At 35.4% G+C, this 72,089-nt stretch overlaps 2 protein-coding genes across 3 annotated transcripts; both read left to right on the top strand.

The window, feature by feature from the left end:
• The first annotated feature begins 2,300 nt into the window (after positions 1–2,300).
• F11 (coagulation factor XI) lies at positions 2,301–10,806 on the top strand. The gene is made up of 4 exons (XM_051965037.1): positions 2,301–3,514; positions 6,078–6,240; positions 8,299–8,405; positions 10,530–10,806. The coding sequence occupies exons 1-4, from the start codon at positions 3,433–3,435 to the stop codon at positions 10,691–10,693; spliced, it is 516 nt and encodes a 171-aa protein (XP_051820997.1). The 5' UTR covers positions 2,301–3,432; the 3' UTR covers positions 10,694–10,806.
• Positions 10,807–29,175: 18,369 nt separating this feature from the next.
• LOC127540373 (coagulation factor XI-like) lies at positions 29,176–37,164 on the top strand. 2 transcript variants are annotated; one of them, XM_051965031.1, is made up of 7 exons: positions 29,176–29,295; positions 29,416–29,810; positions 30,848–31,016; positions 32,927–33,105; positions 34,477–34,572; positions 35,599–35,738; positions 36,591–37,164. In XM_051965031.1, exons 2-7 carry the CDS (start codon positions 29,723–29,725, stop codon positions 36,747–36,749), a joined length of 831 nt encoding a protein of 276 aa, XP_051820991.1. In that variant the 5' UTR covers positions 29,176–29,295; positions 29,416–29,722; the 3' UTR covers positions 36,750–37,164. The 2 variants fall into 2 exon arrangements, with proteins under 2 accessions (XP_051820991.1, XP_051820992.1); XM_051965032.1 differs by lacking the exon at positions 29,176–29,295 and having other exon boundaries at positions 29,712–29,810; positions 30,949–31,016.
• Positions 37,165–72,089: the final 34,925 nt, after the last annotated feature.

Here is a 72,089-nt window from a genome sequence, read left to right on the forward strand (position 1 = left end):
AAATATTTTATTGATCTAGAAAAAATAACAACAAAATTCATATGGAACAATAAAAAGTCGAGAATCTCAAGGGAATTAATGAAAAAAAAATCAAATGAAGGTGGCCTAGCTGTACCTGATCTAAAATTATATTATAAAGCAGCAGTCACCAAAACCATTTGGTATTGGCTAAGAAATAGATTAGTGGATCAGTGGAAAAGGCTAGGCTCACAAGACAGAATAGTCAATTATAGCAATCTAGTGTTTGACAAACCCAAAGCCCCTAACTTCTGGGAAAAGAATTCATTATTTGATAAAAACTGCTGGGATAATTGGAAATTAGTATGGCAGAAATTAGGCATGGACCCACACTTAACACCATATACCAAGATAAGATCAAAATGGGTCTATGACCTAGGCATAAAGAACGAGACTATAAATAAATTAGAGGAACATAGAATAGTTTATCTCTCAGACTTGTGGAGGAGAAAGAAATTTGTGACCAAAGATGAACTAGAGACCATTACTGATCACAGAATAGAAAATTTCGATTACATCAAATTAAAAAGCTTTTGTACAAATAAAACTAATGCAAACAAGATTAGAAGGGAAGCAACAAACTGGGAAAACATTTTCACAGTTAAAGGTTCTGATAAAGGCCTCATTTCCAAAATATATAGAGAACTGACTCAAATTTATAAGAAATCAAGCCATTCTCCAATTGATAAATGGTCAAAGGATATGAACAGACAATTTTCAGAGGATGAGATTGAAACTATTACCACTCATATGAAAGAGTGTTCCAAATCATTATTGATCAGAGAAATGCAAATTAAGACAACTCTGAGATACCACTACACACCTGTCAGATTGGCTAAGATGACAGGAAAAAATAATGATGAATGTTGGAGGGGATGCGGGAAAACTGGGACACTAATGCATTGTTGGTGGAGTTGTGAACGAATCCAACCATTCTGGAGAGCAATCTGGAATTATGCCCAAAAAATTATCAAAATGTGCATATCCTTTGATCCAGCAGTGTTTCTATTGGGCTTATATCCCAAAGAAATACTAAAGAAGGGAAAGGGACCTGTATGTGCCAAAATGTTTGTAGCAGCCCTGTTTGTAGTGGCTAGAAACTGGAAAATGAATGGATGTCCATCAATTGGAGAATGGCTGGGTAAATTGTGGTATATGAATGTTATGGAATATTATTGTTCTGTAAGAAATGACCAGCAGGATGAATACAGAGAGGCTTGGAGAGACCTACATGAACTGATGCTAAGTGAAATGAGCAGAACCAGGAGATCATTATACACTTCGACAACGATATTGTATGAGGACATATTTTGATGGAAGTGGATTTCTTTGACAAAGAGACCTGAGTTTCAATTGATAAATGACGGACAAAAGCAGCTACACCCAAAGAAAGAACACTGGGAAACGAATGTGAACTATCTGCATTTTTGTTTTTCTTCCCGGATGATTTATACCTTCTGAATCCAATTCTCCCTACGCAACAAGAGAACTGTTCGGTTCTGCAAACATATATTGTATCTAGGATATACTGCAACATATCCAACATATAAAGGACTGCTTGCCATCTAGGGGAGGGGGTGGAGGGAGGGAGGGGAAAAAAAAAATCGGAACAGAAATGAGTGTTAATATAATGTAATTATTAAATAAAAAATTAAAAAAAAAAGTGTTGGAGGCTAAGTTTGGGAATATTGTTCATAGAACTGAGAGAAGGGAAAACAACAGATATAAACTGTTTACATAACACAGATGACTTTAGGAAGCAAATATTTAAATCAAGTGAACTTTGCTCGGAGATATCCTTTGAGCATGCCGGGAAGAGATTTTTGTGTACTTTTTTGGTGGAAAGGAAACCTCTTCATTGTAGAGCTCTTAAAAGCAAAATAGGAATACAGCTGTGCTTTCAGGTACAGAATTTTACAAATTATTTCATTTTTCTCTTAGAACAATGTTTAAAATCTTAGAGTTACCCTTATCATTAACTTTCTTAGTTTATTTACCAACCATTAACTGAACTGATATTTATCTAGATGTAAAATTTATTTTGGTTTGAAGAACATAGTACACCTTACAAGAAAAACAAATCTTAAATAAGCCAAGTTTGATGGAGGATTGTGGCACTGCTATAGCCAATTGGAAATGTTAGCATAATTTAGGACTAATAACTAGAATGAAGGGGAAGCCTTTTTCAAATTTTATTCTCATAAGAGCTCCTCATTCATGGCATTCTCTCCTTTACTTCTAATTACCTTCTCACAGAAGAGTTGATTTCAATTCTTAGAGAAAGTTTTTTTTTTTTTAACTCATCCAGGACATTAAAGTATCATATTATATAGTTATAGTTTAGTATTTTAAACACCATAACATTTTTTTGGGGGAGGGACCAGGTCCATGATTTCATCTGGGTTGTTGAAGAACCTTTTTTTTTTTTGGCTAGGCAAATGGGCATCTGATATACATCCATTGACTTAGAGAGTTGCCTTTGGCAGTAAATGGTTAATGTTACTTCCGCAGAAAAATCTGGACTAATAATGTAAATAATAATGAGGCCTGCTAAACCATAACCCTAAGGCTTCATGTTGACTTAGAAATCTACAAACTAACATAATCTATATTCTATTGTGTGTGGTTTTTTTTTATTGTTCTTAAATATTTCCCAATTACATTTTAATCTGATTCAAACCATATTTAGAAGTGTCATTGATAGTGGTATATTACATGTCACAGCTAGTATTTGGACCTAGATCTTTCTGATTTTGAGGCTATCTCTTTATCTGCTATGCTATGCTGGTCTTCAAGGACTACTGTTACTGATAAATTTCAAACAATGTATAGAGTTTCATAAGAAAAATCATCTGCTGTATCACAGGGAGAATGAAGAGTTCACTGATGAATTGCAATACGGAGAGCTCCGAGATGGAAAAAGAGATCAAGAAAAGGGAAAGAAGGAAGGAAAGGAGAAAAGAGGGAAGGGAAGAAGGAAGGGAAGAAAGAGTAAAGGGAAAGGAGGAAAGAAGGATGGTAAAAGGAAAAAAGAAAGGAAGAAGAGAGAGAAAAAGAAGGAAAAAAGCAAAGGAAGTAAGAGAGAGAGAAAGGAAGAAAGAAAGGAAGGGAGGGAGATAAGGAAGAAGGAAGGAAAGAAGGTTCTGATTTGGCATAAAGTATCATAGATTTGGGTAACAATGTTATAATCATTTAGGTTGAGCAAAATAGAGGAACAGATGACCTCTTTAGGTTAATTCTTCTACTATGATTCTTTGAAATTAGAGTCTGCACAAACTATATCAGGTAATCACTCATGTAACTAGGAAAAAATCTAGCTGAAAAACTGCAGTTCTTTCATTGCAGTTTCTGCATCTGTTAATCAGCATAGTGGTAAGTTTATCAAAAGTTAATAACTTTATTCTCCCCCAAATAATGCTACATGTTTCTCTTTGCAGAATGATTTGGCTTTATCAAGTGATTCATTTCACGGTTTTATTTGCTTTGGTTTCAAATGGTAAGTATGATTTGATTTTAAAATATAAAATAAAATATAAGTTTGAAACAGAAGTTGCCTGATACTCTAATAATAGCTTAGAAACCCACATATATTTGTAGAGAATAGTCTCCTATGGATTTAAAAGAATGGAAGAAATTTTTTTTCTCCTGGAATTTGTGTCTTTTACAAGCACTCCAAAGAGTCTATTGTTTTACTCAGAAGAGCATGCCCATTTCAGGGGTACTGGCAAGAATTGGATTTTGCTCATGTTATGAGATAAAACATCATTTACTGAATTGTAAACTTGAATCTGAGGCTACCCCTGGCAGGAAAGACCTGGGAGCACTGCTCACTTAATATTGTGTCTTTTGTCCTCTTGTCTCTCTGAATGAAGTATAATAATTGATTCCACTTACAGACATGTAAGTTCACAAGATCAAAGAATGGACAGGTTTGAAGAAACAAAAAGAGAGAGGGGGGAAGAAGGGAGAGAGACGGTAGGAGGAAGGCAAGAAGGGAGGGAGATAAAGAAACAGAAATAAAGAGAAAAAAGAGAAATAGAAAGAGGAGAGACAGAATTAGAGAGACACAGAGATAGAAACAGAGAAAGAGGCAAAGAAAGAAAGAGGTATAGATGGAGAGACAGACAAGCAGAGACAAAGAGATGCAGACAGAGACAGAGATAGATAGAGACAGAAAAACCGAGGAAAGAAGAGAGACAGAGACAGAGAGAAAAACAGACAGAGATAAAGACAGATAGAGAGAGATGAAAACAAGCACGAAAAGGATAGAGACAGACAAAGAGAAGCAATAGACAGACATGGAAAGACAGAGACAGAGAGATAGAGAGACAGAAACAGAAAGAAAAAGAGAGATAGAGACAGAGACATAGATGGAGAGATACAGACAGAAACAGAGACTGAGAGACAGAAACATAGAAGGGTACTTTACAAACTTCAAAACATTACCAAACGCAAATTATTATTATAGTTATTGTCTGAGATGAGAACTGCAGAATTATTTCTTTTGCCTCTTCTTCAAACTTAGGTCTGATGTCCACAACTTGAAAACAATTTAATAATTATGCGTGACCCATTTAAAGAAAAATGAAGGGATATAACTTGCATTTTTTTTAAAAGGAGGTATATTACATCTAATGTAATTATACCACCATTGTTTCCATATTAAAATGTGCCAACCTTGATTAGTTCTGCATAAACAGATATTTTGGATATTTTGGTGAGTCGGAGAGTATGGTTATTAGAATCACATGCTTATATTTATAGAATTAGAGTTCAAGAAAATTCACTTGACAGTAAAAATGTGGCAGACACATCTATCTTTGAAGATTTAGGAAAGCAATTCAGAATTTTTCACTGCCCCAAGGCCATCATTATCTAGATAAATTATCATTTTATGGGAGAAAATGCAAGGAAGTAAAATAATTGGAGATTTTTGGCTATAAAACCAGTTCTAAGATCACCAAGAAATTGCTTCAAGATTACTTTCTTTATGCCATTGTTGCCCCTTACAAGATTCAATTATAAAATCAATTAACAAGAAAACAGAGCAATAGACGAATTCAAGAAAACAGAGCAATAGACGAATTCAATAAAAGTTTTATTTACGCTTCATTTCCTAATGATGGATGACTTTATAATTTAAATGGGATCATTCATGATATTATTTAATGCATTTTCAGCAGAAAGGTAGAAAGCCATATAGTGCTAGACTCAGAATATGAAAGATTAGATCCATTGGATCCACCTCTGATGCTTACTTGTGGTGTAACTAGGCTAAAGTCAGATGGATTTCACACCAATAATGTGATTTCTATAGTCATTTTATAGTCATTATAACTCGTTAGTTGTATAGCAAGAAAAATGAATACTTTTTGAATGTAGGATGACTACAGAATTCATACTGTGCATTGAAGTAAGAAATTGAGTATCAGTGTTCAGAGGGGACCAAAGGAGAACAACTTAAGCATATACACGTGATCCCGGCAGATCTCCAAGGCATAAACCTTATCAATGATTATATTGTATATTACATTTTACATGTTCTTTAAGAATTCCCCCCTCTCTAATTTTCAACATCTCTTAGTCTATTAATTCTTCTCCTACTGCCTTCATTATTATTATCCCCCAAAGCACTATATATCCTTCTCTTGCCTAATTTGCTTGTATTAAATGACTTTGTATTCATTTTATATTTATTCTGAATCTATTTATTCTATGCATAGTGAACATCTATAAATATATAGAATGTAAGCTCCTTGAGAATAGGAATTGGTTTATTAATGGTGACTGGATTTCTGGTCTAAGATTAAGTGATCTTATATAACCTAGGATAAGTTTCTTAAGGACTTTGAGTCAGTCTAATCAGTTAATCAGCAAGTGTTTATTAAGTGTCTACTAAGTGTGCAATGCTAAAACAGTATCTAAACACTCTTAATAAATTGCAGCCTATTGACTGACTGATTAATTGATTTCATGTTTAGTTGACTATCAAAGGGATCTATTTAACATCTCCTCGGAAAGAAACGCTCTAATTAGATGTTTTATTTATTCCATCACAGAATGTATGACTCAGCTGTATAATGACAAATACTTTCAGGGTGGAGATGTGGCTACCATTTTTACACCTACTGCCAAGTATTGCCAAATAGTGTGTACTTATCATCCAAGGTGTTTGCTCTTCAGCTTTCTGCCTTCAAGATCAACAAAAGATACCAGTAAATGGTAAATATTTTTAATTTTGATTCTAGGTGGAAAAACATGTCAACACATACATGTATATGTACATGTATATATATATATTTCTATATTTAAACAACTCTGTTCATATATTCTTCATTGAGTTGGGATTGTGCTATGGAATTATAAGAAGTTGAGTTGACCCCATCACACAAGTTTTTGCTAGGTTACTTAATAGACAATTTCATGAATTTAATTCAGTCCTAAAGTCAGTGAATGTGACAAAAAATTGAAAAGGACCTTAGACAATCTGAAAATCATAGGGAAAGATATGAACTAGTTATTCCTGTTGATATTGCTACTGGGTCAATATCTGCCCCACAATCTCTTTCCCCCTGGAAAAGTCAAGCACTTCAAATCATAGACTATAATAAATGTGGGAGGGAATCAAGAGATCCTCTAGTCCAACTCTTCAATTCAAAAATAAGAAAACAAAATCCCACTTCCTAGTCCAGTACCTAAAATGTAGATCTTTAATTGATGCTTATTGATGGATTGGCTTAAAATGGTTAAATTACTTGTCCAAATTTTCACAGGTAGTAGATTTTTGACTAAGAGTCCAGTCACAGTTACTACATTAGTTTTTATAGAAAATAAGTTAGTAGTTAATAGAAGTCCTTATTCCCTTATTCTAAATGGCCAATGTAAGAATGCTGGGCACTATGAAGGTGTTACAAGTTTGTTGTTATTTTGTTATCAAAGGATAAGTGGTTTTGGAAATAATTTTTAGCATTATACTTAAACATGAGCCTGACCCTGTATTTAGTCATTTTTCAGAATAACTATATGTGATGAACGCGTTTAAAATCAGCCGGAGTCAGGAATTCAGGTTAAGGGAAAATTCTCGATCTTTATTCTTTGCAGAGGTGAAAGGGGATGGGGATAGGAAGTATGAGCAGCCGCGACATGAACCTGGCCAGCAGTCTCTCTGCCTCTCTCTCTCCACCCACCAAAATCGTCTCTACGTCATTTCCTATACACATTAAAACTTGCACAAAGAGTGGGCGGGCCATTCTTTCACCAAGCATATATTAATAGAGTATCGTACAATGGCTATTTAGCCTTACGTGCTTGGGACCTCAGTGCATCAACTCGAGCTTCAGCCCATTACAACTATATATCTGATTAGGTACTTATAAATTCCAAGATGTTCCTACTATGTGCCATTCCAAGTTTCTTCCAACTAAGGCTATATTTAAGGTATCATACAGTTATCCCAATCTCACTGACTGCTCATAAATAAATGAGACTGTAGAAAATTCTTTAAATCATAATGCTAAGTCACCCTAGGGAATCAAATACTGCTCATGGTAGGCCACTTAGGAGACCCATGAAATGAAGAAGATTTTGTTTTGAGATGTTCTGCACAAAACTAGCATGACCATTTTGAAAAGTGTGGCAACTGCAGCTACTCAGCTATGAATGACAAATGTCCTTTCTCTGAATCATTGTCATCTTACTCAGCCTTGACTCTCAAATTATGTTCATTTCTATAATATATAAAACTAGTGACTCACATTCAATGATCTCTAACATCACTTTCAATTCTAAATGTTATGTTTCTATTTTCTTGTATATCCTATATCTTCTATATCCTATATATGCTTCTATGTCCTAGGTTCTATTTAGAAAAATGTTCCATGTTATTTTCCATTACTCTATATGGAGTCATAGTTTTTTATTTCTTGTTTTCAAAGAGCATAATCTCCTTTTAAAAAATGCAATTCTACATTTGTATTTCCTTCTTAAGGAGATCTCATTTTAGATGTGCAACCCATAGTTAGCAACAACTTGTACTGGTAACAATATGGTTCAGTATATAGGGAGTACATGTGATAATGTATAGGAATAGAAACATACAATATTATGTTTATAGAAATGGAGGTCATTTTAAATCAATCTGCTAAGAAAATCTTTTTGATTAAGTGTGAGACGTAAGAACAGATTCCTTTTTTTCCCTTTGGTTTTCCATATGCTAATTTTCAGGATCCATATTTTGTTTTTAACTACGTTCGTTTGACTTATGCTACTTTGTAAACATAGGTTTGCATGCCTCCTGAAAGACAGTGTGACAGAGACATTGCCAACAGTGAACATGACAGGAGCAATCTCTGGATATTCCTTTAAACAATGTCAACACCAAATAAGTGGTAAGATATTCATGATGGCTCAACGAATATAGTCTTCATTGGATCCTTATTTTCTTGTAAAATGTAGTGTCGATATTTTATTGAAATTCTATGGTGACTAACTTGATTCAAAGAAATAAACTAAATATGGACATAGGAAATCAATGATACCTCCAATGTTCAGGAAGCCCTAATTCCTGTCACAAAGGTGAATACTTTTATTCCCTGTTATCAATATTTTCTTTTCCACTTCTTATTCTCTCTATGCCTTATTCTTTCTATTCTCATATGTCTCTGAAGACTCAGATTTAAGTCAGTGACTTCTGCTTAATAAGAAAACAAAAGAAAAGACTATGGAAACGAGGACAGAAACCATGAGTGATAGAAAGATGCAGCATTAATTGTCTAGTCAGTACAAAATATGGCACTAAGTCCTGAGAAGTAAGAGACAAAGTTTTTGTCTTTAAGGAATACATAATCAGCAATGGAAGAAGCTTAAACATAGATGAAAAGGGAATAATAAAAATAATTTTGAAATAATGGCTATACTAATCAATTGTTATACCTTTAAATAACAATAAAGTTGTTAATGGAACAAATAAATAACTACATGATAAAATGTGAGGTTGGAGATGAGATGGATTAGAGAACTGAATATAATAATGATGAGTACTTTAAGATTTGCAAAGTATTTATATATGTATATTATCTCATTTGATCCACATAATAACTTTGTGAAAGAAGTGCTATTATTGTCCCCATTTTGAAGATGAATAAATTGAAATTGAGCGTGGTTAAGTGACTTGCCCACAGTTACAAAGGTAATAAATGTCTGAGGCAAGATTTGAATTCAGGTCTTCCTCATCTATAACTTCTTGTGGGCTGGAATTGTAATTTATTTACCTTTCTTTATGTTACATAGTGCCTTAAAATAGTAAATATTCAATAAACTTTTATGAATGAGTGAATGGGAAAATGAGAGGAAAAGAATGAATAAACTTAAGGTAGTATTACTAATAGGCCTGGACTTCTTGACTTATAATGGACAAGGTTTCATACTGAGAGAGCCTGGGTCCAAGAGCCTGGAAAAAGTCTCTTACTCTCTATCTCAAATTATAACCTCATCTTGGACAAAGATTAGGCATAACTCATGGTTAGGGTCTCCCTTAAAAGGAATTAATTGGGTACCTTCTAAAAAAGATATTGAATATGCAAATTAATATCAGAGAAATGATAGTTATATGTTTCCTCCAGGGCTAAAACACCTATGTTATCTTCCATAAGAGTAGAGCAATTATTCAATTCCTTAATGTAGTGCTGGATTCACTCCTACTCGAAAGTGAATAGGAAGCCAGTGAATGAAATATTCTAGTATGTTGGAAAATTGAAAAGTATTGATGATATTTTATTTTCTGGGGATACAGTGCATATCTTGAATAAAAATTGAATTTTGAATTGGGGGATTGGTTCAAGTTTTGACTAACTCTGGGTAATACTCTGAGTTCCATCCTATATATAAAATGAATATAATAATAATTTTACTACCTAAGTCTCAGGCAGAATGATGGGGAAGGAGGGAGAATAGTATCAAATGACATAATGTGTATAAAGTACTTTTTTTAAAAATTAGATCTCTCCATCTTAGTAAGGCTGAAGACCTACTTCTTCCCAATCTGAGGTCTGATCCCAATGCTGAAATGCCCAGATGCTTTGATCTGCTCAGGTTCTGATATGGGCCTATCCGTGACCCTCCTTAGGCAACTAATGGACCCTTTATTCTGAGGACTTAACTGATTGACTTAGTCCTCTGTAACTCAGAAGATTCATCAGTCTGAGCCTCCCCAATAATGGGATTACAGGTGTGTGACACCTGTATGCCCAGTGTGTAAAGTATTTTCTAGCACTAAATTATTATGTAAATGTAAACTATTAATGTTGTTTTTGTGTTACAGTAAAATTATGTAGATGCAAAAAAGAAATAAATGAAATTGGGAAGGGGAATTGGATAGAAAGTGGGACAAAGTTATTGAATTAGAATTATAGTGATCATATTTGGGACCGTATGTATCAATATGGTCTCATATTTCATGGTGATTATAACAGCCAATTTAAGATAACAATATTCAACTTCTTCTGCTTATCCAGCTTGCCACACAGATATCTACATAGGATTTGATATGAGAGGAATGAACTACAAGTCATTTGTTACCATGAATGTTCAAGAATGTGAAGACAGATGTACCAATGATGCCCACTGTCACTTTTTTACCTATGCCACGCAGACGTTTCATAGTGAGGCCCATCGGTGAGTGGTCTAACCAAGTCTAGAGGTTCCCCAAAAGCATGAGTAGAAAATGAAATATCTGTTGACTCATGGTGTGGTACAAAGTACATCAGCATGAGATAGTATAAGAGACCTGAAGTCAAGAGAGAAGTAAAAGAAAGTAAATGAAAATCCCTTTGACACTTACGAGGTAGGTGTTGCGTATATTATCTTATCTCACTGAGTCTTGGATCCTTTTCCTGCAAAATGGGTTTCATAATATCTGTAATACCTACCTTAAAGGATTACTGAGAGATTCTGATAGAAAAAAACTACATAAAAACTAGACTAACTTTAAAATACTATATTAATGTCAAATTTATATTGTACATCATCTTAAATCATATCATGTTATATTATACTACATATTTAATTATATGATACTATATTTTATTATACTATTCCATGCCATTTTGTATTATATATGTATCATATAACATATCACATCAATAATTTAATATATCATAATATATTACATAATAATTTATTATTGTCATTGTTTTTATTTGATCTTTCTTATTTTGGATTCAAGATTTCATTTGGGCAAGGAGTTATATAGTCAAGAAACTTCTATATGCCAATTGGAGATCTGCAAGTTGAAATCATAGAGAGTTTCTTGGGAGGAAAGAAAATTAAATGATTTGCCTAGGATCACACCGAGTGTGGCAACACTCAGTAGAAATCATTTGAGTCTGGCTCTCTATCTATTATGCCAGTGGATGGAGAGGTTGCCTGCCTTCAGTCATAATATGGTTTTGAAAATATCAGAGAAAACAGGAGAAGGAAACTTCTATTTAGTGCAAAATACTGTATGTATTTGTATGTATTGTTCCTTTTCTAGCATTTTTAGTTGCAAGCCCAATTCATTGACCTTCTCTTTATTTTATGCAAGTAGGCTTCTAGAGATATGAAATTTCCCCTTATTACTTCTTTGGCTGCATCCCACACATTTTGGTATGACATCTCATTATTGTCATTTTCTTGGATGAAGTTATTAATTATGTCTATGAAGTTATTGATTATGTCTATGATTTGCTGTTTCACCCAATCATTCTTTAGTATGAGATTATTTAGTTTCCAATTATTTTTTGGTCTATTTTCCCCTGGCTTTTTATTGGATGTAATTTTCACTGCATCGTGATCTGAGAAGGACGCATTTAGTATTTCTGCCTTATTACATTTGAGTTTGAGGTTTTTATGCCCTAATATATGGTCAATTTTTGTATAGGTTCCATGAATTGCAGAAAAGAAAATGTACTCCTTTCTGTTTCTATTTAGTTTTCTCCATAGATCTATCATATCTAAATTTTCTAGTATTCTATTTACCTTTTTGACTTCTTTTATCCTCTGTTTCTGTGACTTCTGGGAAGTTCTCTTTGATAATTTCCTAGAAAATAGTGTCCAGGCTCTTTTTTTCAATCATATTTTTCTGGGAGTCCAATAATTCTCAGATTGTCTCTCCTAGATTTGTTTTACAGGTCTGTTGTTTTCCCAAGATGGTATTTGACAGTTTTTTTCCATTGCTTCATTTTTTTGGTTTTGCTTGACTTATTCTTGGTGTCTTCTCGAGTCATTCAATTCCATTTGTTTGATTCTGATTTTCAATGAATTATTTTCTTCACTCACTTTTTTATATCTTTTTCTAATTGTCCAATAGAGTTTTTAAGTCAGTTGTTTTGTTCTATGGAATTTTTTTTCCATTTCGCCAATTTTATTTTTTAGAGAGCTATTTTCTTTTTCCAGTTCATTAATTCTATTTTTCAAGGATTTGATTTCTTTATCCACTCTATCTTTAAATGAGTGGTATGACTTATCCAGACTCTCTTGCCAAGCTTCCCTTTCCCTTTCCCAATTTTTTCTAGCTCTCTTGTGAGAGCCTTTTTAATTTCTTCTATGAGAGTCTTGTGTGTTGAGCACCAGATCATATCCCTTTTTGGGGATTCATCTGGAGACAGTCTGTTTTTAGTCTCCTCAGGATTTAAAGTCTGCTTTCTATCCATATAGAAGCTATCAATAGTTAGAGTCTATTTAAATTTTGTGCTCATTTTGTCAGAGAAAAATCAAAGAAGATAAACTAGCAAAAAAACCAAATGCAGTCTGCTTTTTTTTGGGTAGCGCTTCCTCTACAGACTGCAGGGGGGCAGCAGTGAGGCACTAGCAGGACAACAATGGCTGTGCTGCGTCTGTGCTCTGAGATGTTGAGAGCATGTTAAGATGCTGTGGGTGAGTATGGCCATATCCTGAGAGACCCTAACTTTTGGGGGTTATAGTCTTTACCTCCTGTTTTGACAGCTTCTCTGCTAGTCTACTGGCTTGCTGCCAAGGCAAAATAGTCCCACTGTAGTAAAGTTCTTTCTGCACAAACGGCTGAGATTACACCCCATCCCCCTCTAGTCTGCTCAGTGTGAACTGCCTGCTGTGTTCTCACTGCCGCTGCTTGCGCTCAGCCTGTGCCTGGTCTAACTGTCCCATGCCCTCAAGCAAAAACAGACCTTTTCTAGCGAATTTCTAGGATGTCTTCTGTTGGTGAAGACATTTGTGGGGTTTTTTTCAGTCAAGCACTAATTCTGAGGCTTGTCCTGAAATAAATTCTGAGAGCAAAGATGAAGATTAGATGTGTATGTCCTTTCCACCATCTTGGCCAGAAATCCCCTTACTATTTCATTTATACAGAATCAGACCATGACTGAATGAAGCTATTTTTGTTTATATATGTATTTATGCACATATATGTATATATGTGTATATATATAAGGGCTAAATTTTTATTGTCTCTCAGAAATCAGATTACATTGGTCTTGCTGCTCCTTTTTGGGTTTTAAAAACCTGGTGAGGGAAAAGAAAAAATGGTTCTGCCACTTATTTCCTGAATAATCTTTGACAAATTATTTAATCTCTTTGGGACTGAATTTCTTTATGTGCAAAGTGAAGAGATTGAACCAGAAGACCACTGAGGTCTTTTCCAACTATGAATCTATGAACTGTTTCTCAAACTGAATTGAAAATATAGAAAAAAGAAAACTCATCTATTTTTCTTCTCAACTCATTGTTAAAATCAGGTCTCTCTCTCTCTCTCTTTCTCTCTCTCTCTCTCTCGTCTTGCCTATTCAACCGATTTCTGATGTGAGTAGGTTTTCATAATTATGAGTCCTCCTCCTCCCTCTGAGTAAATTCTTTCTCTATATCATATTTGTATAAAATAATTGCTATTTTTGCCTTTTTCTAGATGGTTTTGCTTTTTAGAGTCAGATTATATTCAATTCTGCCCCAATTTTTCTTTTAAGCTATTCAATTGCCGATATTAATCTTAAACATATAGCATATGTTTTCATAAAAAAAGCATACACAATTTCTCCATGTTAAATTCCTTGAAATTATTTTTTGATATTGGCTTTTACATGTCAAATTTTCTATTGAGTTTGGGTTTGGCTGATAGAAAGTTCTGAAAATCTGCAAGGTCATTGAATATTCTTTATTTTCATTCAATTTTATGGATAATTTTGCTGGATATGATATTTTTGGCTGCAGGTTTAGTACATATATATAGTACATATATACTGATTGCCAGTATATATGATTCCAAGACCTATGGTCTTTTATTGTGGCTGCTTATAAGTTCTGTACAATTCTAATTGTAGCTCTAGCATATTTGCATTGTTTTTTTTCTTGTTTCTTGCAAAATTTTCTCTTTGATGTGAGGGTCTCGAAATTTGGCAATAATATCCCTTTGTGTCTTCCACAAAGGATCTCTTCAGATGGTGATTGATGGACTTTTTTTCTCCAAGGAGCTTATATTTCTTGATATAACACATACTAAAAACACAAAAAGCAAAAATAAACTTCTAAATCTGAAATTCAGTTTAGCTTCCTCCTTGTTGTTTGTCTTTCATATTCAATGAAGACTTGAAGGTGGGTAGCCTGCTATGTCAAAATATTGGGTCAGGATTGCTGAATCCTGAATTTTATGTTTGACTGTATATGATTACTTCAATACAAGCTTGGAAGGTTCTATCACAGGTCAAATAGTATGAACTTTCACGATGGAGATATCTCTGGATTTGTGCATCTCACATTTCCTTTGTGGTACTCAGATTCTGTTTTGCTCATTAAGTACAACATATTCTTTGATAGCAGCATGCCATGCTGGACATGGTTCTGTGCCAATGTCTTTTTTGTCTCACAATTGATAACAAAGTTTTTCTTAAAGAGTTTGAGAACATCTTTGTATCACTTCTTCTGACCTCTGTATGAGTATTTGCTTTGTGAAAGTTGTCAGCAGAATAGTCTTTTAGGTAAAGTATTTACTATTTGGGCTATATGGTCAGCACACTCTACAGAAGAATTTGAATGCTCAGTGTGAGGGGGGCCTCAGTATCTGGTACCTTATGTTAATAAGAAATCCACCTAAGACAATTCAAATGGAATCAGTTCAATTTTCTGGCATAGTGCCGGTAGACTATGCAGATTTTACAAGCATACAACAATGAAATTAGTATTATATATCTTTTGTTTGGTAGGCAGCCTGATACAACTCTTCCATCCTTTCTTTTGGATCCTCCCAAACACTGAGCTAGCTCTAGTAATGTGTGCATTAATTAACCTCATCATCTATGTGAACATCCCTGGAAAATATACTTGGCCATAGCATTAGAAATTTCTCCATTTGCTGTAACCAATGGATCTAGATATGGATAGTGCAATGCTGGCCGGTGGAAAACCTCTGTCACATTTCAACTACTCATCACTGATGGAGCCACATTATTCAGTGATAAAGGACATGGGTCTATAGAAAAAGGATTAACACTTCCATACTGTTCTTAACAAGCTATCACTTATCTCAGGTTGGAGTCAATCTCTCTTTAATTGAATTTCCAATTGAATAGATTGTGAATACCATTAGATTCCTTTTGTGTGGTAAGTGCCTGGCCCTGATTCTGTTTCAGAAAAGAATTACAAGGCTGGGGTCCTACTGTTCATACAAAAGCTGACTGAAATCTTCTAGGTTATATGGCAAGAGAAGGTTATTTCATTGTCCATGTCTATAAAGGAAAAAGAAACATATTATCCTATAACAATCACAGGAAGGTCTTTCTCTTAGTTATTGCTGTTTAGATCCTTGCCAAAACCCTCCTTAATATCCTTCATCTGAAAGATGGTTTTCCAACAGCCAATGTGGCTTCACACAGGGTTAAGGAACTGTCCATATGGTGTTTGCTACCTGACAACTCCAGGAGAAATGCCAGGAGCAAAACAGAGCTCTGTACACAACATTCATAGACCTCATCAATATCTGTGATATTTAATTTCCTAAAAGTTGCAAGTCTATATAATGATACTTTACAAAGACACAATGTGGTATAGTGGATAAAATGCTAAGTTTGGAGTGAGTGAATTCAAATATCAAATATTTTCTCTGACATTGGTTGTGTCACATTCCTAGTCAAGTCATTTAGATCTTCTAAGACTTAGTTTTGTCACTTGTAAGATCAGCGATTTAGACAAGATGATTCCTAAGGTCTTTTAGACCCCTTAGCCTTTGATGCTATGATTGTCCTGTATGATCAGCATGGTGTGGTTAAAGAGCCTTTGCTTGCCACTGGACATGTTTGAACAAAAGTCAGATGACCAGAATAGTATAGAATTTCCAGAATAGTAGAGAAAGGTTTCCCCCACTGGGGGATTACATGATGTAACACTGAAATTCTATGATTTTAAAGTATGTTAAAAAGTCTGATAGAATTGGATGATGCAGTTATTCAGAATATATGAACCATTATGGATCACCTTAACTACATTATGCAAATAATTAGCATATAGTTATGGGCTGATGCATTTCTGAGTGATATTTTTTCTTTTTTCTTTTCTTTAGCAAGGTGTGTTTGTTGAAATATACTACAACAGGATTCCCAACAAAAATAGAGTTGCGTGAGAATGTGGTATCTGGATTCTCATTGAAACCCTGTGCAGTGTCTAAAATGGGTAAATATGTGTGTATGTGTATGTGTACATTAGGTATACTTTATCTTATAAATATAAAACTAATTAACAGGACATTTCAATAACAAACTATTGCTACATATCTGCTTTGTGCAAAACATTGTATTAGGACCAGTTATAAAATAGGTAAGGTAAGCTTCCAATCCAGTGGGAGGATGTCATGTACATAGATAATTATGATACACAATAGTATATTACAGAATAAATGTTATATAGACAGATGATACAAGGGAATTGATACGGCATCATGATGTTTTATGATAAGATTTTAATCTGAGGTGCTTTTCATCCAAATTATCTCTTGGCAAAAAAAAACAAAATAAAACAAAACAAAACAAAAAAACAAAAACAACTTTAGAATGCTATAACAAAAAAGATGAGAAAAGATGGGAAAGTTTTCATCAAAGAAGTGTTACTTTTAAAAGTTAAAAAGATATACCATCTTATCCATCATTTTAGCATGCTGAACAAAATCCTGTGATTTAGAGTATATTATGCGATACTGATGGTGTATTGAAGAAGTTTCTTAACACTAGTTAGGGAACTCTTAAGGGACTTCCTGTTGCTAGTGCTCTCATTAGCAATTTTGCGTTGTCAAAATATACTACATTCATTTACTTATATATGCCTGGATCTGTGATTTCATCATGGGTGTAGAGAACTCCTAGTGAACATACCTCTACTGATGCAGATTTGTACATTCTCTAAAATGTATAGTCTTTTTTTTTTTTTAAATTTTTTATTTAATAATTACATTATATTGACACTCATTTCTGTTCCGATTTTTTTTCCCCCCTCCCTCCCTCCACCCCCTCCCCTAGATGGCAAGCAGTCCTTTATATGTTGGATATGTTGCAGTATATCCTAGATACAATATATGTTTGCAGAACCGAACAGTTCTCTTGTTGCGTAGGGAGAATTGGATTCAGAAGGTATAAATAATCCGGGAAGAAAAACAAAAATGCAGATAGTTCACATTCGTTTCCCAGTGTTCTTTCTTTGGGTGTAGCTGCTTTTGTCCGTCATTTATCAATTGAAACTCAGGTCTCTTTGTCAAAGAAATCCACTTCCATCAAAATATGTCCTCATACAATATCGTTGTCGAAGTGTATAATGATCTCCTGGTTCTGCTCATTTCACTTAGCATCAGTTCATGTAGGTCTCTCCAAGCCTCTCTGTATTCATCCTGCTGGTCATTTCTTACAGAACAATAATATTCCATAACATTCATATACCACAATTTACCCAGCCATTCTCCAATTGATGGGCATCCATTCATTTTCCAGTTTCTGGCCACTACAAACAGGGCTGCTACAAACATTTTGGCACATACAGGTCCCTTTCCCTTCTTTAGTATTTCTTTGGGATATAAGCCCAATAGAAACACTGCTGGATCAAAGGATATGCACATTTTGATAATTTTTTGGGCATAATTCCAGATTGCTTTCCAGAATGGTTGGATTCGTTCACAACTCCACCAACAATGCATTAGTGTCCCAGTTTTCCCGCATCCCCTCCAACATTCATCATTATTTTTTCCTGTCATCTTAGCCAATCTGACAGGTGTGTAGTGGTATCTCAGAGTTGTCTTAATTTGCATTTCTCTGATCAATAATGATTTGGAACACTCTTTCATATGAGTGGTAATAGTTTCAATCTCATCCTCTGAAAATTGTCTGTTCATATCCTTTGACCATTTATCAATTGGAGAATGGCTTGATTTCTTATAAATTTGAGTCAGTTCTCTATATATTTTGGAAATGAGGCCTTTATCAGAACCTTTAACTGTGAAAATGTTTTCCCAGTTTGTTGCTTCCCTTCTAATCTTGTTTGCATTAGTTTTATTTGTACAAAGGCTTTTTAATTTGATGTAATCGAAATTTTCTATTCTGTGATCAGTAATGGTCTCTAGTTCATCTTTGGTCACAAATTTCTTTCTCCTCCACAAGTCTGAGAGATAAACTATTCTATGTTCCTCTAATTTATTTATAATCTCGTTCTTTATGCCTAGGCCATAGACCCATTTTGATCTTATCTTGGTATATGGTGTTAAGTGTGGGTCCATGCCTAATTTCTGCCATACTAATTTCCAATTGTCCCAGCAGTTTTTATCAAATAATGAATTCTTTTCCCAGAAGTTAGGGGCTTTGGGTTTGTCAAACACTAGATTGCTATAATTGACTATTCTGTCTTGTGAGCCTAGCCTTTTCCACTGATCCACTAATCTATTTCTTAGCCAATACCAAATGGTTTTGGTGACTGCTGCTTTATAATATAATTTTAGATCAGGTACAGCTAGGCCACCTTCATTTGATTTTTTTTTCATTAGTTCCCTTGAGATTCTCGACTTTTTATTGTTCCATATGAATTTTGTTGTTATTTTTTCTAGATCAATAAAATATTTTCTTGGAAGTCTGATTGGTATAGCACTAAATAAATAGATTAGTTTAGGGAGTATTGTCATCTTTATTATGTTCGCTCGGCCAATCCAAGAGCACTTAATATTTTTCCAATTATTTAAGTCTGACTTTATTTGTGTGGAGACTTTTTTATAATTTTGCTCATATAATTCCTGACTTTCCTTTGGTAGATAGATTCCCAAATATTTTATGGTATCAACAGTTATTCTGAATGGAATTTCTCTTTGTATCTCTTGCTGTTGGGTTTTGTTGGTGATGTATAAAAATGCTGAGGATTTATGGGGATTTATTTTGTAGCCAGCTACTTTGCTAAAATTATGAATTATTTCCAATAGCTTTTTGGTAGAATCTCTGGGGTTCTCTAGGTATACCATCATATCATCTGCAAAGAGTGATAGTTTGGTTTCCTCATTGCCTACTCTAATTCCTTTTATATCTTTCTCGGCTCTTATTGCCGAGGCTAGTGTTTCTAATACGATATTAAATAATAATGGTGATAGTGGGCAACCTTGCTTAACTCCAGATCTTACTGGGAAAGGTTCCAGTTTTTCCCCATTGCATATGATGCTTACTGATGGTTTTAAATATATGCTCCTGACTATTTTAAGGAAAAGTCCATTTATTCCTATGCTCTCAAGTGTTTTTATTAGGAATGGATGTTGGATTTTATCAAATGCTTTTTCTGCATCTATTGAGATGATCATGTGGTTTTTGTTTGTTTGGTTATTGATATAGTCAATTATGCTAATAGTTTTCCTAATATTGAACCAGCCCTGCATTCCTGGTATAAATCCTACTTGGTCATAGTGTATTATCCTGGTGACAATTTTCTGTAATCTTTTTGCTAATATTTTATTTAAGATTTTAGCATCAATATTCATTAGGGAGATTGGTCTATAATTTTCTTTCTCTGTTTTCAGCCTACCTGGTTTAGGTATCAGTACCATATCTGTGTCATAAAAGGAGTTTGGTAGGACTCCTTCAATCCCTATTTTTTCAAATAGTTTATATAACATTGGAGTTAATTGTTCTTTAAATGTTTGGTAGAATTCACATGTAAATCCATCTGGTCCTGGGGATTTTTTCTTAGGGAGTTGATTGATAGTTTGTTCTATTTCTTTTTCTGAGATGGGACTGTTTAGGATATTTACTTCTTCCTCTGTTAGTTTGGGCAAGCTGTATTTTTGGAGGTATTTTTCTATTTCATTTAAGTTGTCGAATTTATTGGCATAAAGTTGGGCAAAGTAACTCCTAATTATTGCTCTAATTTCCTCTTCGTTAGTGGTGAGTTCTCCCTTTTCATTTTTAAGACTAACAATTTGATTTTCCTCTTTCCTTTTTTTAATCAGATTTACTAAGGGTTTGTCTATTTTGTTGGTTTTTTCATAGAACCAACTCTTAGTTTTATTAATCAATTCAATAGTTTTTTTTACTTTCAATTTTATTGATCTCACCTTTTACTTTTAGAATTTCAAGTTTAGTGTTTGACTGGGGGTTTTTAATTTGTTCCTTTTCTAGCATTTTTAATTGCAAACCCAATTCATTGACCTTCTCTTTCTCTATTTTATACAAATAGGCCTCTAGAGATATGAAATTTCCCCTTATTACCGCTTTGGCTGCATCCCATACATTTTGGTATGATGTCTCATTATTATCGTTTTCTTGGGTGAAGTTATTAATTATGTCTATGATTTGCTGTTTTACCCAATCATTCTTTAGTATGAGATTATTTAGTTTCCAATTATTTTTTGGTCTACTTCCCCCTGCTTTTTTGTTGAATGTAATTTTCATTGCATCGTGGTCTGAAAAGGATGCATTTACTATTTCTGCCTTACTACATTTGAGTTTGAGGTTTTTATGTCCTAATATATGGTCAATTTTTGTATAGGTTCCATGAACTGCTGAAAAGAAAGTGTATTCCTTTCTGTCTCCATTACATTTTCTCCAGAGATCTATCATATCTAGCTTTTCTAGTATTCTGTTTACCTCTTTGACTTCTTTCTTATTTATTTTCTGGTTTGATTTATCTAATTCTGAGAGTGCAAGGTTAAGATCTCCCACTATTATAGTTTTACTGTCTATTTCTTCTTGCAGCTCTCTTAGTTTCTCTTTTAAGAATTTAGATGCTACCCCACTTGGTGCATATATGTTTAATATAGATAGTGCTTCATTATCCATGCTACCCTTTAGCAAGATATAGTGTCCTTCCTTATCTCTTTTAATTAGGTCAATTTTTGCTTTAGCTTGATCTGAGATCAGGATGGCTACCCCTGCTTTTTTGACTTCACCTGAAGCATAGTAGATTTTGCTCCAACCTTTTACCTTTAACCTGCATGTATCTCCCCGCTTCAGGTGTGTTTCCTGTAAACAACATATTGTAGGATTCTGGCTTTTAATCCATTCTGCTAACCGCTTCCTCTTTATGGGGGAGTTTACCCCGTTCACGTTTATGGTTAGAATGACCAATTCTGTATTACTTGCCATCTTGTTAACCCCGGTTTATGCTTTCCTCCCTTCTTTCCCCTTTCCCCCCCTTCCAAGTATTAAGCTTGTGAGCACCCCTTGCTTCTCACAGCCCTCCCTTTTTAGTGTCCCTCCCCCTGCCTTAGAGTTCCTCCCCCTATCTTACCCCTTTCCCTCCCAATTCCCATATTCCCTTCCGCTTAGCTTATTCCTTCCCTTTCCACTTTTCCCTTCTCACTTTTCAATGAGATGGGAGAAGTTTCACCATAGATTGAATATGTCTTAAGATTTTTCACTTAAAGCCAATTCTGAAGGCAGTAAGATACTCACTATATTCATCCCCCTCCATTCTTTCTCTCAGATATAATAGGTTTCCTATGCCTCTTCATGAGATGTACTACCCCCACTTTACCCTTTTTCTGGTACAATGTCCTTTCCACATCAATTTCTAGAACAAGGTATACATGTATTCTTTATACATCTATATAGTCAAAATATAGTTCCCAAGATTAATCTTTACCTTTTTAGATTTCTCTTGAGTTCTGTATTTGTAGATCAAACTTTTTGTTAAGTTCTGGTTTTTTCATCAGAAATAGATGAAATTCTCTTACTTCGTTGAATGTCCATCTTCTTCCCTGGAAAAAGATGCTCATTCTCGCTGGGTAAGTTATTTTTGGTTGCATACCAAGTTCCTTAGCCTTTCGGAATATCATATTCCAGGCCCTTTGATCTTTTAATGTGGATGCTGCCAGATCCTGGGTGATCCTTATTGTGGCTCCTTGATACTTGAATTGGGTTTTTCTAGCCGCTTGCAATATTTTTTCTTTCATCTGAGGGTTCTGGCATTTGGCCACTATATTCCTTGGTGTTTTGATTTTAGGATCCCTTTCAGTGGGTGATCGATGAATCCTTTCAATGTTTATTTTTTCCTCTGTTCCTATGACTTCTGGGCAGTTCTCTTTGATAATTTCCTGGAAGACAGTGTCCAGGCTCTTTTTTTCATCATGTTTTTCTGGGAGTCCAATGATTCTCAGATTGTCTCTCCTGGATCTGTTTTCCAGGTCTGTTGTCTTCCCCAGAAGGTATTTCACATTTTTCTCCATTGTTTGATTTTTTTGGATTTGCTTGACTGATTCTTCTTGTCTCCTCGAGTCATTCAATTCCACTTGTTCAATTCTGATTTTCAGTGAAGTATTCTCTTCACTCACTTTTTTAAAATCTTTCTCTAATTGTCCAATTGAGTTCTTTTGTTCTGTGGAATTTTTTTCCATTTCGCCAATTTTGTTTTTTAGAGAGCTGTTTTCTGTTTCCAGTTCACTAATCCTATTTTTCAAGGATTTTACTTCTTTATCCACTCTCTCTTTAACTGACTTCTCCAGGCTCTTTTGCCAAGCCTCCCTCTCCTTTTCCCAAGCTTCTCTCTCCTTTTGCCAAGCCTCCCTCTCCTTTTCCCAAGCTTCCCTATCCTTTTGCCAAGCCTCCCTCTCCTTTTCCCAAGCTTCCCTATCCTTTTGCCAAGCCTCCCTCTCCTTTTCCCAAGCTTCCCTCTCCTTTTGCCAAGCCTCACTCTGCTTTCCCCATTTTTCTTCTAGCTCCCTTGTGAGAGCCTTTTTAATCACTTCTATGAGGTTCATCTGTGCTGAGGAACAGACAATCTCCTCCTTTGGGGATTCACCTGGGGACTGCCTGTTTTTAGTCTCCTCAGGATTTAGAGTCTGCTCTCTATCTGTATAGAAGCTGTCAAGGGTTAAAGTCCTCTTTAGCTTCTTGCTCATTCTGTCTATTAATCAGAGACAAACTACCAAAGAAAAACAGAAAAAACTGGAGTCTTTCTTTGGGGGGGGGCTGGGTGTGTTATCGAGCTTCCTCTCCAGACTGCAGGGGGCAGCAGTGAGGCACTAGCAGGACTGTGCTGCGCCTGCGCTCTGAGATCCCAAAGCGTGCTGAGTCACTGAGGGGGGGAAGGGGGGGGCGGCCAGGTCCTGAGAGACTCCAGCTGTTTGGGGTTGTATTCTTCAGCCCCGGTGTTTTTAGCTTCTCTGCTGGGCTGTTGACTTGCTGCAGGTTCCAAACCTGTAGCGAAGCTCTCCCCGCAGAGACGGCTACGATCACTCCCCACCCCCTCTCCAGTCTGCTCCTGTGCCCTCACTGCCGCTGCCCGCCGACTGCGCCCGATCTAAAACCGCCCCAGCCCTCCAGTAAAGACAGACCTTTCTTGGCGGATCTCAAGGATGGCTTCTCTTGGTAACTATATGTGGGTTTTTTTCAGTCAAGCATTGATTCAGAGGCTTGTAATGAAGTGGATAGTGAGAGAAAGCGCGGAGCTTATGCAACTGTGAGCCTCCTCTCCGCCATCTTAACCGGAAGTCCCTAAAATGTATAGTCTTAATGAAGTGTCTGGGATTCCTGAGAAGTTAAATGCTCTGCCCGGGATTATTCAGTCAGTATTTAGCAGAGGTGGGCTTTTGGCTTATATTTTCTAATTCCAAGACCAAACTTCTATCTTTGTCTTTTAATGTTTTCTCTTCTTAATTTTTTTTTTTAAATTTGTTGGGCTAGCTAGGTGGCTCAGTGGATAGAGCATCAACTTTGGAATCAGGAGGACCTGAGTTCAAATGTGGCCTCGGACCCTAGATACTTACTAGCTATGTGACCCTGAGCAAGTCACTAAACTCTGATTGCCTTGAAAATAAATAAATTAGTATGCATTAATTTTTTTTCTCCTTATCTCACCCCTAATTTCAAAGAAAAAAAGAAAAACAGAACTCTTGTAACAAATATTTATAGTCAAGCAAAACAAGTTCCCACATCATCTAAGTCCAAAATATGCTTGTCATTATTTTTTGAATCTATCATCTTTCTTTCAGGAAATGTGTAGCTTAGTTTATCCTAAGTCTTCTATGGTTATTCATTGCTTGGTACACAGTTCTTAAATTTACCAAAGTTGTTAGTTTGTCTTTACTCTGTTGTTGTTATTGTATATATTGTTCTGCTTGCTTAGCTTTGTATTAGTTTATACAAGTCTTCCATTTCCTACAGACTCATTTCTTTACATATCTTTTTGAATATAAATTCCTCTGCTAGAATATAAGATTGTTGAAGAAGATAATGTTTTTCATTTTATCTTTCATTTCCAAATGTACAAAGTATATGGTTAATAAATGCTGAATGAATGAATTTCACTGTCATTGAAATGATTGCAATGTTAAATTTCTTCTCTTTTGTAGCTTGTATTCGGGACATCTTCCCTAATACCATTTTTGCTGACCTCAATGAAGACAGGCTTTTCACACCTGATCCTTGGGTGTGCCAAAGTATTTGTACCCATCATCCTAACTGCCTGTTTTTTACATTCCTATCTAAAAACTGGCCTACAGAATCTCAACGGTAAGGGGGCAAAGCAAGTAGGATGTGTTTCCTTTAAAATGAAGCCAACCAAAGGCCAGTATTTTAAATTTCAAAATTCTTTTAAAAATCCCACTTTAACCCCAGCTTTTGGGATAAGAACTTACTGTTTGACAAAAATTGCTGGGAAAATTGGAAACTAGTATGGCAGAAACTAGGTATCAACCCACACTTAACACCGGATAACAAGATAAGGTCAAAATGGGTTCATGACCTAAATATAAAGAATGAGATTATAAATAAATTAGAGGAACACAGGATAGTTTATCTTTCAGACCTGTGGAAGATGAAGGAATTTATGACCAAAAAATAACTAGAGATCATTACTGATCACAAAATAGAAAATTTATTTATTTATTTTTTTATTTAATGATTACTTTATATTGACACCATTATCCCTTGCACTCGTTTCTTTTCCGATTTTTTTCCCCTCCTTCCCTCCACCCCCTCCCCTAGATGGCAAGCAGTCCTTTATATGTTGGATATGTTGCAGTATATCCTAGATACAATATATGTTTGCAGAACCGAACAGTTCTCTTGTTGCATAGGGAGAATTGGATTCAGAAGGTATAAATAACCCGGGAAGAAAAACAAAAATGCAGATAGTTCACATTCGTTTCCCAGTGTTCGTTCTTTGGGTGTAGCTGCTTTTATCCATCATTTATCAATTGAAACTTAGTTAGGTCTCTTTGTCAAAGAAATCCACTTCCATCAAAATATGTCCTCATACAATATTGTTGTCTAAGTGTATAATGATCTCCCGGTTCTGCTCATTTCACTTAGCATCAGTTCATGTAAGTCTCGCCAGTCCTCTCTGTATTCATCCTGCTGGTCATTTCTTACAGAACAATAATATTCCATAACATTCATATACCACAATTTACCCAGCCATTCTCCAATTGATGGGCATCCATTCATTTTCCAGTTTCTAGCCACTACAAATAGGGCTGCTACAAACATTTTGGCACATACAGGTCCCTTTCCCTTCTTTAGTATTTCTTTGGGATATGAGCCCAATAGAAACACTGCTGGATCAAAGGGTATGCACAATTTGATAATTTTTTGGGCATAATTCCAGATTGCTCTCCAGAATGGTTGGATTCGTTCACAACTCCACCAACAATGCATTAGTGTCCCAGTTTTCCCGCATCCCCTCCAACATTCATTATTATTTTTTCCTGTCATCTTAGCCAATCTGACAGGTGTGTAGTGGTATCTCAGAGTTGTCTTAATTTGCATTTCTCTGATCAATAATGATTTGGAACACTCTTTCATATGAGTGAAATAAATTTGATAAATAAATAAATAAATTTCATAAATTTGAGTCAGTTCTCTATATACAAAATAGAAAATTTTGATTCTATCAAACTGAAAAGTTTTTGTACAAACAAAACTAATGCAGACAAGATTAGAAGGGAAGCAACAAACTGGGAAAACATTGTTACAGTCAAAGGTTCTGATAAAAGCTTCATTTTCAAAATATATAGAGAATTGACTCTAATTTATAAGAAATCAAGCCATTCTCCTATTGATAAATGGTCAAAGAGTATGAACAGACAATTTTCAGACAAAGAAATTGAAACTATTTCTAGCCATATGAAAAGATGCTCCAAGTCATTATTAATCAGAGAAATGCAAATCAAGACAACTCTGAAATACCACTACACACCTGTCAGAGTGGCTAGAATGACAGGGAAAGATAATGTGGAATGTTGGAGGGGGTGTGGGAAAACAGGGACACTGATACATTGTTGGTGGAATTGTGAATACATGCAACCATTCTGGAGAGTAATTTGGAACTATGCTCAAAAAGTTATCAAACTGTGCATACCCTTTGATACAGCAGTGTTTCTACTGGGCTTATATCCCAAAGAGATCATAAAGAAAGTTCAGATCTGTATGTGCATGAATGTTTGTGGCAGTCCTCTTTGTAGTGGCCAGAAACTGGAAACTGAGTAGAGGCCCATCAATTGGAGAATGACTGAATAAATTGTGGTATATGAATATTATGGAATATTATTGTTCGGTAAGAAATGACCAACAGGATGATTTCAGAAAGGCCTGGAGAGACTTACACGAACTGATGCTGAGTGAAATGAGCAGGGCCAGGAGATCATTATATACTTCAACAATAATATTATATGATGATCAATTCTGATGGACCTGGCCATCATCAGCAATGAGATGAACCAAATCAGTTCACAATGGAGCAGTAATGAACTGAACCAGCTATGCCCAGCGAAAGAACTCTGGGAGATGACTAAGAACCATTACATTGAATTCCCAATCCCTATATTTTTGCCTGCCTGCATTTTGGATTTCCTTCACAGGCTAATTGTACAATATTTCAGAGTCTGATTCTTTTTGTACAGGAAAATAACGGTTTGGTCATGTATACTTATTGTGTATCTAATTTATACTTTAATATATTTAACATCTACTAGTCACCCTGCCATCTAGGGGAGGGGGTGGGGGGAAGGAGGGGAAAAATTGGAACAAAAGGTTTGGCAATTGTCAATGCTATAAAATTACCCATACATATAACTTATAAATAAAAAAGCTATTAAATTAAAAAAAAAAAGAAAAGAAAAAGCTATTATAAAAAAAATCCCACTTTAAAATAATTATAAAAGAAGAATAAAAACAAATGATTAAAAGCACCACTAAGATTACATTTTTATGGTATCCCATGCCAGGATGCTGAGGACTCAGCTTGAGCACTCCTTAATAAAAGTAGGGTGCATCAGTGATCAAAGATACCATCACCCCTCTCATCTTGCCCCTTCAAGAAACCTCAGAAAAGTTTGGCTAGGTTACTTTCTCAGCATCCAATATAATCCTAGTCCATATATAAGGAACAGATTTATATGTAGGAAGAATGTGATTTCAGGAACAGAAAGAAAATAACCCCAAGAAACCACTAAGTTATCTTTTTTTTTTTTTAATAGCTTTTTTATTTACAAGTTATATGCATGGGTAATTTTATAGCATTGACAATTGCCAAATCTTTTGTTCCAATTTTTCCCCTCCTTTCCCCCACCCTCTCCCCTAGATGGCAGGATGACCAATACATGTTAAATATATTAGAGTATAAAATAAATACAAAATAAGTATACATGTCCAAACGGTTATTTTGCTGTACAAAAAGATTCAGACTCCGAAATATTGTACAGTTAGTCTGTGAAGGAAATCAAAAAATGCAGGCGGGCAAAAATATAGGGATTGGGAATTCGATGTAATGGTTCTTAGTCATCTCCCAGAGTTCTTTTGCTGGGTGTAGCTGGTTCAGTTCATTACTGCTCCATTAGAACTGATTTGGTTCATCTCATTGCTGAAGATGGCCAGGTCTATCAGAATTGATCATCATGTAGTATTGTTGTTGAAGCATATAATGATCTCCTGATCCTGCTCATTTCACTCAATATCAGTTCGTGTAAGTCTCTCCAGGCCTTTCTGAAATCATCCTGACCAACTCATCTTAATGCCCAAAGTTCCACCATTAATGATTCCTTCTTTGTTAATCATTATCTGCTTTATCTATATTCTCTTTCACAAATACAAATGTAGAAAAGTAAAAGACCTGAGCTTAAATCATGATTCTATCCTTTGCTACTTGAATATCCTGTATAAATCATTTCCCTTCTGTGGGCCTTCTAAAATAAAGGAGAATTGTATTCCACATTGAAGTCTAATGTCCTAAAATATTGATTGCTTTCCTTCAGGTGACATGAGAGGTTCAGCCTGCAACAAAAATCTTGAAAAGAAAGAAGTAACACTAATTATATAGAAAGATAGGTGAAGATTAATTTTGCTTCCTATAAAAATTTTGGCCAATGGTAGAGAATGGGACTAGAGTTCAAATTCAGCTTCAGACATTTCATTTAGCTGTGTATACCTGGACAAGTCACTTACTAATCTTTATCTGTCTCATTTTTTTTCAGCTATAAAATGGGCATAGTATTAGTCTCTACTTTCCAGGGTCATGAGAGTCAAATGGGAGTACATAGCATATTGTGAATACTTAAGAAATGTCTGTTCCCTTCATCTCCCCTTTTCCACCCTTTCCCAATACACAAATATAATAGGAAAATTAAGGCTATGTGATCATAAACTGTACCATAGTAAATATTTTGGAGTTGCAAGAGTTTTATTGTATTATGTGGTTTAACAGCACTCTCAATTCTTTCTATTAGAAATCTTTGCCTCCTTAAAACATCCCAAAGTGGAATTCCAAGTACACGGATCACCAGGGAGAATGCCTTTTCAGGTTTTAGCTTATTAAACTGCAGACACAGTGTCCCAGGTAAACAATATAATCAATTTGATAATGTTTGGGTTTTACCTACTGAATTATTATCACAAAATATGGTTAATACATGCACTTTATCTCAAATCTGCTTATGTGTATTTGCTGTCCATCCAGTGCTTTGTCATGGCTCTGTTTATTCCAACACTGATTTCTTGGGAGAGGAACTGGATATTTTTGAGGTCAAAGATTACACAACCTGCCAAGAAAGGTGCACAGACACCATACGCTGCCAATTTTTTACATATTCACCATCTGGAGAAACATACAACAAAGGGAAGTAAGGTGGATTTTTAAATCCTACATAGAAAAATTATTCAACTGCTTGAAAATACACAGATGCTTTTCCCTTAGTGGCATTCTTCTTCATAATGAAGAATTTCCTTCATTATTTCCTTCATTCAGAGGTAAATGTTATTTGAAAATGTCTTCAAATGGATCCCCAATTAAAATACTTCATGGAAGAGGAGGTGTCTCTGGCTATACATTAAGGCTATGTAAAATGGAAAATGGTAAGTGATATGCTACTTGAATAATTTGCCTTGTGAAATAAAGAAAAATCTTGCAATGGCAGAACTAAAGATCTATTTGCCAACTAAAATAATCATTAAAAAAAATCAATCACAGAGTTTGACATCATTATTTGCTTTCCCAAATAAGTCTTATCTTGTTTATTAGAATGATAGCTGTAAATGATCATGATAGATGTAAACACAAAGCAGTCCTACCCCTCTCAGGTGATTATCTATCATCTTCTTTTTATTTTTCTTGTATGCACCAGTCTATCTATCTGTTATCTGTCCAATTAGGATATAAGTTCTTTGAGGATTAAGACTATTTAGGTTTTTCCTTGTAAATCCAGTATCTAGAGTAGTGTTTGACACATAGCGATTGCTTAAATATGCAGAAATAGAAATGGACAGTTAGTACTCAATAAATGCTTGCTGAATTGTTGACTTGAGGAAAAAAAAATTTCTTCTTTATGTTCCTACCCTAAGTTATAGTGTCTTGATTAGTGCAAACTGACTATTTATTCCTAGATAGCCCCAGAGTGGACCATAATTTGCCCCATTCATCTTCTTATCAACTACTCTGCTTCTAAAAGCTTATCTACCTTTCTACTGGTGTATTTTCCACCTTTTGATCTAGGAACAGTAAGGAAATCAATTATAACATTACTTTGGGGAAGGGCAGTCTGCTTTATTATTCCCTTATAATCCTTATTAATTTGCAGACCCAAATGTGTTGCCTCCCCTTATTAGAATGTTAGTTCCTTGGGTTCTTTTTCCCTTTCTGTTGTATATCTCAAGCTTAGCACAGAGTTGGCACACAGTAAATCCTTAAGAAAAGCTTTTTCATCAATTAATTCATCTATTTTTGGTTGGAAAATATATAATTAAAGGATGTAGAAAGAAAAATAAGAGATCTAGTTTATATCATTTATCTATCATCTTTTAATCTTTTAATCAACCATCTATAATTTATCTGGCTGCCTACTTATCTGTTGCGTGCGTGCGTGTGTGTGTGTGTATGTGTGTGTGTTTTCCAGCATGCACTAACAAGATAAAAACAAAGATAGTTGGAGGAACAAACTCGGTTCTTGCTGAATGGCCATGGCAGATAAGTTTGCATGTCACTTTCCCCATCCAGAAACACCTATGTGGAGGATCCATCGTTGGGAAACAGTGGATAGTAACAGCTGCCCATTGCCTTGAAGGGTTAGTCTTTTTCTTGTTTTTTAAAGCCAAATTTATACCCACCTTTGAGATTTATTACTAACTAATGAAACTCTCTTTCAAAATGTATATTATCAAATGATTGAGTTGGAAGGTTCAGAGCTGGAAGTGTCCTTGGAAACAATTTAGTTTTACCCTCTCATTTTACAGATAAGGAAACTGAGGACCAGGGAAGTTAAGTGATTTGGCTAGAGACACATAACCCTTGAGTGTTAAAGCCATATTTGCACTCATATTCTCAGATACCAATTCTGATGCTCTTTCCATTAGACCATACTTTCCAGTAGCTATCACCTACTTGAGCCCTTTCATTTTACCTGTAAGGAAGCTGCAACTCTTTAAATGGGACATGGTTTGCCTAAGGTCACCCAGCTAGTATATGTTAGAATTGGACCTTCAACCCAGGTCTTCTATGTCTTTTAATATACTCTAATCCCTCAGCTTAGGGAAATGCTTCAAAGAGAAAATACTAATCTAGGGTCTAATAGCACCAATATTTTAAGATTCATATCCTTTTGAAAAATATTTCTATTCAATTTTATAATATCCTTACCCAGGACTCCCTTCATCTCCCCCATGAATCCTTAGATCCCTGGGCAACTTTACATGTTTACCTGCATGGTTTTATGAGAGTCCATCCCTTGCCCAATATAGTCATAGATTATTACTCTTTTCTCCTCTAGCCTTTCCTTCTGCTAGCTCCTCTGCTTTCTAGAATATGAATTCTAGAGCCACAGGACTGCAGATCCAGAGATTAAAGGGACCTCAGAGGTCAGCTAGCTCAGTTCTCCCCACCTTTGCCCCCTCCGTTTTATAGATGAAGAAACTGCAGCCAGGGATATCACATAATTAAGCACTAGGGACCAGGTTTTAACCTATCCCCCATGAAGTCAGAAGTGTTGCTCTTTCTACTGTCCCAAGCCACCTTCCTCTACATCCCCACTTGGGATTCTCCTCTTTGATGAGCTTTATCCATGGCCTATGGGGGGAGAATCATTCCCCAGAGGAGTCTTCATAAAGGTGTAGCAAAACAGAGAAGCCCAAACTGAAGAGATAATGATCCAGGGAATTGTAAGGAGTCACAATTTGTCTCTCCTAAGAATATTCCCTAGCCTCTGGCTCCATTTAGACTGTATCCCTAGGAATTGGCAAAGAGGTTTCCAGATGAAACAAAAAGTCTCACAGAATCATAGATCTAGAAGAGAGCTTAGATATCACCTTGGCCAACTTTTCAATTTATAGAGAAAGAAATTGAGAAACTATATAGGTTGGGGATAAAGCTTGAACTAGAAACCTCTTGTGAGTATTATTCAGATCTTTGTTCAATTGTGTTCAACGCTTCATGGCACCATTTTTTTTGGCAGAGATATTAGATTGGTTTGCCAATTATTTTCCCAGATCATCTTACAGATGAGGAATTGAGGCAGACAGGGTTAAATGACTTGCCTAGGGTCACACAGCTAGTGAGTGTCTGAGGCCAGATTTGAACTTGTCTTCTTGACTTTAAGTGAGGCATTCTATTTACTGCATTGACTAACTGGCTAGATTTCTTCTACCTGTTTGTGAATGTGGGTGGAGGGGGAAGGTGGGGCAAAAGGATAGATGATTGGACTGGTCGGTAATTTTTCTCCTTTGTGGAAACTTTATACTACTGATTCTCTTCTACATATGAGGAGGAGATTAGTTCTTAACATTCTGTGACTGGCAAAGCTTAGTAGCATTATGTTATTGTTTACCCACTCCCAAGTCCACCAGGATTATGCATTCAATATTATGCATTCAAAAAAGGCAAATTAAAGGACTCAAGCTTCTCTAAATTACTTAAAAGCAATAAATATTTGCAACATTTTGTAAAAAGAAAATGAGCTGAATTCTCTGCTTTTGTTATTTAGACTAGAGGGTGCTACTACACTTTTACGTGTCTATGCTGGCATTGTAAACCAGTCTGAGATACATAGAAATACTCCATTCTTCAGAGTTCAAGAGATAATTATTCATGAAAAATATGAAATGGCAAACCATGGATATGACATCGCCTTGTTGAAAGTTGAGGTTCCGATTAATTATACCAGTAAGTAAATATTTATTTGGAAGCATTAGCTGTATTAGTCACCTAGATGAAATATTGTATTAGTTTCCTACATGTAATATTGTACAGTACCAATCCTGAGATCTCAACTTGGTGGTCTAGCCAATTGCTTTGATATCAGGGAAAGCATGGGAGCTCATGTCTCTTAGGAAAAGGCAACTGACGTAGTGGCTCAAAGGTGTAACTTCTGCCTAATTATTGAACATTTTAGAAGGGTAAAGAATTATGGGGAAAGTTTTATCTATATAGAATACTATGGAATCATGGAATTAGCAAGCTGGGCAGAAACTTTGTCTATTATCTTCTCCGGAACTTTCCTTTTGCAGAAGAAAAAAAATCGAGACAGAGAGAGGCTTATTATCTGTCTAAAAGTCACACAGTGAATCAGTGGTTGAGATAGCATGGTGCCATGGGAAGACTTCCAGACTTGAGATCAGAAAGTCTAGATTCTACTAATTATTGTGTGGCCATGGAGAAGTTAACCTTTCTGAACTTCAGTTTTCTCATCTGTAAAATGGGGATAATAATCTTAACTACAATATAGGATCATTGTAAGGAAATTACTTTGTAGAGGCAATATGATGGAGTTGCAAAGAATACTGGACTTGGAATCAGAGACTTGAATCCAAATCATGCCAGCACTTACTATTTGTATGACACTGGAGAAATCACATACCCACTATGGTCTGAAGTTTCTTCATCTGTAAATTAAGAAGGTTGAACTAGGTGGTCCCTAAAGTCTTTTCCACTTCAACTCTAGGATCCATAAAGAGTAAAAGAAATGGGAATTAATTTTTTTGGGGGGGAGGGGAAGGAATGAGACTTTATTGAGTACTTTCTATGTGAGAACAAACTAAGAAAGCAGGTGCTATTATTACCCTAATTTTATGTATAGTTGAGGAAACTAAGATATAAGTTAAATGACTTGCTCAAAGTCATATAACTAGTAAGTGTCTAAGACTAGATTTAAACTCAGATCTTCCTGACATCAGGCCCAATACTCTCTCTATCCATTGAACTATAATGTAGCATAGTAGAAAGAGCGCTGAATTTGATATTAGGAAGATTGGTTCAAATTCTGACTGCTTCTTAGTCTCTGCTTTTAACTTGGACAACTCAAGTAACCTCCATGGACTCAGTAAGACTATGTGCAAAAAATCATTCAAATGTCCTTTCTTTCAAAATTCTGTGATTATTCATGACCTATTTGTAGAAATAAAGACATTTAGGACAAAGAGGTAAAAGGAGAAAACTCTTTAGGTGGAGGTGGGAGCTCAGTGGGGATCTCTACTAGGGAAAAAGTTTCCCCCCCCTCCTCATCCTAAATAACTAAACTTTAAAATTAAATTTTAGCTCTCCAGAAACCCATATGCCTTCCTTCAAAAGGAGATGGAAAAATTACATATACCAATTGCTGGGTAACTGGTTGGGGATACACAAAAGAAAGAGGTAATGAATGTATTTTAAAATATGATCTGTTAAAATATGGGGGGGGGGAAGAAAACATGAAAAAAAATTTACATGATAACTTTGTGATATATTTAAAAGGAATAGTAAGTTATACATAATAGATTTGCAGTTGCATGTGCAACCATCTTTTTAAAAAATTATACAATGTTATGGAAATTCTTGCTTTGTTCCATAAATTAAAAATAAAATAAAAATTCAAAAGCATATTTTCTCTTTTTTAGGAGGTATCTAAATGACATTGTGTGTGCCCTGTCATATTTAGAAGTGGAAGGAATTTGAAAGATTATCAAGCCCAAGCTCTTATATTTGCAGTTGAGGAAATACATTAAAAGAGGTTAGCTCATAAAAATCTGAGACAGGATTAGAACTCAGGTTATATGGATCCCCAGAGCTCAGCTTCCTCTCTCGTTCCCTAGGTAGTTATCACTTTAGTACATATATGTAAAGAATTAATAGAGCAGTTTAGCAGCAACCTACCTTTTCAATTTTACTGCAAGCTTATCTCTTTCATGCAATTTCTTTTCCAGACAAATTAGACTACTCCTTGTTCCCCGAGTGTCCAGGCATCTTTTGCCTCAATTCATTCACACAAGTTGTTTCCCCCATGCCTGGGATGCATTCCCTCTTTTTGTTATCTAGTCTTTATGAATTCCTCTGTCTTTTCAAGATCAAGCTCAGGTGCCACGTGAAGACTACACTGATCCCCACAACTGAATGTATCTTTTCCTTCCTTAAATAATTTGAGGAATGGAGATGTCTCTAAATTTAAGCATCTCATCTTTCTTTTGAGCTACTGCAACTCTGCAGTGGCTTCTTCATGCAGGCACACCATGTATGATCTTGTGCCATGCTTCCCATGTTTCACAATCAATTCCAGAAAGACCTTGAGAATGTCATTGTAAAGTTTCTTCTGCTCTCTACTTGTACATACACATATAAATAATTCTTAAGAATAAATCATTTATAACACTTAAAAAGCCAAGATCTGTGTATTTTCTACTGTAGGAAAAGTACAAGATACTCTTCAGAAGATTTTTGTTCCTTTGATAACAAATGAAGATTGCCAAATGAGTTATAGAGAACACAAAATAACCAATAAGATGATATGTGCTGGTTATGAAGAAGGGAAGAAAGATGCTTGCAAGGTAACAGAGGAAGTTTGATACAATTATGAGTATAAATAAGAGAAAGCTTTCAGGCATTATTTGAAAGTTGGGTGAGGATAGAGGGTAAAATAAGCATTTATTAATACCACTACATGTCAGACACAGTGCTAAGTGCTTTGTAGATTTTCCATTATTTCATTCTCACAACTTTCTGAGGATCATTTATATAAATATACATATTAAACAAATACATATGTGTCTCATTTGTGTAGACATGTGTATATATAAGAAGAGCAGATATTTGGCACAGTTGAGTCATAAAGGTCTGCATTCAAATCTAGCTTCAGACACTCACTAGCTTTGTAACCCTAGTAAGTCACTTAAACCTGTTTGTCTCAGCTTCTTCATCTATAAATTGGTCTAGAGAAGGAAATGGCAAATCAGTTCATAATTTTTGCCAAGAAAATCCTAAATGGTGTTGGACATGACTGAAATGACTGAACAACAATAACAAAATTTTTATATGTAGATGTACATATATATTATATGTATGCGTGTATACTTAATATATATTGTGCTCTAAACCAGATTTTATGTTTGTACCCATATAATACATACATACATACATATATATATATATACATATATATATATATATATAACATACACACATAATATGTACACAGTTGATAAACTTTGTCTATTTCATATGTATGGATTTATGCTCACATCTGAAGTTTAGAAACTAAGGCGAAATAATAACATGAAATTCTGAAACATTGGGACTAAGGTACCATGTCAGAAATCACTGATCAGTTTTTGGGGTTGAAGTCCCTTGGAAATAAAAAAACTTCTATCTTTAAAACTTTTCTTTCTTTCCCTCTCATACAGGGAGATTCTGGAGGCCCCCTATCTTGTCAGCAAAATGGCATCTGGCATTTGGTGGGTATAACCAGTTGGGGGGAAGGCTGTGCTCGTCCAGGACGCCCTGGTGTTTATACCAAAGTGGATGAATATGTGGATTGGATTCTAAAAAATACTTCAACATGAAGAGGACCCTCAATGTCTTTTGCCTCTGGGAAAGAAGAAATAAGTTTTTATTTATAAGACAGTTTTGTTGTAAATTATTTCCTTTAGTCCCAGTGAAGTCTTCAATTTTCCTTTGCTTTTATTTTGAGAGTACTCATAGGGTACTGGCGAACTTACTTTGAGGCCTGAAGAGTCTGGGTTAAAGGCCTGCCTTTGATATGCACTGGCTGTAAGACTTTGGAGAAGCCACTTAACCTCTCCTTATTTTCAGCAGCTCTCTCAGAGCTGCAGACAGGGTACCCACTTGCATTGATAAAAAGGATTTTTTTCACCTGGGAATAATTTATAACGATGAAATCACAGTTTTGGTTCCTATTCCTGTCTCCTAAGATTACTTCTACTTGTCTGCAAATAAAGCATGACAGAGAGAAAACAACTTTTGGCTCTTATGTTTCATGATTTTAAAAATTAAAGTACTAGTGTTTGATCAGTCTGCCTCATACTACTGCTATACATATTTATTTATATGTTAACACATATTATGCAACTTTAAAAAAATTGAGATAGGAATGATTTATGATTTCACTGATACAGGAAATTCTTAGATGAAGAAATTTCTTCAGGGTAGACTCTTCTCTGTAATACCCTTTGGTTCAAGAGTAGTCCAGAGTAGTAGGGTCAATGACAAATAGCAATGGTGCCACTAATCCATATGTGAAGCTCTTTGTCAATTTTAGTATTTATATTACTTATTTTGGGGGTATTTTTTATTCATTTCTTTAATTATGTCCCAGTTACATTTTAATTTGCTTGAGGCTACACTGGGAAGTATTGCCCAAATGAGACTGGCATTTGTGTATGACAACTCTGGTCTAGAGCCCAGCTTCTTAAACTGTGATTCATGACTCTATATGGGTCTTGTAACTGAATATGGAGGTGAAATTATGACTGATTATTTGTAAATGTTTGGTTTGTATACTTGTCATATACCTATATACTTGGGATTGTGTAAAAATTTCTTGGACAAAAAGAGATCGTAAATGTGAAAAAACATTTAAGAAGTTCTGATCTAGAACACTGAGAGGTTAATTGATTTTCTCATGGTCACAAATCTAATATGTGTCAAAGCAAAATGTGTGAATTCAGATTTTCTTGGCTTTTAGGCCAGCACTCTCTCCACTCTATCATGTCTATTTCCTATTTGGAAGCCAATTTTTAATAGACAGTGAGTGATCTTAGTTAAATGCAGACAGGAAGAATGAAACTGAACATGTTCAAAATGGAAATCATTATTTTTGCCTTGAAACCCATCCCTCTTTTGGACTTCTCTTTTTTCACAAAGGGTGCCATTATCCTTCTAGTCATCCAGGTTCTTCCTACCCCTTGGAATTTTCCTCAACTCTTTATTCTCCCTTCTCCCCCTCATCAATGACTTACTGGTTCTACCTCCAATAGCTCATGCATGTCTTGTCTTTCTACCCATACCATAATCATTTAAGTTCACCTCTTGCCTTGCTGTAGGCTGTTCAGGGAAGACCAGTAAAAGTAAAGGCTGAGGTAAAGGCTTCCAAGCCTTTTACAGGGCTACTTTCCACCTATAGTGTTCACCTGATCTACTTAACTCTCACCTGTGGCTCCAAGAAGCTATGAAACAAGGCTGACAAATGAAGACCAACTTACTGAAGTAGGAGCTGGATACACATTTTTTTTAGAGTGGTCACAATGAAAGGGAGTATTATAAAGCTGGTGTAGGTTTTGTGATCAAACTATTTTAGTAAACAAGCTGGTTGTTTTCCAAAAGGAGTGAATGACAGACTCATGACGATGTGATTGCAGGAAAACACCATGTTAACATCAGCACCATGACGAATCCTGATGAGATCAAAGAAAAATTTTATGAAGACCTGGAGCCCCTTATTATCAATGTGCCAAAAGAGAGCAAGTTTATAATTCTGGGTGACTTTAATGCTGGAGAGGCTCAGATTAAGAACTGGCAGGGAATCATTGGGAGGAATAGAATTGGAAACAACAACAGCAATGGTCTACTTATTATTGAAGACTTATGCATCATGTGAACTTCTTACTATCCCTAGTATTCTGTTTACCTAAAACTTCATGGCTGTACTCCAGCAGCAAATATTGGCAGGCAATTAACTATGTGATTATTAGGAGAAGAGACAAATAGGATGTGAGAGTGATGAAGGCAATGTGTGGTGCAGAATGCTGGACTGATCAGACTTATCCTCTCCAAGCTGAATATTGTTATTCAACAAAAGCAGTGCCCCTGAGGCAAAAAGCTTACTAGAAGAATTCATGTCAATAGATTAGAGCATTTCTCTGAGAGGGAACAATTTTCTGTCAATTTGAAAGGTAAATTGAACCAACATACAATTGGCAATAGTGGAGCAGAAAAAGAGTGGGCAGCTTTTAGAGAGTTGGTGTACAGCACTGCATTTCCTCATCTGGATTAGGTACTTAAAAACATCAAGAGTGGTTTAATGAAAATGATGGGGAAACAGAAGCTGCTAAATGAAAAATAAGAACTTCACAGGATGTACGAGTAGGATAGTTTATCCATCTCTAAGAAGGTAGCAATCAACTCCATAAAAAGTAAAGACAGGATTCTTGGCTCAGTAAGAAGGCAGATGAAATTCAGTAATATCATCTGCCTTCTTACTGAGCCAAGAATCCTGTCTTGATAGTAACAATTTAAAGCATTTTTAGGATGCAATGAAGGCCATTTGTAGGCCAAAAACTTATGGTGCATCTCAACTACTCATTGCAGGGAGGGTTCAAAGTATATTGATTAGTGACAAGGACATAAGACTAGAAAGATGAACTGAACGCTTCCTTAGTGTTCTTAACAAACATTCATCAATCAATGCTGAAGCTACTGATAATTTACCTCATGTTGAAATCATTCACTCCCTAGCTGAAGTTCCAAACTGAAGAAGAGGTTTGAATGACATTAGGTTACTTTTGTGTGGCAAAGTGCCTGGTGCTAATTCTATTCCAATTGAAATGTACAAAGTGGGGGTCCATTGTTCACACAAAAGCTGACTGAAATTTTCCAGACTATGTCAAGAGAAGGTTAAACCTCAGGAGCCCAAGGATTCCTTCATTGTCCATCTCTATAAAGATAAAGGGAACAGATTGTTCTATGACAATCACGGGGTGGGGGGGGGGGGAAAGGGGGGAAGGAGGCAGATTGATGTCTCTCTCTCTCATTCATTCCTGGCAGCATTCTTGCCAACATTCTCCTTGATAGGGTGATCCTACATCTGGATAAAGGTCATTTATCAAAGAGCCACTATGGCTTCAGAGAGGCTGAGGAACAGCTGATACAGTGTTTACTGCCTGACAACTGCAGGAAAAACATCAGGAACAGAACAGATCTGTATATAACATTTGTAGACCTGACCAAGACCTTTGATACAGTCAGTCTTGAGGGCTTATGAAAAATTATGTCAAGATTTGATTGTCCAGAGAAGTTCATCAGTATAGTGTGTCAGTTTCATGAAGGCCCACTTGCCTGGGTTTTGGATAATGGGCAATGCTCTCAAGCTTTCCCAGTCACCAATCGAGTGAAACAAAACTGTGTCCTTGTTCCTATGGTTTGGTTCTTGTTCAGGGAAAGGTCAATTCTCCGAGAGCCTCCACAGTTGTGGATCATAATATCTGAAGGTGTTGCAAAGCAACTTTTGCTGACATAGGTGTTGCAGACTGGGAATGAGATAAATTGAAGGCAGAAGGAAGAGGAGAGAGATCAGACAACGCAACAGCCTCTCAGTCAGAGGTCAAAGAACAGCAACTGCCTCTGTCTCCTTGTATCATTCTCTTACAAGAGGAGATCCATTCTGAAAGTCTGGATTGGATCTCCAGCAGCCACTGTCAGGTGGCTCCTGTGTATTTCAACATCTCCTGTATATTGCAACAGGTTCTCATCTCTCTTTCTTGACTGAGTTTATATGACTTCATATACAATATGTTCCTAAAGGAACATTACTCTGCTACCTCCTCTAAGATGCCTTTCTTGTTTCTCTCTGGTAATTCACTCTCTATCACCTGAAATTATCTTATCTTGTGTCTATATTTCTTTTTTACTTACATGAATATATGTTTCTCTTTATTTTTTACTCCCCAACTCAAAGGCAGGGACTATTTTGATTTAATCCTTGCCTGACCATTGTCAATATTATGAAGCAGAACATTTTAAAGTATTTGTTGAATTATAGTGTATTTTAAATTAATTGGGTATAACACAATTGTGAGAATAGTTTACCCCCATAATGGAACATTTTACACATTTCACATGGGTGTGTGGACACCTGATCACTTTCTGGAAGTTGTGTTAATTCCCAACCACTTTGGCAGGTGGCAGGTCTAGGTTTCTAGAGAAAGACTATCATCATATAATTAAACTCAAAATCTCCCAGAATCCTAGGGGTAGCCCTGTTGCAAGGAAAATATATACAGTCTCCCCTCAGCTCTTTAGCTTTTGAATTTCCATTTATTCATTTCTATTTATACAAATCAGACTTTTGAAATCATGATACTTTTAGATCATTTATTTAAAAACAAAATAAAGTAAATAACAACAACAATAATAATGTAACATTGGCTTATCTTTATAAGATAAATTTATAAAATAAAAGTTTTTTTGTAATTCTACACTTAGAAGGGTAGTTAAGGAATGACTCATACTAATGCCCCCCAGTTAGAATTGAACACCTAAACTAGGCTTCCTCTTTTGATAGGTTTTTCAATATCTTTGCCACACCAACTTAGTCTTACTTTTCTCCATTTTAGTGACTTAAATCAGAAGCACCTTTAGTTATAAGGAAACAATTTGCAATTGCTCTGATGAATTCAGTAGTCCTTATTTAATCATTCCTTAGTAAAAGGTTATAAGATTTTTTTTTTTATTTTGTGATTTTATTTACCTTCTTAAGTTTTAAAACCCCTATATGAAAATGATCTGAGGAACCACAGTACCCTGAAATAGTTCTCCATCTCAGTCTAAGTCCTTGAAACTGTGTTTTTACATATTTACATAATTTCAATAAATTAAAGTTCCCTACCCCCGTTAAAAATAACATATGAAAAGTCATCACCTATATTCTTTTTGAGATTTAAGTAACAATAATGGCTAATATTTATATAGTACTTTAAGGTTTACAAAGTGCTTTCTCTTTTCTAATATACACCAATACATATACATATACATATGTGTGTATATATAGGCATATGATACACATTAAACATACATATAGGCATTTGATTCTCACAACTCTAGGTTGTTGTTGGTCAATCATTTCAACTCTTCTTAACCATATCACATCATGGGCCATTTGTCCATGGGTTTTTCTTGGCAAAGTTAGTGGAATGGTTTGCTATTTCCTTCTTCAAGGGATTAAGGCAAACAGAAACTAAATGATTTGTTCAGGTCACACTGCTTAGTAAGTATCTGAATCTAGATTTGAATTCAGTTTTCCCTGACTCCAGACCCATCTCTATCCACTGATTTATCTAGCTTCCTCTACAACTCTTTGAGGGAGCTGCTTTTATTATTCCCATTCCATAGATGAGAAAAATGAGATTGATGGAGTTTCAGTGACTTACTTAGGGGTATATAGCTAGCAAGTATCTGAGGTAGATTTGAATTCATAACTACTATTCTATCCATCATGCCACCAACCTGTCACAGTTTATTTTGTATAACAAACTACTTACATGTAATGTGAAAACTACTTTTTTATATGTCCATTTTTCTAGTTTTTATTAAGCCAAAGTTATTTTTACTACTGATTTCAGGTATCAAACTATTTATCTTTAGTAAACAGCTGATTTAACTTTCTTTTTAAATGTATAATTTGCTTAGACCATTTTAGCATTAAATTGCTCTATATGAAAGGAATTATACCTTCAAGGGGAATTAGACTTCTGTGAGTCTGAGGGGCAAAGGACTTGATGAAAATGATTTGTAAACTAACCTTTTTTTTTTCACATATTTTCCTTTTTAATATTTACTAGAGACCTTCAAAATTTAGCTTTTTGAAAAATGTCTAAAACATTGATTTTCTTTTGGAAATAAAGGGTATGTGTCCTCTTCATTTTAGAACTCCTCTGTACCTCTAATTAGTAAGAATGTTAATATAATTCCACTTTATCTTTTGAAAGATAATTTAAGGTGTTATCTCATAGTGTGCTCATCATGACATAAACTGTGACTTTTTTTAAATTAAAGCTTTTTGTTTTCAAAATATATACATGGATAATTTTTAACATTCACCCATATAAAATCTTGTGTTCTAATTTTTCCCTCCTTTCTCCCCACCCCTCCCCTATATAATGATCCAATATATGTTAAACATGTGCAATTCTTTTATACATATTTCCATAAATATCATGCTGCACAAGAAAAATCAGATTAAAAAGGAAAAAAAATGATAAAGAAAACAAAATTTAAGGAAACAATACAAAAGAGTGAAAATACTATCTTGTGGTCCACTTTCAGTTCCCACAGTCTTCTGGGCGCAGATGGCTCTCTTCATCATATGACCATTGAAACTGGTCATCTCCATGTCCATCAGAATTGATCATTGTTAATCTTGCTGTTGCCATGTACAATGATCTCCTGGTTCTGCTCATTTCACTTAGCATCCGTTCATGTAAATCTCTCCAGACCTCTCTGAAATCATCCTGCTGATTGTTGCTTACAGAACAATAATATTTCATAACATTTATATACCATAAATTATTCAGCCATTCTCCAACTGATGGGCATCCACTTAGTTTTAAGCAAACTAACCTTCTGATAGACTTCAGAATATTATAAGTAAACCAGAGGAATCTTATACTTGGACAAGATCTTAGAAGTTGCATACCATGCCCCTTCTCTGTAATCACCTAACCTTACACCACCCTCAGAGAGGGAGAGAGTTCACTGTCCTAACTATTACGAGGGATATTTAATAACCAGATGAGTTTCATACACTTTGGGATTTCATTTTACCAAACAGAAACAAAGAATTTATGGTGTGATGGAAAAAGTCCTTCTCGGGAGTTATAAGTGATCTGGGTTCAAATATCAGCTCTTTCAAATTGGATGAAAAACACAACATTCTTAGTTTTCTCATCTAGAATATGGGGATGAGCTGGATTAGAGGATAAGGTTTTTTCCAGGTATTTAATAATCCCTGGACAGAGAAATTCTCAGGGTAAAGTGAATCAAAGTAGTGATAACAGTCTTTGGACTCTGGAAATTCCTGTGCTTTTTCTATTAGACAATGACTCAGGGAGGCAGCTAGAAAGGTAGGAGGTGACTTTACAAGTTAAGGCTATAAAAAGGACCTGAGCCTCATATATATACAATAAATTCATAATACCCTCACTAAAATTTAGGCAAAGCCCGACTTTCTCCCTCTCAGATTGCATGTTCCTTTTTATGCATTTTTAAAGGTAGGAAGCATTATGTAATTTTCTACAGTTATAGAAAAGGAGAATTGCATATGGTAAAAGATTTTTCAGTAGGCAGTAGCCAGGGTTTATTGAAAGCATTATGTAGTTTCTCATATGCAAAGTAGCCTTATCTCCTCCTGGTACTCATTTCTGGGCCATCACCTGGATGAAATGAAACCCTGAGGGTTTTCTCCTCTCAGCTTTTTTTTTTTTTTTTTTTTTTTTTTTGACTAGGTAACTAGCTTTAAGGGCTGATTGAGTATCACTTCAATCAAAATGACACCTGTTAAAGATCCTAGTTTAAAAAGACCAAGGTCTGCCACTGCATCCAGGGCCATCTCCAGTAATCCTGATCTGTACCCAAAAGGCTCTGGAGGGGAAAGTGAGTTCCAACTCACTTAAATCCAATTCTCTAACATGCCATAGCATTACCTCCCTGATGTTCCTCTTTAAGAATGAAGAATAAACAACAAGAACTACAACCCACTCAATGGTATATCACAACCTTGGATGGGTTTTTTTTAATCTTCTTCTTTTTTTTTTTTTTTTTTTCATTGTGGATCTCAGTCCTATTGGTATGAATTCCATTTAGAAAGCTTTGTAGTGTTGGGGGTGGGTGGGGTGAAAAAGAATGTTACTATTGTAACATCATCCATAGGAGTAGTTGGAAAAGTTTAGCACCAGTAGAAAAATCTGACAAGATTTCTTGGACTATATTTTCTTTAGTATATTCAACTGTAACTACTCAATAAATAATTATTGATTTGAAATAGATATACAAAACATTGATAATAAATCATAATTCATAGCATAACTTCATATATGATTGCAATCCACAGTTTAAAGCTCTCTACTTCTAAATCTAATGATTTTTTATGAACTTTAAAACTTTATGAACTTATGAACTTTAAAAATTTCATAAAATCTTTAATAACATTGAAGAATTGTGAAGGCCGGGATAGCTCCCTGGAGGCCTCAGGGTCAGCCAGAGTCAGGATAAGCAAAAGTCCTTGGTCCTTAGGGGGAGGAATGAAGGAGATGAACAAAACTGCCAGGAGTTTTGCCAAGGATGCTTCCTTGATTTTAGAGTCCAGAATCTCCACACTTTTCTCCTCCTCATCATGAGGCCAAGTGAAGTTCTCTCACCTCTCTCTCTCTCCACCCCCTAATCCTTACCTACAATTCTCTTAATCCCAAGCATTGAGCCAGCATTAACTGAGAGAAGAGGAATTCCAAACATATGCTAATAGAGTTATTGTCCAATAGGTAATTAGCCTTAAGTGCTTTGTTGTCTGATTCAAGCATACTTTTTAAGAGTTTTAGCCCTTTACAAAGAATATTGAGAAAAATGAAGCCTGAAGCCCTAATTTACCTGGTCATATTACTCGTAGATATAATAATTGTTCTGTCCAGCCTATGGTACAGGGTCACTGTGAAGACCAAAAATAATAATGTCTGCTGAAATTATAAAATATTCTATAAGTGAAAGATATGATGTTTATTGATTTTATCTAAATGGATTGGATGATACATAATTCTTAGTAGAAACAGGAAGTTGAAACACAGCTTACATAATCAGAAGTATGTAATGTGCTATGCTCAGGTTGGAATTTATTATTTTTGATTATTAATGTATTGCTCTGTTGATCTATCATTCTAATAATTCTGTGAAAATCAACATAAGGTTTGTTGTAATCTATTCTTGATCAATGACTATTTCCTTTCCTAGTTGCTCACTAAACCATCCCTTTAAAAGTAATTTTTGAAATATCACCAAGAATCGAAGTCAAGCTGATTTGCTTATCATTTGCAAATTTCATTTATTTTCTTTGGAAATTGAGACAAAATTTGCCTTTCTCCAATCCTGAGGAAATCTTTTTTTATTTCATGATTTTTCAAGGATCACTCACAATAGTTTTGCAATGATATCTGCCAATTCTTTCGGTTGCATTAGGACATAATTTATCTGTATCTACTCCTTTGAATTCATTAATGGCTCTGCTTGTGGCTAACTCCTTATTTTGCCTCCAAGCCTCTGGTGCCTTCTCAACTTGGAATATTCTCTATTCTGCAATCCCTATTTTCTACTCATAAGTCAGTCTTTCTTGCAGTCTATTTTGTGTGTTGAGGTATCCAATCTAGTCATCCTTCATTTTCTTTTGGCTCTATTAATGAATGACTCCATTCTTCATCATGATACTTCAATGAAGTTAAATTTTCCTCTTCTATTCCCACTTTTCCACTTTTTAATAGATTCTATTCCCCCACTACAATGTAATTTCTTAGAGGGTAGGAACTATCTTTCCTTTTGCTTGTATTTGTATTTGCATCGCTTAGTAAATTGTCTGGAGCAAAATAAACGCTTACTTAATAAATATTTGTTGCCTCCTGTTGATGGTGACTGGGTGCTCTCCTATCTCCATGCTTAATTTAATGGTTATTAAACTAGACTAGAGAGCCACTCAAATCTCCTTAAAGAGCAAGAAGAGTAATGCAGGACAGATATCAGGAGGACCAGGTTGTGAAACCTACCCTGAAGATTTCAGAGGCTTTTGTGAAATCAAAAAATTACTGTGGCATACCAGAACAACAAAAGATGCAACTCATAAGAGACTGCACACCCACACCTGAGGAGGATGAGAATGAATATAGTACAAATGGAAAGTGAGAATGGGATGAAGAAAGAGTCTTAAAGAAACATCGTGTCAGCAAACCTCTCCTAGACTCTCTTTGGGCTAAATTTAAGTTGAACAAATATGTCAGGTGAAGTGATATCAAGATGCTCTCCTTTGAGTTCAACTTAACCGATGTACAGATTAAACGGTGGTTCAGTAAAAACAGAAAGAAATTTTATAAAGAAATGTTTGAATGCAAAGATGGCCAGAAAAATGAACTGTCAAATTTGTAAATATTGAGATATTTTAGATAATACTTTTAAGTTTTCAGTTTCCAAACATTCCTATGTTAGTCTTATAATGCTCACAATGAGGTAGACCAAGTACTATTATCACCATTTCACAGTTGAAACTGTAGCTCTGACTTGCCAGTGGCTCAGATAGTATCTGAGTTAAGATTTGAACTTGGGTTTTCCTGATTCTAGTCAAGCACTCTGTCTACTGTATTTAGAAAACTGCCTCTATTTTGGTAGCACCTTCTTATCAGTCATTTTTGTTCTGCCCTTTCTTGTTCAAAGATTCTTCTCTTTGGCAGAGAAATGAGAAGTTAAATGATTTGAATGTCTAAGACGAATTTTCTCTGTCATCTGTTATCATCAATCAATGTAGCTTAGGAAAAAAAAAGAGAAAAAAGGATATCTTTTATTGCCCTTAATTTTCCCTACCAGAAACAGCTCATTCTTATCTTTAGCATTCTTGACTTTATGTTTATATTTCTGATTTCATCATTTATTATTCATTTCTGGCATGAAGAAGGGTTTAGGCCATCAGTGTAGACAGCCTTAAAATCACAACTCAAAAACCACTACCCATTAGTAACGTCTCCCACTTTTTCATCTTGTGTGTTCCTAGTTATTCTTGTTTATATTTCCCTATGCTCTGATCATACTCATGCTGCCCTGCTTGTCTCTTCCTTCATTATATACTCATAGATTCTGGTAAAAACGTTCATATTCCTTCTTTTTTTTTTTCCTGTTTCCATTTTGGCAAAACACCCTGAATTCAGGGAGATGGTATCATAGGAATTTAAGTTTGAGGAATTTTAATCAGGTCTGTCCTTGAGGTCCAGATCTGGATGGGATCTGGGGGTAGGAATTATCATATTTCTCATTAGATGTGCCTTTAAATATTTTTGTATTGCACATATAAACACAAAAAGGATAAACTGAAGATGCCCAAAGAATGATTTTCTGGATTCAAACTTTATTTCAGAGGGTTGCAAAATGATAGTAATTGAACAAGACATAGTTTCCACACTGAACATTTTTGAAAATATATATTTTTTCAGATCCATTTGTGATAGTGTGAAATGATAAGATGTTATATGATAGCCTCAAATATTTCAGCAGGCTGCAAGGTATCGCTTTAGTAGAAGATACACGACTATGCTTGACCTTAGAACAATTGACTCGGCTAAATTAAAGATATGGATTCCTTCTTTGCTTTCTATTTTCAAGGATTATAGGGAGTTGTTGGAAATTGATATTATGTATGGCACTAAGCCTTTTGCTTCTCAGGACCCAGAATATATAAAGCTCAAGGAAAGTGAGAAGACTTAGTAAACTCATTCAGTGAAGTTCAAAGCAGCTCTAATGACTTATTCCAATTGAGTCTATTCTCCAGATTTAATGTCACCTTTCCCCAACTTCCCATCCATATTTAGTGCTATTGTTCCAGAAGGAAAGAGCAAATAAGTAATAGTTGCTTAGTGAATTCCTGTCTTTCTTTTTGCTTATATTTGTAATCCCAGTCTCTAGCCTGGCACATAGTACATAATAAATAGTTATTGAAAAACTGTTGACTCGTTGATTAATGAATGATGAAGCAGGTGACAAATGACAATTGGTTCTTGAATACTTTTTTATTCCTTACTTATGATTTTAGTAGTGTAGAGAATATCCTCATAAGAAAATTGCATCTATCAAAGCAGACCATGAGATGTTAAAGCTAGAATAGACTTTAGATATATCAAGCTTGATACCTCCTTCCTCTCTTTTATAGATGAAGAGACCCAAAGAAGTGATGATTTTTCTAAGGCAACAAAGCTAGTTAGGAGAGCTGGCATCCAAATCCAATTCTTCTAATATTGAGTTCAGAATGTTTTTTCCAACAAATACTCAAATGTGAGGAAGAATATCTCCTTCTATCTCTCCAAACACTCAGAGCAGTGTATTTACTATGCACTGGATGCTTAATAAACATTTTTGGCTAGAAATAAATCTTTCTAGCTTCCCTATCAATGTAGAAGATACTACCATTCTCCTATTCACCCAGGCTCACAACCCAGATGTCACCTTCAGCTTCTCCATTTTCTCCCTCCTACCCCCTATCCAATCATTGTCACATCCTGTCATTTCATTCTTCATGACACTCTTGTTTATGCCTCTCTCTCTCTCTCTCCTCTGACAATACCATCACCTAGACCCTCACCACTCAAACCCAAAGCCTATAAGTCTCTGTTCACTCTAGTTTATTCTTTACTCAATTGTCAAAGTAATCTTCATAAAACTCAGATCTGACCTTGCTCATGTAGTTTCTTATCACAATTAGGCTCTGTTGGATTTTGAAGCTATTAAAAATCTTTCTCTTTTTTTAACTATTTTGTCTTTTTGCACCTTATTTCCTCTATATATTCAGTAATTCAATGGCACTAATTTCTTTGTCTGTTCCTTCTATAAGGACTATAAATAGCTTTATTGGATGTCTCCCATATAACTTTCTCTCTCTAGTTCTTGGTTTTCTGGCTTCCTTCAAAGCTTTTTCTGGTCTCATTTAATTCTGGGACCTTCCTTCTGAGATGATTTTTTTTATTTATCTTATGTATATATATTTTATTTGTTTTTTTTCCTATGTTAGATTATAAACTCCTTGAAAATAGGAATAGTGTTTTGCCTTGGTATCTTAGTGCCTGAAATACAGTAAATATTTAATAAATGCTTGTTGGCAGGTAGTGTTTCTTTTTCACCCACAGAATAAATATTTAAAATGTTTCTAATGCAGTTCTTTCTTTACTCACTAGGTGGCATTCTTAAACTAATGTATGTTTCATTTACTAACTGCATCTCTAAAATGATTTTATTTATAACATCCTAAACCAAATACAGTGTATATGTTGTCTGACAACGTCAATTGAAAGGCGATGCCTTAGCAAAATAGATTTGACTTTTCAATAATAGTAGATGCAAATATAATAAGGGTTTTATGTGCTTTACCTAGACTTTCTAAGTTGTGTGTCCCAATTTTACACTGAAACAGTTAGCGCCTGGTCTAGCCCTACTGCTAATTAATTGGTTCTTAGAGATTAATGGAAGAAAAGGGACTTGCCTAATTTTGTTCATTTGGGGTATTCCAAACTCCTATGCAGTGGTAGAGATTCTCCATTCAAAATGTAGTAGAATGTAGAAGGATGTGAACCCTGCTACTGCTAATATGTCACTTTTGGTGGCAGAAGGACACAAGGAAAAGAGGGATCATTTTGGAATTAGTGGACATTAGTTTTACTCCAACTCTCCTATTTACTATCTGTGTGACTCTGGGACAGTCACTTAATGTCTCTGTGCTTTAGGACCTCATATATAATATGGTAACATTGGACAAGAAGATCTTTATGATACCTCCAGCTTTAAATCTATGATTTTAAAAGTATGTTATTTACACTTCTGGTCAAGATGGCGGAGAGGAGGCACACAGCTGCGTAAGCTCCTCGTCTTCTCTCAGAATTCATTTCCTTAAAAGCCTCTGAATTAATGCTTGACTGAAAAAAAAAAAAATCCACAAATGGTTACCAAGAGAAGACATCCTTGAAATTCACCAGGAAAGGTCTGTTTTTGCTCAAGGGCGGGGAACGGTTTTAGATCAGGCGCAGACTGAGGGCAGACAGTGTTGGTGTTCTTGTTCTTCTTTACAATAATATAAAAATGGTTCTTTCTGGGGGCGAGTTCAAGTCCCTGTTCGGGAGCCAAAATGTGGTGATTTTTTTTTCTTCTTTAAAATAATATAATATAAAGATTCTCTCTGGGTGAGAAGAGCAGGTTTCTCTGGGGAGGTTTTCTTAGAGGCGGTCTTAGTTGCAGTTGAAAGTAATAATCACCCAAAATGCAGCCAGGTGATAAAAGTTCAGATCTTTTATTGTCTCTAATATAGCCTGGTTAGCTTAGGCCTATCTCTCTGGTTCCAAGAGCTCTTGCAGATTGTCCTTTGCTTCTGCCTCTGCTTTCTTCAGCCTCCAATCCAGCTCCACTCTTCATGTAATTCTGCTGAAATCTGTCTGAGAGCCTCTGTCTGTTTCTTTTATACGAGAGAGAGGAATTGTGGGATACGAGAGAGAAGGATTAGGGGTTTTCTCCCATAGTGCTCTCTGGCCCCAAGAGCTTCAAGGGAGGTGTGAATTCAGATATCTCATACTAAACCCTGAAATTTCCCAAACGTGTGAACTCCAGTGAGTAAAGGTGCAAACACAAGCATTGTATCAATTAGTTCTACTTAGTACCTTGTTTCAGGTTCTGGCCCAAAACATCTTCTTGTAAGAGCAGATCAATAATCTATCAACTCTAATGAGTTAGCAGTTTGTAAGGATTCCAACAAAGCAGCTCACAGCCGAGCAGATCAGAGAGGGGGTGGGGTGTAATCTCAGCCGTCTCTGCAGGGAGAGCTTTGCTACAGGACTGGATACTTTGCTCCGGCAGCAAGTCAGCAGCTCAGCAGAGAAGCTAAAAACACAGGGGTGAAGAATACAACCCCAAACAGCTGGAGTCTCTCGGGACCTGGCCACCCCTCCTCCCGCCCCACCCCCACAGTGACTCAGCACACTCTCAGAGTCTCAGAGCGCAGGCGCAACACAGTCCTGCTAGTGCCTCACTGCTGCCCCCGCAGTCTGTAGAGGAAGCTCGGTAACACCATCCAGCCCAAAAAAGAAAGCAGATTTCTTTTGTTTTTTTCTTTTTTTCTTTGCTAGTTTGTCTTTGATTCTTATCTGACAAAATGAGCAAAAAACTGAAACGGACCTTAACCACTGACAGCTTCTATGCGGATAGAGAGCAGACTCTAAACCCTGAGGAGACTAAAAACAGACAGTCTCCAGGTGAATCCCCAAAGGAGGAGATCATCTGTTCCTCAGCACAGATGAACCTCATAGAAGAAATTAAAAAGTCTCTCACAAGGGAGCTAGAAGAAAAATGGGAAAAGGAGAGGCAGGCTTGGCAAGAGAGTCTGGAGAAGTCATCCCACTCATTTAAAGACAGAATGGATAAAGAAATCAAATCCTTGAAAAATAGAATTAGTGAACTGGAAAAAGAAAATAGCTCTCTAAAAAATAAAATTGGTGAAATGGAAAAAAATTCCATAGAACACAACTCACTTAAAAACTCAATTGGACAATTAGAAAAAGATATAAAAGGGGGAAATAAGGGAGAAAAGCATAAACAGGGGTTAACAAGATGGCAAGTAATACAGAATTGGCAATTTTAACCAAATATGATAAATGTGAACGGGGTAAACTCCCCTATAAAGAGGAAGCGATTAGCAGAATGGATTAACAGCAATCCTACAATATGTTGTTTACAGGAAATGCACCTGAAGCAGGGAGATATATACAGAGTAAAGGTAAAAGGTTGGAGCAGAATCTACTATGCTTCAGATGAAATCAAAAAAGTAGGGGTAGCCATCCTGATCTCAGATCAAGCAAAAGCAAAAATTGATCTAATTAAAAGAGATAAGGAAGGGCACTATATCTTGCTAAAGGGTAGCACAGATAATCAAGCAATATCAATATTAAACATATATGCACCAAGTGGTGTAGCATCTAAATTCTTAAAAGAGAAATTAAGAGAGCTGCAAGAAGAAATAGATAGTAAAACTATAATAGTGGGAGAAATCAACCTTGGACTCTCAGAATTAGATAATCAAACCACAAAATAAATAAGAAAGAAGTCAAAGAGGTAAATAGAATATTAGAAAAGTTAGATATGATAGATCTCTGGAGAAAACTAAATGGAGACAGAAAGGAGTACACTTTCTTTTCAGCAGTTCATGGAACCTATACAAAAACTGACCATATATTAGGAAATAAAAACCTCAAATTCAAATGCAGTAAGGTAGAAATATTAAATGCATCCTTCTCAGACTATGATGCAGTGAAGATTACATTCAACAAAAAGCCAGGGGAAAATAGACCAAAAAATAATGGGAAACTAAATAATCTCATACTAAAGAATGATTGGGTGAAACAGCAAATCATAGACATAATCAATAACTTCATAGACATAATTAATAACTTCACCCAAGAAAATGACAATAATGAGATGTCATACCAAAATGTGTGGGATGCAGCCAAAGCGGTAATAAGGGGAAATTTCATATCTCTAGAGGCCTACTTGCATAAAATAAAGAGAAGTTCAATGAATTGGGCTTGCAACTAAAAATGCTAGAAAAGGAACAAATTAAAAACCCCCAGTCAAACACTAAACTTGAAATTCTAAAAATAAAAGGAGAGATCAATACAAGTGAAAGTAAAAAACCTATTGAATTAATTAATAAAACTAAGAGTTGGTTCCATGAAAAAACCAAGAAAATAGACAAACCCTTAGTAAATCTGATTAAAAAAAGGAAAGAGGAAAATCAAATTGTTAGTCTTAAAATGAAAAGGGAGAACTAGCCACTAATGAAGAGGAAATTAGAGCAATTTTAGGAGTTACTTTGCCCAACTTTATGCCAATAAATTCGACGACTTAAATGAAATGGAAGAATACCTTCAAAAATATAGCTTGCCCAGATTATCAGAGGAAGAAGTAAATATCCTAAACAGTCCCATTTTAGAAAAAGAAATAGAACAAGCTATTAACCAACTCCCTAAGAAAAAAAATCCCCAGGACCAGATGGATTTACATGTGAATTCTACCAAACATTTAAAGAACAATTAACTCCAACTGTTTGAAAAAATAGGGATTGAAGGAGTCCTATCAAACTCCTTTTACGACACAGACATGGTAGTGATACCTAAACCAGTAGGTTGAAAACAGAAAAAAAATTATAGACCAATCTCCCTAATGAATATTGATGCTAAAATCTTAAATAAAATATTAGCAAAAAGATTACAGAAAATCATCCCCAGGATAATACACTATGACCAAGTAGGATTTATGCCAGGAATGCAGGGCTAGTTCAATATTAGGAAAACTATTAGCGTAATTGACTATATCAATAACCAAACTAACAAAAACCATATGATGCAGAAAAAGCATTTGATAAAATTCAACATCCATTCCTAATAAAAATACTCGAGAGTATAGGAATAAATGGACTTTTCCTTAAAATAGTCAGGAGCATCTATTTCAAACTGTCAGTAAGCATCATATGCAATGGGGAAACACTGGAACCTTTCTCAGTAAGATCTGGAGTGAAGCAAGGTTGCCCACTATCACCATTATTATTCAATATTGTATTAGAAAAGCTAGCTTCGGCAATAAGAGACGAGAAAGAGATTAAAGGAATGAGAGTAGGTAATGAGGAAACCAAACTATCACTCTTTGCAGATGATATACTTAGAGAACCCCAGAGATTCTACTAAAAAGCTATTAGAAATAATTCGTAACTTTAGCAAAGTTGCAGGATACAAAATAAATCCCCATAAATCCTCAGCATTTTTATACATCACCAACAAAACCCAACAGCAAGAGATATAAAGAGAAATTTCATTTAAAATAACTGTTGACAGCATAAAATATTTGGGAATCTATCTACCAAAGGAAAGTCAGGAATTATATGAACAAAATTACAAAAAAACTTTCTACAGAAATAAAGTCAGATTTAAATAATTGGAAAAATATTAAGTGCTCTTGGATAGGCCGAGCGAATATAATAAAGATGACAACACTCCCTAAACTAATCTATTTATTTAGTGCTATACCAATCAGACTTCCAAGAAACTATTTTAATGATCTAGAAAAAATAACAACAAAATTCATATGGAAGAACAAAAGATTGAGAATCTCAAGGTAATTAATGAAAAAAAAATCCAATGAAGGTGGCCTAGCTGTATCTGATCTAAAACTATATTATAAAGCAGCAGTCACCAAAACCATTTGGTATTGGCTGAGAAATAGACTAGTTGATCAGTGGACTAGGTTAGGTTCACAGGAGAAAATAGTCAATAATTATAGCAATCTAGTATTTGACAAACCCAAAGATTTTAACTTTTGAGATAAGAATTAATTATTTGACAAAAACTGCTGGGATAACTGGAAATTAATATGGCAGAAATTAGGCATGGACCCACACTTAACACCGTATACCAAGATAAGATCAAAATGGGTCCATGATTTAGGCATAAAGAACGAGATTATAAATAAATTAGAGGAACATAGGATAGTTTATCTCTCAGACTTGAGGAGGAGGAAGAAATTTGTGACCAAAGATGAACTAGAGACCATTACTGATCACAAAATAGAAAATTTTGATTACATCAAATTAAAAAGCCTTTGTACAAACAAAACTAATGCAAACAAGACTAGAAGGGAAGCAACAAACTGGGAAAACACCTTCACAGTTAAAGGTTCTGATAAAGGCCTCATTTCCAAAATATATAGAGAACTGACTCTAATTTATAAGAAATCAAGCCATTCTTCAATTGATAAATGGTCAAAGGATATAAACAGACAATTTTTAGATGATGAAATTGAAACTATTTCCACTCATATAAAAGAGTGTTCCAAATCACTATTGATCAGAGAAATGCAAATTAAGACAACTCTAAGATACCACTACACACCTGTCAGATTGGCTAAGATGACAGGAAAAAATAATGATGAATGTTGGATGGGATGTGGGAAAACTATGGACACTGATGCATTGTTGGTGGAGTTGTGATGAATCCAACCATTCTGGAGAGCAATCTGGAACTATGCTCGAAAAGTTATCAAACTGTACATACCCTTTGATCCAGCAGTACTACCAGTGGGCTTATACCCCAAAAGAGATTCTAAAGAAGGGAAAGGGACCTGTATGTGCCAAAATGTTTGTGGCAGCCCTGTTTGTAGTGTCTAGAAACTGGAAAATGAATGGATGCCCATCAATTGGAGAATGGTGGGATAAATTGTGGCATATGAATGTTATGGAATATTATTGTTCTGTAAGAAATGACCAGCAGGATGAATACAGAGAGGCTTGAAGAGACTTACATGAACTGATGCTAAGTGAAATGAGCAGAACCAGGAGATCACTTTACACTTCGACAACGATATTGTATGAGGATGTATTCTGATGGAAGTGGATTTCTTTGACAAAGAGACCTAACTGAGTTTCAATGGATAAATGATGGACAGAAGCAGCTATACCCAAAGAAAGAACACTGGGAAACGAATGTGAACTATTTTCATTTTTGATTTTCTTACCGAGTTATTTCTACCTTCTGTATCTAGGATATACTATGACATGTTTAACATGTATAGGACTGCTTGCCATCTGGGGGAACGAGTGGAGGGAGGGAGGGGAAAAGTCAGAACAGAAGTGAGTGCAAGGGATAATGTTGTAAAAAATTACCCTGGCATGAGTTCAGTCAATAAAAAGTTATTTTTAAAAAAGTATGTTATTTACTCTCTAGGCCCCAATTGTTTTCTCTACAAAAATAATAATTGATTATTAAGGCCCTTTCAGGTCTAATAGTCATTTATTCTCTATGTTAGTGGTGTCAAACTCAAAAAGAAACAGATCCCTGCCTCCACATTGAATACTGACTTAGAAACCCACAAATTAACATTACTTATATGGTATTATATTTTTATTTATTTCATCAAATATTTCCCAATTATATCTAATCTTATTTCAGGAGGTATTCTGGAGGGTTTGTGGGTTACATGTTTGATACCTTTTTTTTCTATATCATCACTATTTGTGACTGATAAAAAGCTAGGGACCACAGGCGCCTAACAGACTTATAGAGTGCCTCAGACTTATGAGAATGGATTATGTTATGTTCTGTATAATTGTTAGTAAGACTGAGGTTCAGGCTGATTCTGATCATGTTCTCAGATCCTTCTTGGCTTCCAAGGTGCCCTCACTATATGACTATATCCTTTTGCTATCACATTACAATTGTTCATATGTTAATCCCTATATTGCTTTTTAACCCTAGAAGAAACAAACAGTTAGGAGAGCAAGTTTAAGCATTTGTAGAATTCATGGCTCACAGATTCTTTTTTTTTTTTTTTTTAACATAATAGAACTTAGGGATCAATTTTGTTTTTACAAGTAATTTTGGAAATCAGACTGAATCATAATAATTATAAGAAATATATTAAAGGTATACTTGTGGACACTGAGACAGCTTGTCAAATCATGTTTTATTAGAGGTTTAACTCATCCAAGAATTAGTGTCTTAACTGACTTATTTTTGTCAAAATTAAACATTCTATCTCCCACTTTCTTGGCTTTGTACAGGTTGGTCAACATGTCTAAAATGTATACCTTCCTCATCTTTACCTATTAGAATTCTTAGCTTTTTTTAAAGGCTGAACTGAGAGATTATTTCCAATTTAAAGACTTTCTTAGTCCATTATATAAAAATATAATGATTCTTTGGGGGACAGCAGATTTCTCGGGGAAGTTTTCTGGAGGCAGCCTTAGTATCAGATCAGATCAATAATCACCCCAAATGCAGCCAGGAGTTAAAAGTTCAGATCTTTTATTGCTTCTTCCAAAATAGCCCGGTTAGTTTTCTTGGTGGCCTATCTCTCTGATTGGTTCCAAGAGCTCCCTCCAAATGTCTCCAAATCCAAAGGTTTGTCCTTCAGCCTCCAGCCAGCACAAAGGTGGAAAATGGAATGAATTTTTCTTGCCTTTGAGGGAGGACTTCTGGCTCTCAATCACCCAGAGTGCTCCTTATGAGTCTTGTCTTCTTACCTGGGTCTGGGCAGCTTTCTGGAGAGCCTTTCAGACCAGCTTTGGTCTCAGTGGGGAAAGTGCAGGAGGCTAGCCACCACGGTGGTGTGAGGTGGGAGGAATGATTCTGGTTGAGTCTCCGAGAGTGGGCTTCTTCTGAACTGACTTGACTGGCTCACTGAAGCTCTATTAGGCTGGATGTAAAAGGTTGACTCCTCCTCTGAGGGAGGGATTAAGGGAGGTGTGAATTCATAAAGTTACAAAGTTAACTTTGTCAATCTCTCATATTTGTGAACTCCAATGAGTACTTAAATACACGAGTGATTAGAGAATTTGCTAAGTACCATGCTAAATATCAACTCTAATGAGTTAATACTTTGTAAGGATTCCAACAGTCCTCAGTATTACAACTGAGACACTACCTTCTCACATATGGAGTTTCTAAGAGTTATACCAGGCTCACAGTACTGTGTGAGATGATATACATTTAAAACAATAGCTAATGAATCCCCATGATGGATTTACTACCCCCTCAACTGTAATATTCTCTCTAAAATGTAATGTTTTTTGTTGAGGTTTTCTTGGGGTCTCTGGAGGCAGCCTTAGTTTCAGTTCAGTAATCACCCCAAATGCAGCCAGGTATTAAAGTCCAAATCCTTTATTGTCTCCTTCAAAGTCTTGTCTCCTTTCCTGCAGCCGGGTTAGTTTTCTTATAGTCCACATTCTTTTATTATCTCCTTCCTGGGGCTGGGCAGCTTTCTGGAGAACCTTTCACTCTGGCCTTGGTTCCAAGAACTTGAGTTCCCACCTACCTTCTCTGGCTTCTGAATCTCTCCGACTTCCAGGGGTTTGTGCTTCAGCGTCCAGCCACAACAAAGGTGGAAAATGGAATGAATCTGTCTCAGCCTTCAAGAGCTTTTGGTGCGCTTGTCCTCTGGCCCTGAGAGCTTCTTGCTTATATGCTCCACACTGAGTACACACCAATCATTATATCACTAGGAAACCATTATTTGTTGTTGGATTAAATCAATGCTAAACTAGATTTAACCATTGTCTCCTCAATTCCACTTAGTACCTTGTTTCAAGTTCTGGCCCATAACATCTCCTTGTAGGATTAAATCAATCATACTGAACCATGCTAAATTAGATAATTATTGTCTCTATCAATTACACTTAGTACTTTGAAGAATTCCTTGTTTCAAGTTCAGAGTTTGTTAGAAGCAAAGGCATTTAATGAAATATCAGAGTATGAAAAGTCACAGTTGATCATCTCCCCATTAACTAGGGCAAATGCTCCTTATGATACCTCCACATTGAATACTGACTTAGAAACCCATAAATTAACAATTAAGCTCCTGCTTAAGTGGATCATGCAAATACAAACACATGCAGGGGGGATGCAGGATCATTTATGTCTCTTCATAATATCATTGTACAATTCTCACTGAGGTTTTGTGACTGAGTCTTATTCCAGGTGAATGTAATATCTTCACTGAGTGCTGCTCCTCAGATTTGCTAGTCTGAAAGTGATTTTATCTCAGGTGGGTACTATTCCACTGGGTTCACATGGTCTCCTATGTTGTGATACGGGAGCCACCTACCAGTGACTGCTGGAGGTCTAACTCAGACTTGTAGAATGGATCTCTTCATGTGAGAGGAGGAGGATGATACAAGGAGACTGAGAGGCAGTTATGTTCTCTAATCTCTCTCCTCTTCCTTCTTGTCTCCGATGTATTTCATTCCCAATCCATAAGGAATGTCTGCAAAGGCTGCTTTGCAACTCCTTCAAGTTTATGATTCACAGCTGTAGAGGCTCTAGGAGAATTGACCTGCCCCTTCACCTAGGCATGGTCCTTAAGACTCCTGCTATCTCTTGGGACTATAATTTACAGAACTTTTCTTCATGATTTTGGGAAGAAATATCTTTTAAACCATTTACTAGCCTGTTAAGAAATAGTGGTTGAAAAGGCTCACTGATAAAGTCAGATTAACAGTTCTAGTCATAGATACCAGATATTCTTCTTACAGAAAAGCTAAACCAAGCATCCCCAGGATAAGATCTGGACTTTTCTTTTGACCCCTATATCGGAATAGAGAACATAGCCCTTTGATCCAGAGTTATTTTACTTAAATTTAGACATTCCTAAAATCCTGAATATGAATTTGAATCCCGACTCAGCCCTTATTCCTGCCTTTATTATGCATGTTTGTCAATATCATCTTGGCTGTGTATTTTAGGCAGGAAAAAAAAAAAAACCCTTGATATTTCTTTGCCTTAGTGTTCTCTCCCTTATTAAATTAGTTCAGCATAGAATCATGGGATTATAGTTTGAAAAGTAAAAGAGACCTTGGTAGATGTTGGATTTATAGTATATACTGGTTGAAGGCAGAAGGCTGCTTAATTTTAGACTCTGTATTTACAGGACCTATCACAGTAACTAGAACATGGCATGTGAATAATATATGTTTGTCAAAATGAATTGAAATGTGATTTCTGGGCTCTAATACTGAATAAATGGGATATATATTTGAAATATGCTGGCTTGGGGAAAGGGCAATTCAAATATAATTTCACAAATGTAAGAGATAATAACATTTTCCTTTGTGATTTGAAGTCCTAACTGGGGCTGGTTTTTTTTCCTTTTAAAATAAGAAATGCATGAATGATTAGCTTGTGTAGCTATCATAATTGTGTTAACCTGGTAACAGGTAAGAAATAGGCAAGTCATCTAAGATTCCATTTTAATATTGTACAAATTGTTTAGTTGCCTCTCCCCCCATTTGAATATTTACAATAAGTCCATGTTTAAATCTACCATAAAGATATCCCGTAGAGAGTCAGACTTATTAGTCATATTGCTAGGTCAAAAGGTATACCTAGTTTTATTACCCTTTGGATATAGTTCCAAATCATTCTGTAGAAAGGCTGGATTAGTTCATAACTCCACCAACCACTTATTAATGTACCCATTTTTCTACATCCCTTCCAGAATTTATCATTTTCCTTTTCTGTCATGTTAACCAATCTTATATATGTGAGATGATACCTCAGATTTGTTTTAATTGCATTCCTTATACATGTGAGATGATACCTCAGATTTGTTTTAATTGCATTCCTCTAATTAATATTGATTTAGAATATTTTTATATGACTATTGAAAGTTTTGATCTCTTTTTTTGAAAAATCCATGTTCATATCCTTTGATCATTTATCAGTTGGAGGATGGCTCTTATTTTTAGAACTCTTACTTAATTCCCTATGTCTTTGAGAAATAAAGCCTTTTTTTTTTTCCAGAGGAAATTGCTTTAAAATTCCCCCCTACTTTTTAGCTTTCCTTCTAATTTTGGCTCTATTGGTTTTGTTTGTGCAAACTTTTAAATTTTAATAAAAATGTAATCAAAATTATCTTTTTAAATACTTCTTTAGCTTACTTCTTTCATCTACTCATGATTCTTTTTACCCCTTCTCAAAACATTCTCCTTCAAACAGCATCATTCCTTTCTCTGACCACTCCCTTTACCCAAAAGAAGCTTAGAAAATAAGCCAATCAGAATGCTACTCAGAAATCTTTCACAACTTGAACCATTATTTAAGCTAGGACTTAATGCACATACATAGATTACTAATTGAATACCACGGGTCGGTAGCTATTTCCTTCTTGACTAATTCATCAAATAAAGGTATACTAAATCACTATAAGATATTGATTTTTACCAAAAATTAAAGTATTCTTAGCCAAGGGACACAGGGTTTAGGAGAAAATGTCATATGCTATGCCACTCTTTTTCCTTTAAGGGTGTCAACATATCCATTAATTGTTGATTTGACATCTGAGAAGAGTATCAAAACTCACTTTGTTGAGGCAGAGCCAAGACAGCAGGGAATAGGCAGGAACTCACCTGAGTACTCCTAAATTTTCTTCCAAACAACAAAAGGACTGGGTGATATAATTTCCAGCCCAAGACAACTGTGGAAAATAAGTAGGAAAGATCTTTCTCACTAGGGTGAGAGTGAAGTGCAGACCTTACAGTGACTGAATTGTCAGCAGCAGTAGCTTCTAGTGCTCTCAGCCCAGAGATGGTTAGGGGATTAAAAAACTAGTCAGAAGGAAGTTATAAGTGATTCTTTGCTGGAACTGGGAACAGATCTCTGTTGTACTGAACATATGCAGTCCCAGAGCAAGGAGGAAATCTAGCAGGAGCTGAAGCCCCAATTCCAGTTCTAAGGTAGAAAAAAGTGTTTGTGGTTTCTCATAGGCTAGAGCTCAGTTCAGGAGGGCAGTGGCTATATTTCTCCTTGGTTTATACACCTTGTAAGGTTCTTGCAAAAACTGAAATCTTCAAGGTCCCCAGAGCTAGCTCTGAAAACAGCCACATTTTTAAAAACCCTGAAAACTGGGAGATTGACCCTTCTATCATAGAAGAGAGTCCAATTTCAGCATAAAGTTAAAAGTCAAAAATAGGATGTAAAAATGAACAAACAATAACAAAAGAACAAGATTACAGAAAGATATTATAGTGATAAGAAAAATCAAAACACAAACTCAGAAGAACACAGCAAAATAAAAGCAATTATATTAAAAACCCTTAAAGAAAAAATGTGAATTGGCCTCAGGGCCTGGAAAAGCTCATAAAGAATTTTAAAAATAAAATAATAGAGCTAGATGAAAAATTGGAAAAAAGAAAGTGATGTAAGAAAATCATGAAAAAAACGTCAAGAGCTTGGTAAAGGAGGCATAAAAATACTGAAGAAAATAACACCTTTAAAAACCAAATAGGACAAATGGTAAAAGAGATACAAAAATCTATGGAAGAGTAGAATTCCTTAAAAGGCAGAATTAGCCAAGTAGAAAAAGAGATAAACTCACTGTGAAAAAAAAAAAGAGTTTCTTTAAAAATAGAATTAGCCAAATGAAAAAGAAGGTGCAAAAGCTCACTGAAGAAAATAATCCCTTTGAAATTAGGAGTAGGCAAGTGGAAGTTAATGATTTCATAATTCATCAAGAAACAATAAAACAATCTTAAAACAGAAAGGAGGAAATATGAAATATCTTAGAAAAATAACTGACCTGGAAAATAAATTGAGGAGAGCTAATTTAAGGATTACTAGATTATCTGAAAGCCAATATTAGAAAAAGCCTAGAAATAATGTTTCAAGATATTATCAAGGAAAACAGCCATGTTATCTAAAGAAGTAAATAATAAAGTGGATTTAAAACTCAGATCTTACAAAATGTTATACACAAGAAGCACACCTAGAAACAGAGTAAAATAGAAATTAAAAGGATCCACTGATCATCTTCTGAGAGAGATACCAAAATGAAAACTCCCAAAAATACTATAGCCAAATTCCAGAACTCCTCCATAAAAGAGAAAATATTGCAAACAGACAGAAAGAATTGAAATATTATAGAATCATAGTCAGAATAATACAAGATTTAATAGCTTCTAAATGATAAAAGCAGAAGGCTTGGAATATGATATTCCAGAGGTCAAAGGTGCTAGGATTACAAGAAAAAAATCATGTACTCAGAAAAACTGAATATAATTCTTTGACAGGAGAGGAAGAGTGAAATTAAGGACTTTTAAGCATTCCTGATGAAAAGACCAGATCTGAATAGAAAATAGAATAGAAAATTTGAATTTCAAATATAAGACTGAAGAGAAGCTTAAAAAATATACATGAAAGAGTAACCATAAGGGATTCAAAAAACTAAAATGTTAATATTTCTATGTGGGAAAATGATAATTGGACCTCAAAAATTTTTTATTATTATTAGGATAATTAGAAAGAATATACATAGAGGGCATGGATGTAAGTTTACTATAATGGGAGGTTTCACAAAAAGAAAATTAAGAGATGAGGAGAGAAATATACTTGGGAAAGAGAGAGGTAGAATGGGGTAAATTATCTCACATAAAAGAGGTGTGAAAGGAAGAACCTTTACAGGGGAAGGGAAGATGGATGAGTGACAATGCTTGTTCCTTATTCTCCTCAGAACTGACTCAAAATGTTAAGAAAAGGGGAGGAGATGCTGATAGTAAGCAGGGTAGATTGCAAGAAACAGTGGACAAAAACAAAATTCTTTTGAGGAGGGAAAAGGTGAAAGGGGAGAAAAGAAAGGTAAAAGGGGAGAAAAAAAAGGACAAATGGGAAAAATAGATAGAAGGAAATACAGAGTTATTAATCATAAATGGAAATGGAAATGGTATGCATTCTCCCATAAAATAGTAGTAGATAACAAAGTGGATTAAAAACCCAAATCTTACAAAATGTTGTATACAATAATCACAGCTGCAAAGAGACCAACAGTGTAAAAATCAGGGGCTGGAGCAGAATCTGTTATGCTTAATTCAAAGTAAAAAAAGCAGAGCTAGAAATCATGCTCTCAGACAAAGAAAAAACAAAAATAGATTTAATTAAAAGAGATTAGCAGGGAGGAGGAAATATATAGTAAAACTATACTTGTTGGGGGACCTCAAATTTTCCCTCTCAGAACTAGATAAACTTAAGGAAGTGAATAGAATTTGAGAAAAATATGCTAGATCTCTGGAGAAAATTGAATGGAAATGGAAAAGAGTATACCTTTTATTTTTTCAATTGTGCTCAATTCATTGTGACCTATGGTCATATGGACCATATTACACCAGTTCTGTTTCTGCAGTGGTTTGCCATTTCCTTCTTCAGGGACAAACAGAGGTTAAATGAGCCCAGGTCTTCCGAATTCTTTCCAGAGTTCTATTTCTGAGCCATTTAGATTTTTTTCAGGTGGTATAGTACACAGAGTACTGGGTCTGGAGTCAGGAAGACTCACCTTTTGAGTTTCAATCCGACCTCAGATATTTATTGGCTGTGTAATCCTGAACAAGTCAGACAACCCTGTTTGTCACAATTCCTCATATATAAATTGAATTCGAAAAGGAAATGGGGAAAACATTCTATTACCTTTGTTAGGAAAACTCCATATGGGATCATAAAGAGTCAGACATAACTGAAAAGACTAACCTTTTTTTTCTTCAATGGTACATAGCACCTACACAAAAATTGGCCATATATTAAAATATAAAATCCTGATTACCAAATGCAGAAAAGCAGAAATAGTAAATGCATCTTTTTCAAATAATAATTCAATAAAATTACATTCAATAAAGGACCATAGAAATACAGATTAAAAATAATTGGAAATTAAATAACCATAAACAATGGGTAGGTCAATGAACAAAGCATGGAAACAATAAATGATTTCATTACAGACAATGACACCAATAAGAAAACATCCCAAAATGTATGGGATACTGTTGGAATCCGATCACAACAGGATACAGCCAATGTAGTAAAGAAGGAAGGGAGAGAATTTGGAATCCACAATTTTAAAAATGAAAGTTAAAAACTTTTAAAATGTAATTTGATAAACTATAGATTGCCAAAAAACAAATCAACCTCACTTGGGGATTTTAAAGGAACTTTTCCATATAATCTATTTGGTATCTAATTTCTACTTGGTAGCTGATGAACCAACAAGCCACAGGGACCAATAAAAGTCTTACTGGCATGGGACATGGATAATAATTTGAGAATGACTTTCATTGTAAGAAATGGAGAAGTCTACCATTAATTCAGTGAAAGAGCCAGGGAAGATGGTTTTCAATGCTCCCTAAACCAGAAGTTTGTTTCCTGAATGGTGGTAAATTCATTTTGTAACATAGTTTGCTTCCTCACCTCAATCCTTCTGGATTCTTAAATTTCCGTTAAGAATTAACTTAAATCACATCTTTTGCGGGAGGTCTTTCTCAGTTCCCTCCACTGTTTGTGCCTTCCATCTGAGATGATCTCTCATTTACTCTGTATATATACCTTACCACTATGCTGTTTTTTGCATGTGGTCTTTCCTCACTAAAATGAGGGACCATATTTTGTTTTGTTTTGCTTTCTTTGTATCCTCATTGTTTAGCACAGTGCCTGATATAGACACTTGAAATGAATTCTCATTGATGATGATCTTGACATACCAATTATCACTACAGCATTGGTGTCATCTCCCAGGGCATCAATCATTGGATCATAAACTTGAAGTTATAAAGAACTCCCAAAATCATTTGGTTCCAGCTGCTAATTTTATTGATGAGGAAACTGAAGTTTAAAGAGATTAAATGATTTGTTAAATAACAAAAAACAATATAAAAGATTTGAAATCAGGTCCTCTGGCTCCAGAGCTAGGACTCTAAAAATTTCTCTTGTGTCTTCCCTGAGATGTTAGAGCAGGCAACAATTTTGTTGGTCAGAGGACATAGAACAGAAGGAAGTCTAAACCCCTTTCATCTCTTTAAATTAAGCTATTTGGGTGATTTGGATGAAGTATGAATACCATGAATATCATTTAAAGAATCTAAATGGAATTTTCTCATCCTATGTCAAATAATAGCTTGGGATTAGAAAGTGACAGATGAAGCAGTAATAAAGAAATAATAATAATAATAATAATAAAAAACCACAAACCCTGACAATATTAATTCACGATCTCCTAGAAATGACTGGATATGGCAGGGCTAACTTCATGGCCTGAGGCTATGGGGAAAAGATCTAAGACTCTTGAAGCAAAAATATTGGATAGTAGTTTGTGACATAGTAAAAGATCAGCAAATGCCCACAAAGAACTACTTAGTGAATGGACATGGAGGACAACATAAGGACATAGTATAGCAGATCACAATTTTGAGTTATTGACAAAATAGTAATATTAGGTATTTGTACAGCAGAGGGGAGGAGATAGTAGTATCAGATATAGAGAGACAGTTCAATGGAGGAACCATATTAAGAAACATATTGTTCTAGAAAAGCATGCATCTGGGCCAATATTGCTAATAATATATGTGACATTTTCCCACATGTTTTTCCTTTCCCAGTGGCATTGTGATGATCTATGGCAGAGTGAATCCATGTTTATGTGTTTGGTAGTGGTGAGGAGAGGATTTACCTAAAATTCATACTGCAACATGTTCTATTGGGTATATTGGTGGGGTCTTATAAGTTATGATTTTTGAATAGAAAATAACCCCAAACCCTGGAATAGTATTCAAAGGAACTCTAGACACACCATTTTTTAATGACTGATCCTTCAGTGCCTTTAAAATTGTGCCATCACTAATGCAGATTTCTTTTACATGTATTTACTTGGTTAGGTCCAGCACACTTTCTTGACTCCATTTCCTTAAGGGTCACTTCCTCCCAGACCATAGCATACTTATGGATATATAGAATCCAAATGTGGTGGTTCCATTCTTGTAGCTGAGGAGAAAAAGTCACTATAAAAACAGGATTAGATCGATTCCATCCTACGTTTGTTGATTTTCCTCTTTCCAGTTTCATCTCCAAATCCTCCTGGACAAAAACCTTCTTTGCAGGTTTGTTTTCTACATAACTGCTTTATACTGATTGGTGAGACATTGCTGTTCATAATCTTCTGTTTTCTTTATCCACAATATTTTGGAAAAAAGCATGTATTCTACATTGACAATGTCCTTAACTTCCATGTCTCTCTGCTTGGCAAGACTGTGAATTGTTTGCCTAGATCTTTTGGCCTTTTCACTTCAAAGGCTGCCCCAAAACAGTTAAATTTATCTGGAATTTGGAATAGAGGCTATGCTCTTGCTTTTATTTATCTCATTTTTTGGAATCAACAGCTCATTTACACAGATCATTCTGAAACTGCCACAACACCCAGAGTCTTTCTCACATTTTTATCCTTATAAATTCCTGTTTACTTTAACCTTTGCTCCAGCTAGCAGATGGTCTAACTTCACACAGACAGCTAATTCTGAACTGACTGCTAACATCTGTAACCAATTTGTTCCCATCTTAATTTGTAGGTAGTTTTATTTGTGTATGTGTATATGTATATGTGTGAGTGTATGTGATGTTCAAAGCTTGCTACCAAAATGTTTTCCAACTGTATTCTTGAAGAAAACATTTCATGATACACTGGAGTGAGGCTCCTTGATCCAAGAGCTTATTTTTCTAACAGTTCTCACCTGTGTTGTATTGGAGGTGTTGGATGCCAGATAAATATTGACTTAAGATGTAAAGTTCTCTAATAATTGAAATGGACATGAGTGTCCAAGCTGCAGTTTTTTTTCATGGCAGTCTGTTTGCTTGTACAGTCATATTAAGTACAAGACAAGCTGTTCTCACTTACACTTTATATCTGCTCCAGGGCTTGCATCCAGAAACAAATAAACAAAAAGTAAATAAGTAAAGATTTGAATAAATATGTTGGAATTAAACTTAACATACTTCTGCTAATAATGTCCAAATGATGAGTCAAAGAGAGAGATGGAGATAGAGACAGACACACATATGCATATACATATATACACAGAGAGACAGAAAGGTATTTCTGCTAAAAAGATGGCTTCCAGTCAAATTCTTAAAGAAAACACTTATTATTTATAAATGTAATAGTCATTTCAGCAAGATGTGAACTGGTTCCATGGAAAGGGAAAACTAAGAGATTAAAGATCCTGGATGTGCTGTTTTTTTTTTTTTTTTCTCTTGTTTTCTTCCTTCTTTCCCAGAGAAAAGGGAAAGCTATCACAAATTGGAACTAAAGGTTTGTTTGTTTGCAGGAGTTTAAAAATCTTTCTCTGGAGAAGAGAGTTGGAGAGAAAGAGATAGATAGAAAGGAAGAATTGAGAAGTCCAGGAATGGAGCCAGAAAGAATCAAGTACACAGAAACAATAGGACAAAAGAAGAAGAAAAATGTAGGATAAAGTTACAGTAGAGGAGGAAGAGATTGAAAAGGAGCATTAACCTTCCTGATCTCTCAGAGCAATAAATTCAAGTTGACACCATTGATTGTACTCATGCACTGAAGAAAGTTCAAAGAAAATGTCTTCTCTTTTCCCAACTTCCCCATCTGCTACCTATCTATTAACAGACACTATAATATACTCTGCTTCTTTACCCAAATGTTTCTGGTAACCTGAATTTTACCGTGATTATAAAAGGACCAGGGATAGCTAGAGATAAATTTAAATTAACTCCAGGGCCAACTTTCTGCCTAAATGTTAGGAATTTTACTAACTGAAGACTTTAAGTAATTAGAATTATACTCACAATTTTTCATTTAATATAAATTCCATAAAACAGTAGAGCAGGAGACATTAAGATTTAGACTTGAGGGTCATTTTATTGCCACTAGACTAAAAAAGCTAATTTTCATTATAGATTGTTCTAGTTGAATCTCTAGAGACAAAGATGGAAGAGTTGGAAAAGTAAGGTGAGACCTCTCCACAATGGCACTGGAATCTACCAGTATAGACTTCCGAGGATTCTTAGATGCTTATGCTCTTTCATTTTTTGATTCTGAATCTAATTTTCTGTCATCTCAGTCATATCAAAATAAACATTGACTTCATTTGGAGGATCTTGTCAAACTCTTTGTAATATTTATCTATGTTTTCATCTTCTGAAATGGTGTCTAAGTTTTAATAGTCTTCATGGTGGTCAGTTTCCTTTTGCTCTTCATAAACTCTGCAACATAAGATAAGACTCTTTCATCTCTACTTTATATCACCCTTCTCAGCACAACTGTGCCTAGTGTAGCATTCTGTATGCAGAAGTCTCAATATTTATTGAATTGTATTGAATCCATATAGCTCCCAGAGTGGTCAGTATTTTTCTCTCCCTGAAGAGTGATAGAAGTATTCAGATTAGTTAATATGAATGCAATATGGTCTGATCACCCCTCTCATATGTACTATAGTCAAAAGATACATTTTATTTATTTTTCTTTTTTTTAATTTTTATTTAATAATTACTTTATATTGACACTCGTTTCTGTTCCGATTTTTTTTCCCTCCCTCCCTCCACCCCCTCCCCTAGATGGCAAGCAGTCCTTTATATGTTGGATATGTTGCAGTATATCCTAGATACAATATATGTTTGCAGAACCGAACAGTTCTCTTGTTGCATAGGGAGAATTGGATTCAGAAGGCATAAATAACCCGGGAAGAAAAACAAAAATGCAGATAGTTCACATTCGTTTCCCAGTGTTCTTTCTTTGGGTGTAGCTGCTTTTGTCCGTCATTTATCAATTGAAACTCAGGTCTCTTTATCGAAGAGGTCCACTTCCATCAGAATACATCCTCAAACAGTATCGTTGTTGAGGTATATAATGATCTCCTGGTTCTGCTCATTTCACTTAGCATCAGTTCATGTAAGTCTCGCCAGTTCTCTCTGTATTCATCCTGCTGGTCATTTAAAAGATACATTTTAAGAGAATTATTTTCTTTCAAATAGTTATTCCTCACAGATTATAAAGAAAGGTGATATTAACATTGAGATTTCAAATGATAAAACTTGTTTGGGAAGGATCTCTTACTACTTGGAAAGAAATAGCTTAAGAAGAATCACAGAATTTGAGAGTTAAAGGGGACTTGTCCTTTCCCCAAAGGAATAGCCCCTCCCCTCATCCTTTGAAGTTTCTTTTCTTGCTCATTTTCCTACATTTCCATTTTAGAATGTAGGAGTTTGCATTAAGACAAACCTAATATTTGAATCCATTCTTTTCCTCTCATTTCTCTTACTTTTTACTTTCTACACAAAAGCCTCCAAACTCAGACATGCTTATTTTAGTATAATTTTCTTTACTGGAAGAATGCTGCCTTGGCATATCTGTCCCTAGAAAGAGGACATCTATTGAAACTTAAAGTATTACTTTTAATAACTGTAAGCAAACAAACAGCCAACTAGAGCATTTTCATTGTACAAATCGGATTTTGTTAAAGGTCAATTCAATGTTGAGATTTAATGAATTCTTTAAAAATGTTGCTATTTAAGACTTTGCTTAAAGTTCACAATAGTTATTTCTGAAATAGACTTTAAAGTGAATAGTGGAACAATATCTACACTGCATCACATGTAAAATGCTCAAGTATTATTCCCTAAGAAGAAATAATGCAACTCTAGAATAGATTTAAAACTATTTGGAAGCCTACTACTTGTTGTATCAATTTGAGTTTAGCTGGATTTATTCAGTACTGGATTTCATTTCTATATGCCATCAGTGGCACTATGGCACAGTGGAGTAAGAGCTGATTTCAGAAGATCTGACTTCAAGACCCACTTCAACCACAAACCCTAGGCAGATCAATTAGCCTTTCAGAGATTGTGAGATAATTAATAATAAGCTTCCTTAAGACTATACATTTCAGAGCAAGTAACACCAACATTGATAGGGAAGTTCTTTCTCAGGCGCTCCCTACAATCATAAAAATCAAAGATCTAATTAATAATCAGTAAATATTCAGTAAGCACTCAGTCTGTTCTGGGTACTGTTCTAAGTGTTAGGTGATGAAGTCAGGATAGCAATGCTTAGTTTGAAATACAGGTGATAAATTCACAGTGGCCTTGCTCTTTGCCAAAGGATACATTTATTTAGGAAAGGAGGATCCAGACAAAATGAAGAGGTAAAAAAGTACCGATTTGGGAGAGCAATAGGGCTACCAAGGAAAGGAATTTAGAACAATCCATTAAAGGAAGATGCCGTGTAGTGTGAGTATGCCATTGACTGACAGGCTAAATACATAAAGGAGTTTAGCATCCTAAAACAGTTAGTTAACTATAACAAGGAGAATGACACCATAATAGGTATTTTACAGATGCTAATCAAGGCAGCCTGGTCACATCCTGGTTGCCTCAATTATGGTAATAAGACAATCTGGGAAACTAAGTTCCCAGAATGAGTGTTTTATTATTTCCTGAAAAAAGGAGAGAATAAGCTGATTTCAGGATTTGCATCACTGAGAAACAAAGAAAAATAAACAATAGTACCTCTTCTCAAGGATGATAGTCTAATAGGAGAAACCATGTATAAATAGCTATGTCTATACAAGATATATCCAGGATAAACTATAAATAATCGACAGGGAAGACACTTAATTCAAGAGGAAATCAGGAAAAGTTTCCTGCAGACATTGGAATTTTTGCTGGGATTTGAAGGAAGACAGGGAGTTGCAGATAGGATACATTCCAAATATGGAGGATAGAAGACCAGTGAAAATACTGTGAGCCAGTAATGCTGGAGAAACTGAGGCAAGATAGAGCTTAGAGAGTATTTAATGATTTATTTGAAAAGGAGAGATTTACTGGGACCACACGGATCCATGATTTGGTCCCAGGGCTGAATGAGACTATCATCTCCAAGAATCCAGCAAACAATGTGAGTTCTCACATGTGGCTCAGACACGGGGTAGACCAAGGCAGGAACAGAGTCAAAGTGGGGTGAGTCACCAGAGATGAACCCTGGAGATAGGGAGAGGCATTTTGATAAGGCAGTATTTGATATTCTGATAG

Source organism: Antechinus flavipes, chromosome 6 (assembly GCF_016432865.1).
Source record: "Antechinus flavipes isolate AdamAnt ecotype Samford, QLD, Australia chromosome 6, AdamAnt_v2, whole genome shotgun sequence".
Lineage (NCBI taxonomy): Eukaryota > Metazoa > Chordata > Mammalia > Dasyuromorphia > Dasyuridae > Antechinus > Antechinus flavipes.

Coding starts and splice junctions, on each gene's coding strand:
- F11 (XM_051965037.1), top strand. CDS start 3,433: ATGCTACATGTTTCTCTTTGCAGAATGATTTGGCTTTATCAAGTGATT. Junction 3,515..6,077: donor ATTTGCTTTGGTTTCAAATG/GTAAGTATGATT, acceptor ATTCCATCACAG/AATGTATGACTCAGCTGTAT. Junction 6,241..8,298: donor ACAAAAGATACCAGTAAATG/GTAAATATTTTT, acceptor TTGTAAACATAG/GTTTGCATGCCTCCTGAAAG.
- LOC127540373 (XM_051965031.1), top strand. CDS start 29,723: ATGTCTTCAAATGGATCCCCAATTAAAATACTTCATGGAAGAGGAGGT. Junction 29,811..30,847: donor GCTATGTAAAATGGAAAATG/GTAAGTGATATG, acceptor TGTGTTTTCCAG/CATGCACTAACAAGATAAAA. Junction 34,573..35,598: donor GGGATACACAAAAGAAAGAG/GTAATGAATGTA, acceptor TTTCTACTGTAG/GAAAAGTACAAGATACTCTT.